A 71,014-nucleotide genomic window follows, 5' to 3' on the forward strand; every position below is an offset into this window, starting at 1 on the left:
GAAGGTCGGCGCATTGGGCCTCGACTCCCCTGCTCACCTCAAGCTCCTTTTTTTTTGTCCTTCAACGCCCCCTCGAGCTCACTACATTTTCTGATGACCTTCACCAATTCGTCGTCCAAGATCACGGTCTGAAAAGAAAGCCAGAGCGAGTAAGAAATTCGACACAAAAAATGAACATAAAAATAAAATACCAAACTTACCATAAAAGCAAGGTCGGCTATGCTCTTCGACAAAGTGGAGTCCTTCAGTTTCTCGAGGGTCTTACCCTCCACATCGGAACAGTGGGGACCAAGAAAAGGGACCACATCCTCCATACCAACTATCAGATCCCGGTCCAAAAGGGTCGCAATAGTCAGCGTGGTCCCCTCCAATATCACCTCGAGCCGGGTGAGTCCTTCTCACATCATCCTAATCTCCTCGGCGTCCATATCGGAGCCCGTCTCGTAACCCTCTTCGGATACACGTTTGCCCTTCGTGTCAACCCGATAGAAAGGATCCTCGACTGGTAACGAGGTCGATGGCTCACCCCCCTATAGGGCATCATGGACTCTCACCGACGGCCCTTAAAAATCCGTTTCGGCCTCAGGGAGCAACGTACATCCCTCGGCCCCCGACGACGGCGGAATTATGGGCAGTAGCTTAGCATCATCTTCGAGGTCTATGGTCGCCGTTTCTCTGACGACGAAATCCTCCATCGCCGAACTCCCCACACGGATAGCTCCCTCATCGACATCTACAAATCACCTCTTGTGGGGAAGCAAATTATCATCATTTGGCGACGATCCTTCCTCGTCGTCTTCGTCGATTAGATCACGCAGAGGGGAAGTCGAAAGCCTCGCTGCATAAGTAGTCGACGACCGAGCAGGCCTCACCGCAGCAGAAAGAAAAAAAACAATTTTCCTCTTGCGGAATGTCGGAGCAGGAGCCTTCTGCCTCCTCGAAGACCCTCGGGCTGCAAAAGAGATTAGAACATCAACTCTTACTTAAGGTCGTAATGAGCAAGCGAACACAAGGTCAGAACATCATACGTAAAAGATTACTGTATAGATGAATACGGACAAACAAACTCACCGGTCGCTGAAAGCTTGGGCCCGAACTTCTTGATAAAGGCTGGCCATTCACGAATCCCCACTGTGTGAGGCAAGACCTGGCTAACCCAGTCGTGAATATACGCAACCAAAGGAGGGGGCGAAGTCTCAGCTGAATAAGGAAAAGGCAGAATGTTAGGCTATAGTCAAAGCGGGCAAATTAAGTGCTTAGCAAAAAATACTTACGGGCATAATTCCATGCCTTAGGAAATCCATTCGCGTTGGGCACAACGTCCTCGGTCTTGACGTAGAAGTAGCTGAGCCAGAATCGACGATTTGCTTTATCATCCATCTTCACTATCAAACTTTTAATTCCTCGATGGCGAAGATGCAACATCGTCCCTCTATTAGAAATTAGGTGCGAAGAGGTGCATTAGGTGGCGAAGAGAGATCCCACGGCCATCCAATTCCGCGTATTTTGTCAATATGCGGATAAGTTTATAGATGTAAGGTGAAAGTTGGGCCGGGCAGACGCCGTAGTAGCGGCAAAATTCCTCCACCAATGGGAGAAGAGGAAAAGAGTAGCCTACATAGAACGTATATGCGTAGAATGCGCAGTATCCGGGGCGATGAATCTGCACCACGTCGCGCCCCGCCGGGTCCAGATCGATGTGGGCCGGAATTTTGAACTTCGCCCTGAAATTAGCAAGAGCAACCATATTCATCACCGATTTCGAGGCCTTAGGATCGTCCTCGGGTAACTTCGAGAAATCATCTCTAGCCTTTTCACTACGAGGAATTATTTTCTCCACCGTAGGGAACCCTTCATCCTCGAGGATAGCAGAAGCGATGTAAGGAGGCACACTCACCGCCAGGGGAGCAGGATTAGACGTTGCACCAGAGATGGAAGTTGAGTTAACCATGGTCTTGTAGGAAGATGTCTAAAGCACATAAGTTGGAAGCAACGATCATTAGAACCAGAGGAATGGGCACGCACCGACGAAGCAGAATAGAGACTAGGGTTCAATATGGAAAACGCAAGAGAGAGACGCAGGGGATTCGATATAAGATGAAAGCAAAACAAATACAAATGACCTCATATCCCTATTTATAAGAGTTCGAGCACCAAAACCAAGAAATCAAGCCATCATTATCCAACGCATATATTGAAACGACAGAGACACAAGAAACGACGCATAGCGTCGGGAAAATGCGTCATGATGACGCATGATGTCATGACGTCATTCTGAAAAGACGCAGCCCCAAAGCTTGAAACTTATGAAAAGTCAGGTTGCCACCTCGCCTAATGCACCTCTACCCAACTTGCTCGCCTGATTTCATCAACAACGACAAACAGAGTCCGCTCACCAAGGCTGCCCGACCTCGGCCTTAATAAGCGGAGGGACTAAATGTATAGGCCAAAAATTTGCCCTTGGAATATTTAGCATAAAATGGCATTAATGAATGTCATCGGTCGAGCTCGCCTAAGCCATAGCGAGATTAATGGTCGCGGTATCGATATAAGTCGTGGTCGAGATATCAATAGAGATCGCGGTCAAAATGTCAACAAGGGTCGAGGTCGAGATCGATTATTAGTGATAAGACTTGTAACGGCTAATTTGTGAGAATAAGGTATTAAAAAGGGGAATATTCTAGTGAATATTCCTGGTGTTTGTACTATTAGAGTTTTCTAATAAAATGGCCCATATACAGAGAAATAAGAGAAAATGATAAGGGCATGTAATATTTTTCTGATAAGAAGACTTTGGAAAAGAAGACTCCCTTTCGGATAAAAACACAAAGGCTGCCTTTTTATAAAGATTCTTGTTCATATTATTCCTCACTCTTCCACCAGATCCAAGGATTGTTCATGCAAATCTTGGATCTATCTGTCATTCACCGTTGTCAGACAAAAGATTCACCTTGTCCATTCGTTATCGGGTGAACCATTCTTTTTATTTAGATAAATGCCATTTATTGACATTTATTGCTAGATATATCTCATTTAATATTTTTGTTGCAAGAGTATTTCATATTTATTGTTATCAATCATATGCGAACTCAGTCTCATCTATCATGCATCCTTACGCTTAATATCTAGAGTCATTATCCTTAACTAGATTTGACCCTTCATTATATAAATTAAATAGTTTAACCGGAGATTATATTTCTTGGTCAAATAATTTGGCGAAGATGGTGGAAGAAGCGCAGCACAGACAGACACACACAGTGAGTGGTGTGCTGTGTGCAAAGTGGGATACACGTGAGAGTTGAGACCCACGTCAGCCCGTACTTCAAACTTCCAGTAGGCAGACCGCATACATATATGTGCTACACAAAACACACAAATATACTTATAAATCACATTCGGAGATTGCGATTTATAAGTTACGTACTCCAACTGCGACTTATAAGTGCCGTAGTACGTCAACCTTATAAGTTGCATTTCGGCAATACTATTATAAAAATGCTTTTTTAGCAGGCAACTTAAGCTAACGATATTTAGAACCATGTAAATCGCATTTCACATGTATGTTTTACATATTTTTGAAATTCTTACAAGCACATTTTAAAACAAAAACCCAAAATAAGGGAGGTATACGTAATTAGTGCTATAGACAAAAAATTACGGAGGTATAAAATTATCTTGTTATAGAAGTTGTAAATCAACTACTTTTAGTATTTTAATTGTATTCCGTAGAATTAATTAGTTATATTAAAGAAAATGCACACGCAATCAAAACAAATTACCCAAAATACTTATTTTTGGAATTATTATAATTTACACCCATTTCAAAAAATATTTACAAAATGCTCAACAGATATGTATGTTGTTTGCTGTCAGGATATATTCACATGTTGTATACTTTAAGGGGTCCTTTGGCTTAGATACAAGTTATGCGGGAATTAAACAGAGAGTATCTATGTAGGAATTAGTAAGGTAGAAAATTATGATGCTGGGGTTAGTTATGCCGGAATTATAATGTGAGAATTATTTCTTATTGATGTTTAGTTTGATTATATTACAAATTAGTATATAACGTAAAATTTAAAATAATTTAATGTGAGAATTATTTTTATCATTTGGTAAAATTATTAACTTTGTTTAGTCAAATGAAATTATCTACGGAGAAAAATTAATATCCAAATAATGGAACAACAAAAAGAAGTATTGATAGTCATTTACAAGATTTTCATATTTCCCCACAATATTTCAAAGCAATTTAAAAATAAAAAATTTAAAAGTTTTAATCCATCCACACTATTTGAAGGTGATTTCAGACTGAAATTTTTCATATTTAAAAGTACTTTTAAAATTATGGTTTGTTAAACCTCATAAGTTAATTTAGTGATGAGATTTTTTCATATTGTACTAGGAGGCTCTCTTTTATATGCTTAGCCGATACAAATACTAAATTTATATGGTTTGAACTTCATTCTTCTATGATAAATCTTCAATTGACAATAAATTGTCTTAACATTATCTGTTGTAACTTTTATACTGTTTCATTATGAAAATTAACATATGATAAATTTATAGAAAAATGAAAACAATCCTCTTATCTCCTTAATTGACAAAAAAATTAAATCCGTGTAATTTATATAGACTTCTACTCAAATGTTTATTATCTTATCACCAATTAACACCAATATATTAATTACTATAATTTATATCATGTTAATATTTATTTAGTGTCTTTTGATTCTCTTTGTTTGAAGTAGTAAATTGTCTCATTGGGGATGCAAATCCCCGTGGAAGTTTTCTTTGCTTGCGTTTACTAAAATTTTCTCTTGATGTATACAAGATATGAATTAAGGGTTTTTTCATCTTTTATTGTTGTAAAGAATAATGTTGTTCGTTTAAGTTTCATCAAGTAACTGATTATTTCTACTGTTGACACACTTGTAAAATCAATTTGGATGTATTCAAGATTAGGTTACCCATAGATTAGTATGCTTTTTACTCGAGAAATTTGTTAATATAGATGACACTTGTAGTTTTAATGTTTTCTCTTGTAAAATATTCAAATACAGTGTGGAAATAGCCATTGAAATCAGTTTTTCAATTTGATGTCTATGTTTGGCATTGACTGGATGTTAAAATGTGTATTATAGCACGTAACCTTTTAATTTTAATTGGAGCACCTTAAGCAAGTTATAATTTATAGTTTAATTTAATATAAATTATTAAAAAAATTAATTGTAAACTGTGATCCCCAATATCATTCTCTATCCGTGATTAAATAGATATAATGATGATTGTTTTATTTATCAAAAAGTTAAGGAATCTTTACGCAATAACCGTCTGAATTTATTATTTATTTTTCGTAGCCAATATATTTAAATTATAGATCGATTATATCAGGTTATATAGATATTACATATGAGATATATATTTATTATACATTTACTAGTTATTTTTACTTTAAACGGTTGATTGAGGCTATTTAGGTTAATTTTTCAAAAAGTAACTTAACACCTACAAACAACAATTTTAAGATAGAGATTTTTTCCTTCCTATACAACATTAGAAACTTATTCACTAAAATTATCCTAATTTTATATATTATTCGCCCTAAACAAGAGTTACTTACAAATTATATACAATGCATTATTAGTGTCTTAAATTAGGGAATTTAGTTACACCATTTTTTCCTTTTTTTGTTCTCCTCTCCTCTTTATAAAGAGAGAAGGGATGGGAATATAACTATTCCTTATTCAATTCCTAATATAAAGAGATACTCATTTAAGACTACTTTGTATATAATTGGTAAATTGTATATGACCATATAATTAAGTTAATACTTGATTAGGAATGGTAAATAAGTTTCCTATGTAGTATAGATAGGTAAAAATCCCTTTTAATTGCAATGTTGGGGCAGTATACGAGCCTTTCCTCATCTAGTTGTAAAACAAGTCTGAAATATTTATTGAGGTCTACTTGCTTTTAATTTTCCCAAACAAGTATGGCAGTAGCAGATTAGCAGCACCGCAAACAAAATGAACACAAAATGACAAGAATGGGTTTTTTCTGGGATTTACAGAGAGGAGGTGGGTAGTAGAGAGGAGAAAAATACTGAACAATTAAAGTTATATAGGTAATTACGTACTCTGTAGAATGACGTATAAATATACTGCTTAAAAGGAGAGAGACTACTACAAGAAGCAATGGTGACTCCTACTTTTGCGGCGAAAGCAAAGGCACAAGCAAAACACCTAAGACAACTCTGAGATATCCCTGAAGAAGGATTCTTCCTCCTCCAATACACCCTGCATAAACAACAAAGCTCGGTATTAGCAGGTGTAAAGAATGTTTCTATGCTTCTTTAACTCCAAACAATTTTTCTATTGTCAAACCTTAATTATAATTATGGCGGCATCCTTGTGCAAAACCTCATTGTACTCATGACAAGAAATATTCTGCAATACTTAAAAAGTATGACTTTCGATCTTTCATAAACAGGGAGGACGAAAGCATAAAATAATTGGCAATTAAGTACTAACTTGTACACAGTTAGGGCAGCCAGTATCGCCAGAGCAACGACATGATGCAAGGAGTTCTAAAGCAGCAGTCAGCAGCTCACTGAATAAAGGTTGCACCTGTCCAGATCAAATAATTTTGGAAAGAAGTTGTGACAATATTGTATTTCCCAATTTCATGGGATAGACCATTAGATCACTTTTCTCCATGGTTTAAGCTAAATCACAGACAAGGTGGCTGCTTAGCATTTCCATACTACTAATAGCCTTTGGTTTTTTCCTTTCAATACCACATCTATTATACCAAGTAGTACCCTAAGTTAGAATTACTCTCTTCATGGTGTTGAAGCTGTTCCATGACTTACATTTATTACAGTTTGAATTTGGTCCAAACAGGTAAGATAACCTTCTTTTCATTTGCTAACCCTGGTTCAACCACAATAGTACTCAAGAATTTCAATTGCTTTTACTCAGGCATTCTGCTCATTTTAGCTTTATTCTACTTAAAGTCGCTGCAGAGACACAACAGAGGAGAGGAATTAAACGTTCTTTAACATCGGATTGCAAAATTACTAGGTTTTCATAAGTTGCTAAATGATAAATAAATGACCAACTTTTCTTCTATTCTAGACAAATATGCCTTTGAAGCAAATAAAGTATATGTAGGTCAAGTGTGGGTTCTTTATAAATATTTGTAAATATTCTCTATGATGAAAATTCACCTCCTAAACTTTAACAAAAGCAGTTTTCCAAATGCTTTACATTTTTTGGGCAGTCAAAGTTGTTCCATGACTACAAGTTCCAACCACGTCATCAAGTAGACACGTCATCTACTTGATGATTAAATATAGCAAAAGCCGTTCCAGCTTATAATTAGAAATTTCTTTAATTCATCACTTCAGTGTCTTGATCCGAGGGCCTATCGGAAACGACATCTCTACCTCACACAAGGTAGGGGTAAGGTATGCGTACACCCCACCCTCCCCAGACCCCACTTGTGGGGGGTCATACCGGATATGTTGTTGTTGTAATTCATCACTTCAGTAAATAACGTCCTACTGATATTCTGAATCTATTTCAAAACCTAACCAATTAAATTAAGGTCCCTTTTCGTAAGTTTCCTGGTGTTCCTCGGAATCTTGACAAAATGGTACAACCATCCATAAAGCTAGTAAAACAACATAATTTGAATAAAATCATGATAGGAAAAGGAATAAAAAGCAGAGATCGTTAACCTGTGCTGAAATGCCAGTTCCTCCAGGATGTGGATCATAAAGCAGAATTCTTTCTGGAACATTACGGGTATCATAAGGGTTTACACACTCTGAAGCTAAATCAGATGAATTGCAAATTATGTACCTTCAGCACAAGTTTCAGGAGACAATGAGAGAACAATTCTAATGTATGTTAACACAGACAGAGAACATGTTGAGCCAGATCTAAAAACTCATGTGCTTGAAACTTACATAGGAACGACATTAAGAAGAGCATGACCAGCAGCATGCAAACCTCCTCGGAATGAATAATTTAAGGTCTCTACAGCTGTCTTTATGGTCTGAGGGACTTGAATCCAGACAGCCTGCATGTTCATTACAGCTACAAATTACAAAGAAGAAAGAGTACTAAAACAGTGATGAACGAATATCACACAGAGGAACTCCAGAAAACACATTTCAAACTGGTATTCACCTGAGTTTCATATGTGTAATTAGGAAGTGATAGTTCAACAGTGTCAAAGACCTGGTTGCTCTTTTTCCATATTTTGCGGAAACCAAACCACGTAGTCGTTACTCTGCAACTGTGTGCTTGGGCAGTTGTTCTTGGAAGAGACAGACTAGTCGTTATTGCTGGGTAAGCCTACATAGTGGTAAAATATTATCATGTCCATCCAATATTAACTGGGATGTAACAGCTGAATTTTACAAATGACATGGTATACACAGAGTTATTTCACAAGTAGCACGCAATAAGCAATAGGATAACTTTTTTCCCCTTAAATAAGACCAATAAAGCATTTGCATTTCAAGGCTAGCCAGTTAATCGATGATCTCTTGTGATGCAGTGCATTCTACGAGTTCCTCAAATGAAAGCAGGAACATTTACCTATCAGCAATAAACATGATATGAAAAGACTATGCTTCTTTAAATATCTACCGAACCTTTGATGACTCGAAGTTCAGGGTTTTCCTTGACTAATGGAGCCATTAGCTCAGCATAATATGAGAAGGGTGCATCACATGCTCTAACCACACCTTATTTGTCGAGGATGACATAACAGTAGCATAGAGATTCCTCTTTGGAGGACAGAAACTAAGGTTTTTTTCTTTCGTCACTTATTTGGGATAATGTATGTCATACCCTAACTATCTCCATACCAGATTCCCGGAGAGACACTTGACAGAAGAGTTCTGGCAGGTAGTAGAGATTACACAAACTTTAAATAGACAGAGACCAAAAAACACCCATCACGAATAATAGAGGCTAAGAGCTTTAAATAAGCAAGCAATTTTGTTAGCTTTTTGCTCGAGCAAATATCTCTACGATGAGATTAAGCAAAAAGGTCACCACTTAAAGAAGACTGAGGCAGTCCTTGAAAAACATATAGGAAAGTGAACAGGACTACTTGAGATCTTCACATACAAAGTTGGCACCAGTGACATGGACATCAGTAAAGTCACGAGTTTTGGTGTAATATTTCAAGTCCGCTCGTTGGCACCAAGCAATTCTGTTTGCCACATCAAGCTCCTTCACAAGATACGTCTTCCCTTGGTTCATATAATTGGCCCCTTCATAAACCTGTAAATTATTCGGGCTTAAACTCATTAACTTTACAAGGTAACTTCAAAAGAAGCCAAAAGAAAACCTCAAGAATTTAAGAGTTCTCTTGCACTAAAATAATACACACACATGAATATAGGCATCGTAATAATGATCTCCCTCTCCCTCTCCTTTTCCTATTAGTGTTTTCGTTCTTCCCCTTTCTCACAATAGGAAAACATTATAATCACAAGAACTTCCAAATGTAGTTGCTACTATTTTACCTGAAAGAAAGCCTTGCTTTCTTCAATTTCTTCCAGGACTTCATTCTTTTGCATGTCAATCACTTTGTACCGCTCAGTTTCTATGGCCCGAATACTAATTGCACTTGAGGGGATCTTCTGGTAACAGCATAGAATGGATTAGAAAAGCTAACCACACCCAGCTTACAAACACATTATCGTCAATTAACACTACACTCAAAGGATCATACCTCCAGCCCGATGTAGCTCCATATTCTGGCAGCAGCACTACGTGATATATCTGTACTCAGAATTCCCTTGTTTTTAAGTGCCATTATGAGACTCTCCAAACCAGGGCCAAAGTATTTCTCGTCATCAGACAAGCTCAGTGGATATTCAAAAGCAGCAGCAGCCAGATGCTGTTCAAGAACCTGTCAAATGCTTTTCGAATGTTAAGTGAATTCCCTACTAAAAACATGGTTCAATCACTAAATTTGAAAATGATGGAAAAGTCAAGAAAAGAAGAAATCAAAACAACCTGCCGGTTTCTTGCATCTATATGACAACATTCAATTGGGCCCCTGAAAAGTTTCTGGGGAAACTTCATGAAATACTGATCCAAAGGCCCTTCAAAGGCAACATAAATTGCAAGTGATGCATTTCCTCGTCTGCCTGACCTTCCTGCTTGTTGCCACAGACTTGATGAAAAAATTTGGAACAATATCAGTTTGAGAATAAAAAGTGTGAAATCGTCGGAGGGATACAAACAAACAGTTACTACCTAGCTATGCTGCCTGGAAATCCTAGATGTAGGGTTGCATCAATATGTCCTACATCAATACCCAATTCAAGAGCACTTGTAGCAGCAATACCGCATATACTGCCATTGAAAAAGTCATGCTCAATTCTTCTGCGATCCTGTTCCATGAAGAACTAAGGTCAAACTATCTTTTTGCCAATATGCAAATTATACCCTACTTATCTATGCTAAAACAATAAGCATAAGTGCCAAATATAAACTATGGAAGCGAGAATTAGCTATAATAAGTACTGAATTTCCATATACGATAAAGAAAAAAAAGTGACAGAAGATTAGATTTGAGCCAACAAAACTGATGGGTAGTAACACAACGTAATATTGAATCAGCAAATCCAAAGCTCTGAAATGCTTAGTAAAGATAACTTTTCCTTTTTTGATAGGCAACAGTACTTTAAACCTTTGCTTATAAGAAAGTTATCCTAACAAGTACAGTTTGTCTGCATGGGCAAGACAGTGTTGTGTTTTTTCTTTTGGTTGTATCCTGAGAACATCAGCTCTTCATTGGTCGCTTATATCTAACGAGAACTAACTCTTGTGAGGGTACAGTACCATGGAATAATCTGGAGTAAACACATCCAAAGCTCTGAATGATTTAGTAGTAATACATCATTTATTTTGAGAGGTGAAAGTACTTTAAACCCTTGCTTACAAGAAAGTATTCCTTACAAATACAGTTTGTCTGCATACAGAACTAGTGTAGTGCTTTCTTTTGGTTGTATCCTGAGAAGGTTATCTCTAAATGAAGTCTTATGTCTAACAAGAAAAAAGTAATCTCGTTATAAATCTCTTTCCACTCATTCATTTCCAAAGAATCCAAGGCAGAAATCATTTGGCAAATTTGCAGACTAGCTTGAAGTATACTATTGGCAGCCCGGTGCACTAAGCTCCCGCTATGCACGGGGTCCGGGGAAAGGCCGGACCACAAGGGTCTAACGTCGCAGCCTTAACCTGCATTTCTACAAGAGGTTGTTTCCACGGCTCGAACCTGTGACCTCCTGGTCACATTAGCGACAAATTATTTTATTATGAAGAGCATCAGTCATAAGTATAAGGTATGAATCATGCTATTTTGCAAGCGCATAAAAATTGAACAAGTGGGAATATGGATGCTTTACAACGGATCAAAATAAATAAAATTGAATAAATTATACAAGCCAATTGCAGGCAAGTTTAGAGCAACATGAAAAACAATTGTCTAAGTAAATTTCCTAGGGAAAGATTAACTATAAAGAGGATGAGCAAACTCTCCTGAACCAAGTTATAGATGCTAACCTCAGCAACATAACCAGCTCGGTAAGCGCATATAGTATCAACTAAATGAGGTGATGTTTCCTGAAGAATCTCACGCCTTAGGACAAAAAGTTATTCCGGCACAACTATTAATAGAAGATAAGATGAGAACGAACCATTTGATTCTATAATGCAATTTCACTTACGTGTAACATAAAACAAGCTCACAAAGTTTGCGTGTTTTGCAAAATGCAATACAACGAAGACCATGCTGCATCATTTCTGCAAAAAGGCAAGAAACCTCCAAAATGGGACTGTGACAGAAACAGAGACAAAATGCTGTTAGAAATTAAGATACTTCTCTGTGATCATGAAATAACGAAGAAAAGGGGAAAAAGGAAAAGAGGAAAGAAAATGCATGGGGCAATAAGGTAAGAGCATTCCTGTTAGGGCTAACTTCTAAGAATCTAACATTTTCTCAAGCATCCAACTTATGGAGTGTTAAGGTGGATCACGTGCATAATAAGAAACAAAAAATGGGAGATATAAGGAACAAAGGAAAAAACCAAGGTGCAAGGTGATAGTAAGGCACCTGGCACTAACTAATAATCTAACACAAGCCTCTTAGTAAGGCAGGATAAAAGTTTGTTTATGCTACTTCGGATACTACATATCTTTAGCAATGAAGCCAATAGCATTCCTACATGTTTAGCAGTAAAAATGATCATATCAACATACGTCAGATTATTTGTCAGTAAATCAAGTGCCATCACAAATTAAATGCAGTAGCCTTATCCAGTTTACACTTTTTTGTTTCGTAAGTAAAATCTTTACCATAAGTTATGGATAGCATTCGTACTATTATCCTGCTTAAAATGCATGACGACTACACAATGCCACCAGTCTCTACCAACAAGTTATCAAGGTCTCCTATGTGTGCTATATCCCAAAAAAAAAAAAAAAAACAGATATGGGGATATCGTGCAAGTCTTGCCTTTAGTTATCCTCGTTGTAAGACTTGTCGTGCATTCATTACAGTGAGCTTCTGTAAATTACAAAGGAGAACTGATGACCTAAGCTCTACCCTAATTTCTTCAGAATTCTTACATGATCATTGCTTAAGCTTATAGATGTATTCTCTCCACATAACCTATTTGACTCGTAATCTACTCAGCCGATATCTTCTCATTCAACTTTCTTTATAGATAAAACAAAGAAACAAAACTGAAATCAACCCTCAGGGGTTGGCCTAGTGGCAATTGACTTGAGCCTTGGGGTTTGCTCCCTTTCAAGGTCTCAAGTTCGAAACCCACTGGGTGCAAACAATTTCTGAGGGCCATCGGACTGGGTAAAACCTGAATTAACCGTGGTGCACTTGCGGGAAACTCCTTGCCGAGGGCCTGTGCACCCCCGGGATTAGTCGGGGCTCAAAGAGACTCGGACACCCGGTGCAAAATAAAAAAAAAATAGGCATGTTGGTAGTGTCATGTTATATATTGTCTCCTACGCCTACATCTTTTTCTTCCGATACCTTAACAAATTTGTCACGCTTTGAAGAATATATCCTGGTATATATTCCTGTATATCTGAGAAATGAAACAGCACTTCCTTCCTTCCTGATGTAGCGAGGATGGCCCAGTTTGTGTGTGGGGTGAGGGTGGGTGGGGGGGGGGGGGAATACAGGCTCTATATAATATGTATTCAGATAACACGAGGTGCGATCTATATCCAATTCTCAATAGACAGAAAGCAGGACAAGCTTTAAACCTTGATCTTCTAGCAATCAGATGTTTGTCAACAGAGTCATCATCAATGCCACTCTTAATTCTCTTTGAGATCTGCAAGATAGAAGTACCTCAGATGAACGAAAAGTCGAAAACAGCTTCCCATTGAATACACGGGAGCTATAGGACTTTACGACGGAACATACCATTTTCAGGCGTAAAGGAGGATTCCATAACACAAAAAGCTTTGAGCCAGATGGGCTGCCATCATTCTGAATCAACTCCATTGTTGGTAGATTTGAGAGCTCCTACATTACCTCAAGGCGAGAAGATGAGATATTTATAAAATCACCAAGTAGTAACTAGTCTAAAATGATAGAGTGTATACACAACCCTCTATTTGAAGTCTTATAACATGCAAGCATTTGCGAAGTTCATCCTAGACTTCAGCTTTAGATGAATTCCACACATAGAGGTGGGAACATCTGCTAACGAAGAATAAGAATGTTGTAAAGTTTTGAGCATTCAAGGTTTCTATGTGAATGACTAGCTTATAAAGAAACTATAGAAATGTGATCCTCCATGGTACCAGGGAAAAGTAATAGGCGACAATTAACATGATATTATCAGATTATTTTAAAAAATAAGAGAAATATGAATGCAAAAACACAACAAAGCTATCAAGAGCACAGAAAGGAGGCTGAATAAGAGTCAACATCAACATAATATCTGTGTATAAGAAGAATTCCAATGAAAAAATATCTCTTGATAAGAAGAAAGAATTAAATCATGAATTTTAGAGGATGTCTATTCTCCAAAAGATTAAACGAATCATCATTCGGAGTCTCCTACTGTAAGATGTGGTCAATCTATTTGAGGTATGTTAAGGTGGCTGGGAAATGAGTTGCCAATTTCACCATTAACACTTCATATTTTGGTGAAGAAATTCCCGTTTTAAAGTATTTTTAAATAGAACTTAGGTTGGATTTCAAAGATTATAACCCGATTCCATGTCTACTTTATTCCAGTAGAGTAGATTTAGATTTTATAGTGCAAAGTAATATGTCGGTAGACGTAGTGGGTGAGCTTTGTTTAAAATTCTCAGCCTAGAGATGAAGGGTTGATCCATCACAAAAACTATCTCCAAGCATGTAGGAGATAGTTTTTGTGATTGAATTTTATGAGTGTCTTAGCTATTCAGAAGAAGGGTTTCTTCTACTTTTAACTCTCAGCTCTTTTGGCATATTCCTCAAGGTGGCGAGTTCATTCCTCTTTTGGGTGTATTCTGGTAGAAAGTCATCTCTCTTTCACTTATCTTCTTCATTTCTCGTGTCATAATGTAAACCATACAGATAAAACTTTAAGCACTACCTAAGTTAGTTAAAGATTCAATACAGTGAAACTATCCATGTTATTGATACCTTTGAGTGCTCCACGGGATTTCCAGAAGTCGCCGTAGAAAATATAAATGAAGGATTACTGCCATACACTGCATGAGAAATCAATTAAAAGCTAATTTTCAACACAAGGAACAAACAAGACATAGAAAAAGATAGAAAAAGTCTTGTAGTAGCAGTAGACAACAAGGAAAAGAGTACCATGAGAACAAAGTCGGCAAAGCCTCCTCAAAATAAGAGCAGTATGACATCCAAATGCCCCCTTATAAGAATGAGCTTCATCAACAATGACAAACCTGAGACATGCAAATAAGATTAAGGCGTCAAAAAATCAATCTTTTTTTTTTATTTAAAAAAGAGTACTTCCAGGACACTAAGAGAAAGAACGAACCAGGAAAGGTTCAAGCACATTAGTAATGTAAAACAAAAAGGACTAAAGGATCAGGAAAATTTACCTAAGATTTGATAAAATTCGACTGAATTGTCTATGACATGGCAAGATTGAAACATGCAACATATCAGGATTTGTGATCAACTGTATAAGCAGATGAAATTTCAGTACTTGCATAAGAGAAGCGAAACGAGAGGTAGAGAAATAGACTAACAGAGAAAAGGGCAAGAACAGAAATGCTCAGCCTATCTAAACATTAAAACTTACTGAATACCAGTCTAGCATTATCACGCAGCCACCTCCTATCCGTCTGAGAAGTGTCCCCATCATATACGCCAATCCTAAAGCCAGCACTAAACTCGTTTGTCATGGTTAATAAAGACCTTAGTTGATCTTGCGCTAAAGCCTGCATTGACAACTCAAATGATGTAGAAGCTGCTGCAAAGTTGCTAATAAAGATTTGTTAAGACTACAACAGAATTGAAGCAAATCTTAACAGACGCAAAGCCCATCCAACAAACTAAGCAAAAAATGTAAAGGCAAAAGATTTCTGTGAGACTACCTTTCCAAAAGACTGAATTTTCAACAATTAAGCTTGGAAAAATAAAGTTACGAACCTTCGTAGGAAAGAGGTATAACGCGCATGCTGACAAATTCTGGGATAATACTTCCAAAACTGGCACATTGTAGCAAAGAGATTTCCCACTGGATGTCAAGGTAGCTACAACAACATTTTTTCCCCCAAGAGAAGCCTGAATAGACTCAGCCTGTAGAAAAATGCTTAGAAAGTTTTAGAGAAAAGTTTTGTTTTAAGGGGAAACCACAATTAGATAGACCAGTACCTTACCTGATGGCTATATAATCTGGTAACTCCAACATTTTTCAATGCCAACATTGTGCTTTCTGAAAGTGAACTTGGGATCTCAACGTAGGTGGCATTGCGGGCACTGATCTTTTCGACATGAACAACCTGCAGCAGGAACAGAAATAATGGTGGACAACCTTTGCTTGCCTCTAACAGTAATACTTGGGTCATATAGTAGCCATTTTGAAGTCATTCACAATTGAAGCACATGCCCACTGAAGTAAATGAGGACTTCAATTTTCTCTGACAGCATAGCAATAAAACGCACTCCCGGAGTAACTCACCCATAAGAAAAGAAAATGGAATATATGCAGTTGTCAAGAGGGGAGAAGCACAATGTAAAAGTGAATAAAAGCAACAAGGTAAAAACCTGTCCATCAGATCCAAACCCCCTTCTCAGATGTTCCACCATTTCCAAAGGTGTCAAAGGATTTGTATCCTGCATGTCAAAAGCTTATCAAAATTGCAGCACTCTTTTTCGGGTATTCAACTTAAATCATTTATAATTCTTTGTCATTTATCAAAAGAAAAAAAGGACCACAAAAACCAAGGGAATCTGGCATTGATAAAAGGTCATTCAAGACACAGCAATTAGCTGTACCACTGAAAAAGGCCACTGCTAGTCTTTCTTTTGTACCCTTCATCTACCCACTTCATTGAAAATTGAAATTGCCCCTTTCTAGAATTAACAATTACTAAAATATCTGATTGGCATTTGTCCTAGCAAAAGAGGATATTTATCACTAGCATCTTAAAAGGTGAAAGAATTTTAGAGCAAAATGAGCAGATGTGTTCTGCTAAGTTCCCATTATTTCTGTGCCTATTAACAATGAATAATTACTTTATAAGTTTGGGTGACCTCTGAAAAAACAAAGATAAAGATAATTCTAGAGCTCATGCAAGCACTAGTAATGAAGAAGAAGAATTACAACGTAAAACTCAGATGCAGAGGAAGGTGTGAATTGGAGTCTCACAACTGCAATTGTGCAATCAAGATGCAAAGATTGTGGAAAGATGTGCATCAGTGTTATCAAAGGCGAAAAGCGCAAAAAAGCTCTAAGGTCCGTTGGGGCTTTAAGCGCAAATAAAGCGTGGGCTTAATGAAAAAAAAGAAAAAGTAAAACTATGCATGTAGTCCAAGACTAATCATTATAAGCATGAATAACAAATATATGGACAAAGAAATTGAAAAAAAATTCAGGATAAAGTGAAATATCAATTGTTTAAGGTCGCCTTCTCAAGATTACTCTCATTGGCAAGGAAAAGTATGCCTTAGAGCTTTGATGCAACACTAAAGCGCCCACAAAGCGAGGCGAAGCGCTCAACGTGTTTTGAGCCTCGCTTCAAGGCTCAAGCGCGCTTTAAGTGCGCCTTTGACAACACTGATGTGCATAAATGTAGCATGTTATGATGGATTAAAAGAGCATCAATTACAAGAGACTTGTGCAGGGTTTTAAGACTTACACAACAGTTTGCTTCAAAAGAATGAGAACCTGCTCGCTTTGTGTCAATGCCTGTTGCACCAACACCACCTTGCTTCACAAAGGTAATGAAATCTTCCAGGGAAATTTTAGTGAACTCGTTTCCATTTTCACGCTGCATTACAATATTCATAATTTAATAATTTAAATTTTACTGAATTGTGGTTTATGAAACAAATAACTGGCACAATGAGTCAGTCAATATCAATCAACTCCCACTTATGTGAAAGAATAGCTGGTTCCAAGCCCGGATTAAAGAGAAGGGATAATGATAAACTGGTGGCCGGCATAAAAACTATGAAGGAAACCTCAGAACATTGAACGATCACAACGAGCAACGGATATAGAAGGATCAACAACTTAATAGAAAATAAAAACAATAAAACACTTGCTTGAGCCCATCCGCTCTAACGGTGAACACTTGCTTGAACCCATGCGCTCTAGCGTTGCTGAGCAGGAACACCTAACCTGTGCTTGTGGGTCAGACATGCTACCCGGTGGATTAGTCGAGATGCTAGACACCACTGACTTTTTTTTAAAGCAGCATTAAAAAGAGACGCTTATGTTTGTCACAGTCCATCTATAACATTAAGTTAAACCAGAACTTCAGAATACCACCCAAGTACCTGTGTAATTTCCAATAGAAAGAACTTGAGATCACAAAATGCCAAACAATTTTACTTGCTAGATATTATATTTCTTTCAAAAGTTTCTTTCCTTTAAGATAGCTGCAACTTACTACATTAGTGAAGGACTTTAGCATAAACACAAATAAATGAAACTAAACCAAAAATCGACTGGGCTAGACATTTAAATGCAGTATAAAAAAAAGGGATGAGAAAACCAACTTTTTAAATTGGTCATGATGCACATCATCAGAGAAGAGTCCTGTAGTCTGACTACCAAGTAGATAAGCCAACACAACAGTAATGTGACGTTGAACTTACAAGATAAAAAGTCAACACATCATAAAAATACATGCCATAAGTCATAATAACACAGGCATAAATAAAAAGTTTCATGACTGAGATTCTGCATCTTAACTGCCTGATATTTCTAAACTTTGGAAACTCACAACACCAAAATGAACTTTAAAATTAAAAAATAAGAGTCAAGACAGGTTTATAGGATTGATAAGTAAATCATACCTTTAACAACTTGACAAACTTCAAAAGACTTGTTCGGAATGCATATTCCCTTTTCTTCATTGTGTGTAAAACACTTGATATGGGCACACCTTTTTGGGCTACTCAGCAGAAAAGGAGAAAAACAGACTTATTCAGTGATCAAGCAGCCATTTTCCTTGATCAAAGAGTTAAATATGACTAAACATACTCGCATGCTGGTCTCCCTTTGTTGTTGAGTTTCTGAAAATGACAATACCATCCTTGAAGTTTTTAACCTCTGTATCAGCATCAACAATGTGTACAACCTAAAAGAAAATAACACGTAAGTGCTTGATAATAAAAGTTCAATGATCAATGGTTTAGCTAGATCTCAAGGTTGGATTGGGGTGGTTCAGTAGCCGCGAGAAGGAGGGGGGCAAAGCCATTTCTAACTGATATGACAAAATATTTAGCAATTTAAAAGGGAAAAAATATAACTTCAAGAGACTGTGGGGGCTGCAACCACCTGACTCCCGTAAAATCCATTTGGTTATGATGATAGATAAAAATAACTATATGAGGTAAAGGGATTATAAGTGTAGACGAGGAGGAGAAGAGGGCGAATAGGGAGCATTATAAGTTGGCTAAGAAAGAGGCTAAGCTAGCAGTTACGGCGGCCAAGACTGCAGCTTTTAGTCGTTTGTATAAGGAACTCGAGGGCCGAGGAGGAGATAAAGGTTGTTCAGGTTAGCCAAGGCGCGAGAAAGGAAGGCGCGTGACTTGGACCAAGTGAAGTGCATCAAGAACGAAGAAGGTAGAGTTTTGTTAGATGAGGGGCTTATCCGTCGGAGATGGCAGACCTACTTCCATAGTCTCTTGAACGAGGAGGGGGACAGGAGCATTGTACTAGGTGATTTGGAGCTCTCCGAGAGTAGTTGTGACTTTGGGTATTGTAGGCAGATTAGAGTTGATGAAGTTGAGGGGGCTATGCGTAAGATGAGCAGGGGCAAAGCGACCGGGCCGGATGAAATCCCGGTGGAGTTTTGGAAGAGGGTGGGCAAGGCAGGCTTGGAGTGGCTCACTAGGTTATTTAATGTCATTTTTAGAACGAACAAGATGCCCGAAGAGTGGAGGTGGAGCACGATGGTTCCTGTGTACAAGAACAAGGGTGATATCCAAAATTGCAATAATTATCGGAGTATCAAGCTGCTTAGCCATACTATGAAAGTCTGGGAGAGAGTGGTAGAGCTAAGGGTGAGAAGGAGTGTGACTATTTCCGAGAACCAATTTGGGTTTGTGCCGGGTCGTTCGACTACAGAAGCCATCCACCTGTTAGGAGATTAATGGAGCAGCATAGCGAGAGAAAGAAGGACTTGCATATGGTGTTCATCAACTTAGAAAAGGCGTACAATAAAGTTCTGAGGGAGGTTTTGTGGAGATATTTGGAGGCTAGAGGTGTACATGTTGCCTACGTTAGGTTAATTAAGGACATGTATGATGGAGTAAAAGACCTGAGTGAGGACGGTGGGTGGAGACTCGGACCATTTTCCGATTATGATGGGGTTGCATCAGGGGTCGGCACTCAGCCCGTTTTTGTGTGCTCTGGTGATGGACGTACTGACACGCCACATCCAAGGGAGGTGTTGTGGTGCATGGTATGGAGGCAGACCCTGGAATCTAAAGGTTTCAAGTTGAGCAGGATCAAGACAAAATACTTGGAGTGTAAGTTCAGTGGCGAGACTCTAGAAGGGGATCAAGACAGAATGCTTGGAGTATAAGTTCAGTGGCGAGACTCTAGAAGGGGAAGGGGAGGTGAGGCTGGACTCGCAGGTCATCCCTAGGAGAGGGAGTTTTAAGTACCTCGAGTCTATTATTCAGGGGATGGGGAGATTGATGAAGATGTCGCACATCGTATTGGGGCGGGATGGATGAAATTGAGACTCGCTTCCGGTGTTTTGTGTGACAAGAAGGTCTCACCGAAACTTAAGGGTAAGTTCTACAGAGTGGTGGTCAGACCGACGATGTTGTATGGGGCTGAGTGTTGGCCAGTCAAGATTGCTCATGTCCAGAAGATGAAAGTAGCAGAGATGAGGATGTTGAGATGGATGTGCGGGCACACTAGGTTAGATAAAATCAGAAATGAGGTTATTCGCGATAAGGTGAGTAAAAATGAGGTTATTCGCGATAAGGTGGGTGTGACCTCTATTGAGGACAAGATGCGGGAAGCGCGGCTTAGGTGGTTTGGTCATGTGAGGAGGAGGAGCACAGACGCCCCAGTGAGGAGGTGTGAAAGGGTGACATTGAAGGGACTACGGAGAGGTAGAGGTAAGCCAAAGAAGAGGTGCGGAGAGGTGATTAGGCAAGACATGGCGCAGCTTCAGCTGACCGAGGACATGACCCTTGATAGGAAGGTATTGAGGTCGAGGATTAGGGTAGTAGAGTAGGTAGTGTAGAGTGTTCATGACAGCAGTATTGGCACGCAGTCTCGCTTTCTGTTGGTAGTAGGTTTTTATGACTAACCGTTGTTTTCTTTCATTGTTGATCACCTTACTGTCTTATTGTTTTATTCTGCTTTTGTATGGCTTTTTGGTACTGTCCCTTTTTGCCTATATTTTCATTAATGTGCTACTTATACTATCCTGAGCCGAGGGTCTATTGGAAACAACCTCTCTATCCTCACAAGGTAGGGAGGGGTAAGGTCTGCGTACACACTACTCTCCCCAGACCTCACGGTGTGGGATAATACTGGGTAAGTGGGTATGTTGTTGTTGAGGTAAAGGGATTACAAGTATAAGCGAAATTAAGAACATAAAAGCTTACTTCCTATAAATTCCTAGAAGTGATACTGAGATCAAATCATACATTCACTGAAAAGAAGTACACGAGTAGGGTAAGTGATTTATCTTTTGGCACCACTAGTATTCTCAAGAAAGAGAAATCCCCACTCCAGAAAGAGTAAACAAAATCTGTAGGTCAGCAGATTCTGTGGTCTTCCTAAGTTAGAAATTGTTCTTCCTTTCCAGTTGTAAGCTCACGTTTGGCATACTTGTGTTTACCCGCATAGGCGAACCCAGGATTTGAGCGCAGCGGGGGCACCGCTATTTTTGACATAGATATGTCAGCTAATAACGACAAAATTTGGCGCACTAGCTCCTTGAAAACCTAATGAATATGAGTCAGTGACTGAAAGGATATTCAAAAATATAAAAAACTTAGTCAAATAAGATCAAGATTAAAGGTCTATTAAGCAATCCAAGCAGAGCCTCAGTCACTGTTGTTGAATCGATAGATGTTTGCTATTTTGCCGAAGTGATCCTTGAAAGCAGAAGGGTTTTTGGAATTTTTAATTACTATTTTGGGGAAATATTTGGTGAATTACTTAATTTTATACATGTCAAGAAAGTGATAATGCTTATAAACTTAGATATAAGGATAAAGAAGGTGATTGGCTTTTTGTACTTAATTTTATACATGTCAAGAAAGTGATAATGCTTATAAACTTATAGCTTGTTTGTCCAAGCTTCTCAAGAGGCCAAAAATGCTTTTATTCTCAAAAGCACTTTTTTTCCTAACTTGAGGTGTTTGGCCAAGCTTTTAGGGTGCTTTTAGGAAGAAGCAGAAGCAGTTTCGGAGAAGTAGAAAAAAGTTGCTTCTTCCAAAAAGCAGAAGCAGAAGCAGTTTTGACTTTTCTTCTTACCAAAAATATCCTTAACAAAAAATAGTATATACCAAAATAACTGTTAAACCTAATACTTAGAATATTAATGTATAAATATTTCTTATTATTTTTAGGATAGCTTTCTAATATATAGTGACTTTCGGGGTGAATACTTTTATATTTGTTGAATATTTTTAATATATTTAACTTATATTAAAAGAATTACGTACAATGTAATTCAAGCCCTCAGAGCCCTCAGATATGTTCCTCTCCCTTCTCTCTAACTCTCCGCCTACCTTCTTTCACCCTGCCTTGTTTTCAGACCAACAACCAATGCACCCTCACCTATGATGGATACTCATATGCCTTCACCAATGGACCCACCAAATCCTCATAACATGCAAATCGACAGACCAAACAACCAATCACCACCCAAATCTTTCCTACAAACACTTACCTCCAATTCACAATTCCCTGCCTACATATCCACCACCCAATCAATCCTTGACACCATAGATTTAACCGATGAACTATCTAATTCCAAAGACTTAGACACTTTTATTCCGTTAACAACTAACGATAAATCAAGACTATACTCTCCTTGGAAAAACTCCGCCATAGTCAAAGTTAAAATGGTGGGACACCAGTTATTAAAAACTAAACTCACCAACCTTTGGAAACCTACTGAAGAACTCCCACTCATAGACCTGGGGTCAAATGTTTTCCTTATAAAGTTTCGTTATGAGGAAAATATGTTCAAAGCCCTACACGAAGAACCCTGGTTCATCTTAAACCACTTCCTTTATGTCCGTTGTTGGGAGCCTAAATTCATTGCATCAACCGCACAACTAACTTATGCTGCCCTATGGGTACGCCTTCCAGAACTTCCAACGGAATTTTATGACCTTGAAATACTGCAAAAGGTTGGCAATAAGATAGGGCAACTCTTGAAAATAGATACTTGTAAGTCCACCACTACAAAAGGCAGGTATGCTCGCATCTGTATTGAGGTACCTCTTGAAAAGCCTCTCAAAACACACGTTCATATAGGAACCCATAAACAAGTCCTACTTTATGAAAGTTTAAACCTATTATGCACCAAATGTGACAGATTTGGTCAAGCAAGCTGGAACTGCCAATTTACTCCAACACCACCACTAAATTCTCTCCCATCCTCATCCATACATCCACACAACAATACCTCTCCACTCTCCATGCCAGAGTCGGAATGGAAACTGTCACCTTTCCAAAAAAATCAATTACAAAATACGGGAGAAACATCACAGGACGACCATCCACTGAAGCTCACTGTTCGACTACAATTGCTTACCACCCAACACCAGCACAGGGGAAGGCGGTCGCCACGTCAGCACTCCAAGTAAGGGTAGGTAATGTAACTAACCCTAACATTAACCACTCATGGGCCCACAACAATACTCAATCACGTTCACCATCTAGCCCACAAACATTAGTAACTAAAAACATTTTCTCCTATCTACACGGATTGGACACCCCAAAAGAACCACCCACTATTGGGCCTACTGAACCATCGCTTAGTGGACCTATAAGCCCAGATACACAAAATGCTATAATAACTGATCCAACAGCAACCCGCTGGGTACAAGACCTATCCAATAGTCCAAATTGTACATACACATATGCCGACCCCACAACCTTAACAAACACTACATCCAAAAATGACCTAAACGGTATGATCCACACATCCACATGCCTTTAATTTGCCCTCTACACGACACCTCAGCAACCACCTCTGACACCATATCTACACAATCCATCTCCTCTCATTTCTCAGTCGTCTCCTTGCATGCCACCCCCTTTGTCCAATAACAGATCTTCATACCAATACCACACGCAATACCTCTACAACCCCAATGGAACATAATGATTCCTTGTCATGTGAAATATCATAATCACTCTCTAACCCTACGCCTACCTTAACACAACACAACTCAAACTCTCCTTATTCATAACCTAGACATATACAGTACCTCTACAAAAGACACCCCTCTGAACCACACTACTATATCAACCTCAAACCAGTCCAACAACAATGCAGAGACCCTGGTACACACCCCTCAGAGAGAGAAATCAAATAAACAACCAATACTTCCAATTCCCACGCCTCATAATGAACGGACCACCACATCCCAATCCCACAACCCCGCTAATTTACACCTCCCAAACTCCACCGCTAGACTATCCCCTTCAATCATGGCTCGAGATGGGCCTACAGGGTCTTCACAATGGAACTCAACAATCAGGAAGTGATACTACTAGTTCAAAATCCAATTCATCTAGCGGAGATAGTGACAGAGGGTATGCGCCTGGGGATGGAGGCGTATACTCAGAGCCAGTGGTACTCCACTCAAACACACTGCTAATCGACCACCACAGGCCCTCCTCGTCAATAACATCACCATGGGCACACCCACGACTCCCCCGGTCCACAATCTCAACCAGATAATGGGGCTACTCCCTTTCTATCCACCACATCACACGGGGATGATCTATGCTCCATGGTTCCAACACATGAACTCGTTCACACCACCACCACACCCCATGTCACCAACAAGCATCCAGGATCCAATATAACCAATACACAGTCCACCCACCACTCCCCCTCCATCACCCAACGCACTAGGCGACCAAACACGACTAGAACTAGCACAAATAATGGAGGAGATGAGGGAAACACTGACAGAATTGATATGGCTAAAGGGCATCTATCTCTACAACCTCAAAGAGCAATACGCAAAAAAATTCATTCTCAAATGCCCCCCAGAACTAACCACATGCAGTCTCAACTTCAGGGCAACTACAAACTAAGACGTGGGGAAATATGCCATGGTCATAATCCCCACACTGAGACAGACCACTTCCATGAACCCCCCAGTTCATGTGACATCTGCCCAACCACTGGGAGGGACGACTGACCTCACTGAAAATACCAACTCACAATCCATAATGAATCTCATAGTATGGAATTGTAGAGGTTCCCAAAATGCGGAGTTTAGAAGACAATTTCGCTCAATACTAGATAACTATAGGTCAGTCTTAGTTGTCTTACGGGAAACTCGCATGCATGATCACACCATTCTCAAGAATGACTTCAACTTCTCCAACATGTCTCAAGTTTCGGCACAAGGTCTGTCCGGTGGTATAGTAATCATGTGGCATGCTGACCTAGTTACTGTGGAGGATCTCAACATGACCACCCAGGAAATACACTACATGGTCCAAGTATGGCCTAACCCTACTAAGTGGTTGTTTTCATCAATATATGCAAATAACTCTGCCTACTTACGAAAATTACTTTGGGACAACTTAAAATGTATACATGATTCCTATAGGGGTCCTTGGTTAGTAGGGGGGATTTTAATGAAGTAATTAGAGCCAATGAAAAATTTGGTGGCAACCCTATTAGCAATACAAGGGCAGATGCCTTTGCACAATGCATTAATTATTGTAAGTTAGTCGACCTAGGTTTTAGGGGAAGTCGCTATACTTGGACTAATAAACAACGTCATGGTCACACTATCCTAGAAAGGCTAGATCGGCTTCTAGCAAACTATGATTGGCTAACTTTATTTCCTGAAACAGTCGTGCAACACCTCCCTCGTACATATTCGGACCATTGTCCATTACTTGTAACACTACAACCAAACAGAACCCCTAGGCAACCAATTTTCCGTTTTGAAAAATTTTGGACAACACATCCGACTTTTAAAACTGTTATCCAACAATCCTGGCAAAATGCCTCCACATTAATTGAAGCTACCAATAACTTCCAAAATAATGTTACATATTGGAATAAACATACTTTTGGCGACCTATTTACAAAAAAACGTAAACTACTTGCAAGAATTAATGGAATTCAAGCTTCCATACACTACCCCACTAGTAGTTTCCTTCAAAACTTAGAAATTCAACTAGCACATGAATTTAGTGGCCTACTAAAACAGGAGGAAGACTTTTGGAAATTAAAATCACGAATCCTTTGGTTAAACGAGGGCGATGCCAACACTAAATTTTTCCACATGACTACTCTACAGAGGCGTAGACGTAATCGCATTAACGCTCTCAAGGATAGTGTAGGAAACTGGACATTTGATCCTACACAAATTAAACAACAAATCTATTTATATTACAATCAATTATTTCAAACGACTCAATCCTCGAGCACCAATGTTCACCTTGGTTCAGCCACAAAAGCATCATTAACCATTGCTGACCAACAACAATTAGCAACTTCATTAACCATGTCAGAAATACGACAAGCCCTCTTTTCTTTTCAACCATTCAAGGCGCCTGGCACAAATGGGTTACACCCATATTTCTTCCAAAAATATTGGAAAGAAGTGGGCCACTCAGTTGTACATCTCTGTCACAAAGCTTTCAATCAAAATCAAATTCCACCAGAGATCAACAAAACCTACATGTGCCTAATACCAAACATAAAAAATGCGACTTCTATTACCCAATATCGCCCTATCAGTCTTTGCAACACAATATACAAATTGATCACCAAAATAATAGTGATTCGTCTCAAGCCATTCCTACATAAAATCATAGGACCCACACAATTTAGTTTCCAACAAGGGAAGCGAGCAACTGACAATGCAATCCTTGTACAGGAAATTCTCAATCACTTCAAAAAAAAAAAAAAAGGCAACACTGGCCAAATGCTACTCAAATTAGACTTGGAAAAAGCTTTTGATAAATTAGAATGGTCTTTTATCAAAAATACGCTTCATTACTTCAACCTCCCAAACACACTCATCTCCTTGATAATGTCATGTATTACAACGTCTTCAATCTCTATCTTGATCAACAACACGCGTACAAACTATTTTCAACCATCAAGGAGTATACGACAAGGGGATCCACTATCACCTTATATCTTTATTATGTGCCTGGAACGTCTCTCCCGCAATATCTTCCAGTCAGTTGACTACCTACTATGGAAACCCATTCAATTATCTCACAATGGCCCGCAATTATCACACCTCTTCTTTGCAGACGATATCATCCTAATTTCTAAAGTAACTAATACCAGTTGTCACAATATCATTGACACTCTTAATACCTTTACGACTCTATCAGGCCAAACTATAAATTTCCAAAAATCAAAGATCTTTTTCTCAAGGAATGGCACTATTGAAGCCAAAAACTACATCCTCTCTTGCTTTAGCATGAATGAAGGCACCACTTTTGGCAAATACTTGGGTTTCCCAATGTTTCAAAAACGACCTACTAAATCCGATTTCCAATTCCTCCTAGACAACTTCAAAGCCAGACTTGCGGGATGGAAAACAAATTTCCTCTCATTGGCAGGAAGAACAACCCTTATTAAATCAACCCTTACTAGTCTGCCCAACTATATCATGTAATATATTGCAATTCCTAAATCTATTATAAAGAAAATGGAGCAATACATGCGCAATTTTCTTTGGGGCACTACTCCTCTCAAGAGGAAAATACATTTAGTCAACTGGAAACAAATAACAACACCAAGATTATTGGGAGGATTAGGCATACAGAGACTGGAACTAAAAAATAATGCTCTATTAGCAGGCCTATCCTGGCGACTCTTTCACTCACCCAATCAACTTTGGGCACACACTCTTTTACAAAAGTATAAGAATAATCCTAAAAAAAGGGGATTTTCTAATACATGGAAAAATATCATGTTGAGTTGGATGCACTGCCAACATGGAATCCAGTGGCAAATTGGTAGCAATTCTAACATAAGATTCTGGACGGACACATGGCTTGCTCCAAACACCACAATCAGATCACTCATAGCTGGTCCTATGCCTTCGAACCACCTTAGCAGGACTATAGCTACCTAACATATCTCACAATGGTTGGGATTGGGAAGAACTTCCCTTTCATTTTACGGATCACCTAAAAACATTATCAATAGGATACATGTGCCTACCTACGCCACTAATTTTGATACTCTATACTGGGGTTTAACACATCAAGGGAAATTTACTGTGCAATCAATTTATAATAAACTACTCCACCACTGCCTACCAACAGTATCCCAAACATCAACACCCCAATATGCTTGGATTTGGAAAATTCCGGTTACCTCTAAAATTAAAACGTTCTTATGGCTTATAATACACAACCGTCTACCTACGAGACAATATTTGCATCATATAGGTATACTTTTAGACGATCGTTGCAAAATTTGTAATAGCGCACAAGAATCAATTAATCATATATTTCTAAACTGTCCAAACGTACATTCCATGTGGGCACAACTAGGGTTGACTGATGTTGTCAACCACATTAACAGATTATCACAACCTTCGGAATGGTTAATGCCTTTGATGAAGGCTAAAACCAATGCCATGCCTTACCGCATTAACAATCAAATTGTTCTTTCGTATACGCTATGGCACATTTGGCTTACTCGTAATGACAATAATTTTAATCATACCCAACACGAGCTATCTATCAAATTTGTCACTAACCAAGCCCTGGAATTTACTTACTTGGCCACCAAACTGAAATCAAAACCAAACACCATTACTACAGCCTATAAAATGGATCCCTCCGAAACCAAATTACTTCAAGCTAAATACTGATGGAGCAGCTTCCTTAGCAACTAACAAAGCAGGTATAGGGGGGCTCATTCGTGATTCAGAAGGAAATTGGATTATTGGATTTACAGGTAACATCAACATCACAACCAGCATTCATGCAGAATTACAAGCCCTCTTTCATGGGTTGGAATTGGCAACCACTCACCGTTTGGTTCCACTGGAAGTAAACGTTGATGCGTCAGAGGTACTAACACTGCTAAAAAACAATAACATGCATTACACTAATCTTATCTCTGACTGCAGGCACCTCCTGGACCAGCTGCATAGTGTCACAATTGCACATATCTACAGAGAGGAAAATGAGGTGGCCGATCGATTAGCTAAAGAAGGTTGCAGCATGGCACCAACTACAAAACCTAGTGTTTTTGACGTGCCACCAGATTTTGTCAGCATCACATTACAACTGGATCGAGCAGGAGCCATACGCTATAGGAAGAAAACATGCATAACCACTGAACAGGCCCCGGATATGGAAACAGACATTTTTGTTGACCACGATGACGGACATGCAATCACAACTACCAATGGCGTTACTATAGTAGAGAACTTCATTGGGTCAACTGATCAGACCTTTTTTGGAAAAAACTTATGTCATCATCCTCAGTGTAATAGCCAACTATGTAGCGCTACTAATACGATGCACACCATGCATCACCCTCTCTGTAGTAACTCTTTTTAGTTTAATGCAATATTATCTTTCGTACCCAAAAAAAAAAAGAATTACGTACGTTTAAATTTTATTTTCATATTTTACTTAAATAAAATGAAAAGATATAATTTTTCCTGTAATGACAAATTTTTAAGATTATTTATTTACTTATATTATTAACTGTTAAGTAAATTTATTCATGTCCTTATTCGTAATTTGATACTTAAAAGCACTTTTTGAAAAACTTGGCCAAACACAAATTATTGCTCAAAAGTGTTTTTCAAAGTGATTAGCCAAACACAAACTGTTTCTCTCCAAAAGTACTTTTTTCAAAAGCACTTCTCAAAATAAGTTTTAGATATAAGGATAAAGAAGGTGATTGGCTATTTGTTAATATTTTATCCCCTTCTATGTACTAGTACTAAATTATTGTTCATTAACTTAGAAAAGATAAAGAAAAAAAAACAAGTTGACCACTAAATACAGGATATTACACTATGTTGAATTCAAAGAGAAAAAAAAAATAAAATGAAAAAAGAGAACTGGTGTTCGGTCTCGAACCCAGGTCTTCTAGTGAGGGAGGACATTATGCAACTTATTAAACCAACGGAGCAGTTCAGCTTTTCTGCTTGAGGGCGCCACATCAAAATTATTTGAGGGGTATACGGTTTTTGCCGAGACTAGCGGGATCGGGTGACCCCTCTCATCTCCATGTAGGTCCGCCTCTGTTTACCCGGAGGCACTTATGCTAGGCCCTCCAACAATTATCCATTGCCAAAAATGAATGAGTGAGACCAAAGCTCAAAGTCAGCATGTGATGATAGTATGGGATACTACTGGACAAAAATGTTGAAAAATATCAAAGAAAGTAGGAGATAAAACTGTCAAAATAGTCAGAGCTCCAAACAAAGTACCTTAGGACAAAGTAGAGAAAGTTGCTCGATATCTGCCACACTGGCTTGAAATCCAAACGGACATAGATGATCAAGTGCTCCCTTCAGACTAGAGTAGGTAACTTGTACCTGCTGAAGTTGCAAGGAAGCAGAATAAACGTTTAAAAAAGAAAACACTTTACTTATACTCTTCAACCACGTTGGGCACCCACACGAATCACTAAAACTTGAACATGGATCAACCGCATTGTCCTTTCTGTTGGCTTCCTTACAAGCGCAGTCACCTGAACCAGGGTTGGTAAAACAATTTATAGACGCTAAAACCTGAACAAATATCTTAGCTTTCTCGTCATCCATGTCATTGGTAGATGATTTTAGTATGCTCAAGACTAGCTCATCTGCATATCCTTCCATCTTGTCATTCTTGACGCTTCTCTTGCGCTTTACCTGTGAAGAACAATTTGCCGGAACACTGCTATTGTGTGTTGCATCCAACCGAAGTTCGGTCTGATTGTCGTCCGCAGAGATGCCGCTCAAGTAAGACAAGTCTTGCATCATGTCAGACCATGCTGCCTCCGCCTGTTTCAGAGTTGAGCCACCAACTAGGATAGTTGAACTTGTAGGTGTCTCGGTTTTCTTGTTCTGTTGTCTGTCTTTCTTTGTATAGGGAACAAGTACCAGAAATTCCCCACTTACAACTGAATGGTCACTTACCTTACTCTCTAAACCCAATTTCACACCCTGATTATAAAGTATACCGCACAAGATCAACATCAAAAAATAATACTAAAATTTTGCTTTCTGCTAGAAACTAAATTTTTGTATTTCAATAATTCTCAGGCAAATAGGAGAGGAATGGAAGAAATTACCTTGAGAAAAAGATGGAAATTTGGGGAATTTGAAGCGGGAGGGAAAGTTTGCTTGAGGAGCTGCTTGAGTTCTTGAATGGTTTTGTCCGGTGAAACGGAGACGATTACGGATTCGCCCATTAGGCTACGCACTTCCAAACTTGTCTCTGATTCTTCCATTTGCTCCGCTCTTGAAATAGACTGATATTGGGCGATGGCCGTTGAGAGGGAGTAGCAAAGACCTAATATTTGGCGGGGGAGTTGATGCTCACGTGCGATCTCCGGCTCATGCACGTGATCTCTTCCTGTCTCGCCGACTTCTGCCACTCGTAATTTTCCTCAATTCTCTTTTTTATCCCTTTCTTTTCACCAAACGAATTAGAAACAAGGGCGATTTGACTTAAAATCAAAAAATATAAAAGGTATTATTACTTTTAGCACGCGCTAAAAATTATTTATATTCGATAGCCGAAAATTATATAAAATTTATATAATTTTTATATATAATGTATATATATATATATATATACAAATATATATATTTTTTCGATAATTATTTTGAGAATGGCTATATAATATTATTTTTCCATTATAAGGTATTTAAAAAAACGAAAGAAATATATAAGACGGTAACCTAAAAAAATAAAATTACTAGTCGTTCCAAGATCATCAAATTTCCCCAAAGAGACAAATTTGATTGTGAAAAAAATTCCAACTACAACTGTGTAAAATTACTTTGTAGAAATGTCTACCTATTCATTGGAAAATTATTTTTCCCCTTTAACTTTGTTTAAAAAATAGAACTTCCCAATTTTCATCTCAATTCAGTTTGTAAATGTCTATTTTACCCTACAAATTATACTAGCACTCTTTCGATTCAGAAATTGTTATGTAATGGTATTCTTACTTTTGAATTTATCTTATTTAGCTCACCTATATGAAAAATTATTTCTGTACTGAAAAGAGTAAATAAGTATTAATCAAAAACTATTAAATTTGAATAATGAAAGAGTTCAGAGAAACAGAATAAAGGTTAGAAATATAAAATTGCATGTATTGATAACTTTACAATGATAATCAAAACTCAAAAATCTATTGACGAAACTTAAATATAAAAGAGATGGAACAACTAAAATACTTGGTACACATAACATTAAAATTACTATATTGAAGAAAACAGTGGATCAGAATTTACGACAAATTTACAAGAAGACTTAAGACTTCTTGGTAACGTAAAGAGCAGAATAGAAACGATAGAAGGGAAAATTTTCTATAGCTTAAAGTTGGTTGAGCATTTAATTTTTCGTGTGAAGCTGGAGGGAAAAACAACCCATTCGAAACCACGTAGTATTAAGTAGGTGTTTGGACATAAAAATTATAATTTTTGAACAAAAGTAGCACTTAAAGTTAAGTTGAAAAATGGTATTTGAATTTGAAATTATGTTTGGACATGCATTTTACTTGAAAAAATATTGCAGTTTTGTGAGTAGGGAATTTTTATTTTTATTTTTTTGAAAATTTTGATTTGAAAAACTCATTTTCGAAAAAAATTCAAAAACTTGTAAATTTTTATGGACAAACACATTTCTAGAAAAAAAAATCAAAAAAAGAGAAAATTTGTTTTATGGACAAATGGGTCCTAAAAAGTGTGATACACTTGCATGGATAAGTCTTAAATGAGAGTGAAAAAATTATTTTAGAAATGTCCGTCGAAACAAGAAATATAAATAAATAAAAAGAAGAGACAATTAATAACCAATTAAAGGTAGGGATTAAATTGTAGAGACTTCCCTATTGTAGGAAGAACTTAACATATACATACAATTTACTAATTACGGACAGGGGCGTATCTGAGTCTTAGGGTATGGGTTTACGCGAAGTCATACTTCTCTCCCTGAACTATGTATAATAATGTTATATTTTTTGAAAATTGTTTAATTATATGTGTGTGAACCCATGCTCAAAGACTCTTATGGTGCAATAATCATTGGGTGCACCTCTACGAGTGAAATTGGTGGTTCAAATCTCACTCCGGATGGTCTTGTTTTCAGTATAGAGTATAGATATATACGTGAAAATCACTAAAAATTTTAAAAGATTATAATTTTGAACCTATAATTTCAAAAATGTAGTAGGTACATGGTAGATACTAAAGTTAAACTCGTCAAATATAAATTCTAAATCTGCATCTTCACAATAGTGCACACATGCTCTTGAAATCCTGGATCCGCCTCTGATTACGGACCAAATTAAAAGAAGATTTTACAAATCTAGCAATGGACATTTTTAAAACAGTAGGAATATAAAGCGCACACACTTTTTTTGAACTTTTGAAATAGCTCGACTCAATACCATCGAGAAGTATAGAGTTCACGAGAATATGGTGATCCAAACACTGTAGCATTAAAAGCAGTATTTTTTTTTTTTCTTTTCTTCTATATTTGGATTTGGATTCTATTATCTCTTTTGGGCTGACAAACAAAGTGTAGGAAAAAAATTAAAAGTGAGTGTGAGACGTTGTGTTCTTGAAAGTTACCATATATATCTCCACGTTTTTACTCCCATTATAGCATGTTAGAGGAAATCATAACCGACTCTATTAATTAATCATTATGGGATGGGATATATACAACTGTAATTCCCACTCTTCATGCTCCCATGTCTTCATTCTCCTTTAATTCTTTTTTCAAATTCAAAAATCCCATAATTCCCTCTCCTTAACATTCTCTCTTTAAGGAAAAAACTTCGAATAACAGCTCCAAGAAAGAATGAGCAGTCCATTCACAATAACCAGGCTTGTAAGGTGGCGAATTAAAGATTGGGTGTCTTGTTTCTATGCTTGCAGGTTCCCCTTAGGTAATTACCTAACTCTAAAGCTTCAATATTTTTTTCTGCTCTTGTTATTTTTTCTTTTACTTTAATATTTAATTGATATAGTACATTTTTGGTAGAGGAAGAAAAAGATATTTATTGTGCTATGTCGCCTCAAAAACCGAGTAGAAACATGGTTTTCGACCCTATTGGTGATCATAGCAGAAAGAAGAACAGGAAAAAGTTGAAAAAGAAAACGGAGAAGAGGAAAGAATTTGTTGAAATTTCAGCAGAAGGGAAGGCTGAAGAGGGAGGCAATGACTCAAGCTGGCCTCGTTTCTCAGAAGAGGATTACATAGTATTTTGCTTTGAAGATGATGGAGGAATACATATAGTGGAAGATAAAAAGTCGGAGAAATTTCAACAGAAAGTTGATCATGTTAACTTAAGCCCAAGGCCTGTTTGTAGGAAGGTTGGTGATTAACTCTTCTAATTTACTTTCATTTTATAATAATTTTCTGTGGGTTGAATTTGGAAAAAAGTAGTATCATTATTAACGGTATAGATAATAATACATAATTCGATTGAGACTAGTAATGTCTAAGCATGGTCTAACTTTTTAATATGACTTAAAATTGCGAGAATAAGTATTAATAAGACACTTTTTTTTGAACTCTTGTAAAAGCAGCTTAATTATGTAGAGAATGGACAAGAGTTCCATGATCACCGTCAAAAGAACAAGGTCAGTCCAGATGGAGAAGATAGTTATGGTACAACTGAAGAAGATAATGATGAAAAGGTAAAGTCCTTAAGACAAGTTCCGTTATTTTTTGTATCTTTTTTTACTCCGCTTAATCAACAATATAATGTTCTCACTTATTCTTTACCAAAACCTTCAACCTGTCAGTTGGTAATGAAAATTACTGTAGCACTTAAAAAAATCTCACTTTCTTTCTATTTAGAATAGAAAACTACTGATAAAATCTGTCAATAGTAGCATAATCACACTACTCCGCTGTCACAACTTTAGAAATAACATTATGTTGTTATTGGCAGGGTGAGGGAAAAGGGAGCAACGATATGGAAGAGGAATGGCCACCGGCTGTGGTCGATAAAGAGATCAGTCACATAGGTGATGTTAGTGAAAGCAAGACGACTCCATCTGCGGAATCAAGTGAGTCTAATGATCACTCTAATGGCAGCACTGGTTCCTTTGCCTTCCCTGTGTAAGCATCCCTTTTTTTTTCTTCTTATTTTACTCTTATGTATGTTGTAAAAAAATTTGCATTATAGTTGTTACTTATTAATTTGTTTTAGCAAAATATGGCTAAAATTGCAGTTTGGGCTGGGAATGGATGGGCAGTCCAGCTCAAATGCCGAAACCAGAGGAAGACCCACGTTACGGGAAGCATAAGGCTTGGACATGTGTGCGTCATCCCTGTTGCAGATTTTGATACCTTTTCCTCCCCCTTTTCCCCCCTACGAGATTTTCCTGTTGGATTCTCAAACTGTTAAGAATATACATTGATCAACCTTTTGTCCTTGTTATTACATTTTTCTTATTTCCAGCAACAAAACCGAGTAATGGGAAGGTCGAGAGATTTTTTTTTTTTTTTTTAATAAGTAACGTCCGACAACACTATTCTGAATTCGAGCACATTACTCAAAAAAAGAACATTCCATAGCAACAGAGAGCTTCTGTATATTGGTAATCAATCGTGGACATATTTCTTGTACAATTAATGGAGAAGTTTACTGTGACCATAAATTATTTAAACAGCATCAATTTGCACAGTAATAGAACAAACTAAAGCAGTCAATTTCCCAAGCAGAATCCATGTTTATGTTCTCAGAACAAGTGACTGCAGATATAATCTTGCTTTGGCAGCTGCAGAAAAAGATGCTTCATCTTGATTTTCTTTAGCAGCAGCAATTGCTGCAACATATGCTTCTCTTGCCACCTCCAGTTCCTGCATTCCTGTTTCGTGCGGGTGATCCTGTACAAAACGAATTTCAGATTTACAAATCCGAAATAAACTAGTAGAAGCTGAGAAGATAAATATATCAAGTAAATTCCTTTATAGCTTGACCTAGCAAGAGATTGCGCAAGGGGCGGGGGGGCAAGAGACCCTTGACAAAATAAAACGAAGTTTTAATAGCATTCAAGAAAACAGGTGTGGAAGGTTAGCTTACTGTTTCAATGTTCTTGTCGCATAAGTAAGGGATGACATCATAATCTTCAGCTAAAGACCTGGAACCATTCTTTGTCAATTTTTTAACAAACTGCATGAACCATGCTACTTCTTGCCGAACCACCTCTAGATCGTTCTGGAGTTTCTCCACTTTCTTGCTGGAAGTCATCGCTTCCCATTCCAACTTCTCCACAGCTGCTTGCTTGTCAGCTAACTTAACCTAAGGAGAGCAAAAAGGAAGACATCATGTTGGGGGTTTACCCCTGAAAATCTGCATACAAACTAAGCAGTGATCTAGTAATAGAGGAGCCAGTCTCAAAGTGCAGTAATGTGAAATTTTACAGCCTCAGGAAAATTAACCAGAACGTATTGATTGAAACTTCTGGTTGGCATTTACTTCCTGATACCCAACAGAAAGCAAAGGATATGAAAATATAACTAGTCCTAAGTGATCTCTGTTTCTTAGTCTGTCTAAAACAGCCAAAGTAGAGCCAAATGTTTAAGAGGGTAATTTAGTGACCTTTAAGTTAAGCCATGCAACACACTTCTAGAAAAAATTGCATTTCAATTTGGGGGTTGGGGTTGGAAAGGGCGTAAGCTGACATTATATATTCACCTTTGCAGCAGAGAGTTGCACTTGAGTCGATTTGAGTAAAGAGTCCTTTTCAGCATATTCCTTCTTCATTTCATCTAGTTTAGCACAAATAGAAGCCATTTCATTCTTTGAGATCTCAACTTCCTTCAAAAGTTCATCTTTCTCCAATAATTTCTTTTGCAGATCTTCCACTTGGTCCCTCAAAGCCATCAATTCTTCTCTATCTTTTTCTAAAAAAGATGACCTTGAGGAAATCATTGAGAAGTTCTCAGTGCATCCATCTTGGTTACCGCCAACATTTTTATTTTGGTCCCTATGCTTTTTTGTCGCAGTTGATTGAGCTGCATTCCTTCCTTTTGCTTCAGACGTCTGCAGCAGTCATCAGTGTTAGCATCTCTAATGGACCAAAAGAAAGCAATGCTCGTTCTCATACAATTAGGGTATAAACAAACAAACAAACTTGTTTAGCACGGACAACCTTACAGAGAAGAATATGCAAGCAATCAGAAGTTAATTTCACATACACAACTAATACAAGTATCATATTTGGTCAGCTCTCAGCTAGGACGAAGTTGACTGCTTATTTATAGTAGCAAATTGATGGAAATGGCTTCACCTACTACCTGAGACAAGATATCGAGCGGAAGGAGAGAAATAGTACATTAAAGAAATTGTTATAGAGTAAGATAAACTTCCTTTTAACTCTTTTTTATTTTATTTTTTATGAGTAAAATTGTAGATATTGATGTAGTATGAGTTATAACCTCAAATAAAACATTACTATTAGAGGCTAATACATCATGCCACTTTTCTCTTGCATCAGCATATCCAAGTTTCATGGCAACTGTAGCCACCAAAGTTGGATGCATATAGGATGCTTTCCTTTTAATGCAAACTCTAATTTAGTCTGTGTAGAGGAATCCCCAATTTTGATTCGTGCTGGCCTGTCATGAACCTGAACAATGCCTGCCGTTATTGTTCCATACAAATAGTTATTACTCCTCAAATCAATGTGAAGAATTTTTATATTATATTAATTTTCTAGGCTCTCTCAACCTTCGGATTGCCATTGAAATGGTAACTAACATGTTGAGCCTTGTACTCCAGCCTCTAATTTGCCCATCTTTTAACTATAGCCTAATTGCAGATCCCAAAAGAAGGATGTCCCCTACAATATTATCAGTCAATTGAGCATTCAGTACAAGCTGAAAAACGCGATAAATATAACAAGGAAGACTGAAACATCTATAAAAACAACCCAATTGAAAGACGCAATCACAATAAAAAGTACTCAAGCGAATACCGGAATCGACAAACTGACTTATATCGCATTATTTGTAATCGAGAACCACCCTAATATACTTTATCTAAAAACAAGCACCCTGCATAGTATATAATAATTTACGTTCTTAGTCTTTTGAAGAAACTACTTCCCAGATGGAAGCAGCTTTTCACTACAGTTGCAAGAATATAGAGAAGACGGATTGTAAGGAATCGCATAAGTAATTTGCAATACTGCAATTTGTGGTCACTTGTTTGAACTTTTTCATGTTTTGCTTGATTTGTGACAACTTCTATCTCCCAACGGATTTCTCTATCTCGATATGACGAAGAAGCCTGCAGATTAACTCAAATTGTTTTGATGGAATGCAAATCTTATGACTTCTATGAACTATATTAGTTACTCCTATACGATTACCTGAATAGAGTGTTTGCAATGGCCTGTGAGGCACTCGTGAGAAATTCTATTGCACCTCTTCTATCTAAATTGATTCCCCCATGGCACCGGGAAAAAAAATGTGAATTTATCTCTTAGTATCATTCCTCTATATCAGGGTTATCCTTATTCGTGGTAATTAGACTGAGGTGGCACGAAAGCAGGATGGTGAATTTAGTAGAAAAGGAATATACTTGCAATCATCATGTGCCATTGCACCCCTATCTTGTCTAACCCAATTTATATTCTTGAAAAGTCTCATGCTAAAACTTGACTGACTTTGCCCAACATCAAATTCAACCTGATGTCAACCAAGCCTCTCGTTTATAAATGAGCCCTATCCTACCCAAGAGATCAACTTATGTTAGTTATTGTTTGTCTCCGCCTAGCTGAAACATAAAACTTACTTTCCTTAACTCATTAGAAACCAACAGAAGATTCTCTCCAGTATGGTTTCTGGAGCATGTCCAAACCAGCCGGAAGCACTGATTTCAAAGTAGCAACACTGTAACATTTCTAACATTTCTAGTATCTCACTTTCTCTCATGGAGACACACGAAGAGACAAAGAATGGACCCAAATAAATGATATTTGGTGAAATCCAGAGAGTTTGACTTTCAAAGAGTCTATCACAATTAGAAAGCAGGGCAGAACCATAAAACCAAAGGTGCCATGTGTTCAAAAATATATCTGGATCCATATTGCCATCGAACCAGGAAATAGCTTGGTGAAAGTACTCTTAACAATACTTGAATAGACATTCAATCACTAGTTCAAGGAGACCTAAGTGAAAACTGGGTCTGAGAACCAAGAAAAACTTAAATTTCAGTTGGGTTTAGACAGCTTATTGGACTTAAAGCAAATCGCATCCTACCTTATACTTTGAAGCTACTGAAGAGATGGCAGTAAAGTAAGGCACTTCACAGAACATGTTCAGTATAGAATTTGAAGCATTCGTTGGAAAAATGGACAATGTACTTAATATTCTTTACTTTTCTGATACGACACTATTATCAACTTGAAATCCTGAAAAAAGATATATGCATACAAGAATTGAATTACTACTCCTATTAGCCATAAAAAAAAATTACAGCTCAAGGTAAGTCAAAATTCAGTCCACCAGCACTTTACTTTGCTGTATCTTTAAACCTAATTGCCAAAGTCCTAATCTACCAAAAGCTGCAATTTCTTACCTAAAATGTTGCCAGGAAGGTAAAGCATTAATTAAGTTTCATCAACTCAAGCCTCATAATGTTCTAGGAAATGAAGAAGGAAAATTCGTTCCAATAAAGGAAGAGTTTCCAGGGAACTGGGGTTTATTAAACATTGCTTCTATTTCTATATACAAACACTAAAAAAGAAATTTACACACGGAAGACTATAATTACCAAGCAATTTGAAACTCAGACAGCAGATAATTTTAATACAAATACACGAAAGATCACAGTAGAATCATACCATTTCTAGATTTAAGACTAAAAAAGATGCCCGGTTTTGGGGAGCGAGGGGGGAAGGGGGGTGTAGGGGGGAGGAACTACCTTCTTGTAAAGCGACTCTTTTGAAGGCGTTTTAGTGTAGGTCATTGATCCCCTTCTAGTAAATGAACTCTTCGCCTTTCGATCCTGTAAGAAATCACATGAAAATTTCAAAATTTACATCCCGATAAGAATAACTTGGCGCAAGTAAAAAAAACAATAGGTTCAAGAGAGGGAAAAAGTTACAATGAGGGACTGAACAAGAGGAACGATCTCGACGAGGTCATTGAAGAGCATGCGGTCAACATTTCCAGCAGCCGAATTAGAGAGAGAAGAATCAGTTCGCCGGAGAGTGGGGGAGCGGTCTTCGCCGGAAAGCCAAGACCTGGAGTCAGCTCCGCCACCGAAACCGCCATTGTTGTTGTCCTGCAAATCCAACAACTGCTGGGCCTCATACATTATCGGAGATGAATATCAGTAGACAGATTTGTGATTTTTGAGAATTTTGAAAATTGAAATGCCTTTGATTTTGCTGTGACTTTAAAAAGAAAGTTTTGCTCACTTTTTGCCCTTTTTTAAAATTCCTTGCTCTTTCCAGGCTACATTTTCAATCTGCGTTAAGGGACGTTACAACTAAAAAAGAAAGGTAAAATTACTAAAGTACCCATTGATTTCTAAGTAATTACGGTTCAAACTCTCGATCAGGGCCAAACGCTGACCATACTATATGCCGGCCGGCCTCTTTTCTCCAAATATAATTTTAGCTCTTCGTTTAAATAAATATGGCCTTTAAATGGAACAAAAAATGAAACAAATCAATTATAAGATCTTCAAAGGAAAGAAAATTGATGAATCACCATGTTATAAATAGGTAAATGCAAAACATGCTGGCATGTTATTAGAATCACCAAACCTATACTTAATTAGGCTACCTTTTCAATTTTTATTCTTGTCGGCTCCTAATGTAGGTTTTACTTCTAACTTCTACCTAGCTTAGGTGCTACTCCCTCCGTGTCATAATATATGTCGTGGTTACTAAAAATATTTATCTCAAATTATTTGTCATTTTAGAAGTTCAAGACAAAATATATTATATTTTTTCTTTTTTATCCTTAATAATTAATTATCTTAGAAGACTACAAACACATTACTTATGGATAATTTTATTCAAATACCAAGAATATACCTTGTAATCTTAAATACTTTAATCATGTTTACACTAATGCAATCAATATTTTAAATACCAAAGTTCTTTATAAAGTATATTCAAACTTTTGAAGTTCTGCTAGAGTACACGTAATGAAAGAATATAAAGAAAATGGAGATGAAGTGAAAACTCAATTGATCATTGAAGATTCAATACATTGTGAAGTTGAAGCCAATGTTAAGAATACTTGGCTCTGTATTTAAATTCAAAAATAATTGATTCACAGAAGACGTTCTAACTCTTTGATGGGTAAATTTAATATTTTGGTCAGGAATAATTTCTATAGTAATATTTAGATCAGGAATTTGTGGTCTAACACCATTAGCAACATGAAGTTCACCTGGCATATTTAGATATATTTGGATCAATGGAAATTGATGACTTTGTGTTGGATCCATGTTCATTTCAACAATTTAGTGAAGCATTCTTTTTTATAGGAATTTTTAGGTGGGGATTGTTAAATTTTCGAATGGGACTAAAGTAACTTTCAAGTTGAATTTTTTGGCTCCACAATAGTTTTAGTTGGAAATTTTTGTTCGAAGGAAAGATGAATGCCATTTAGCTGTTGGAAGAGTTTGCACTACTAATTTGTTAATTATCCTAGATGTCTCTTCATATATTTATAAAGCAAATCAATTGCATTCACATTTAGTAAAAATATGGACAATGTCATTGATGGAGATGACACATAAATTGAGAAAATATTTAATAAGGGTAAAATAGTCAAAAACTATTCTTTCTTAAGGGGCGTGCACAAGGGATTCACGACACATATTATGAGACGGAGGGAGTACATCATTAGACGCTTCCAACTTCAGTTTAGTAAAATTTACTAGGAAGTCGCATTTATGTAATCATTTATATGTCATCTTTGAGTAAGTACGGTTCATAAGATACATTTCGTAAATGCGACTAAATCGAATTCTTAAATACGACTTATAAATTGTAATTCCTACAATGCGACTTATAAATCATATTATTCAAATGAGATTAAAGCCTTGTAATACGTGAGTTTAACTTCTGTGTTGATAGTAAATTGTGTGTTGATAGTAAATGAATTTTATACAATATCAATTTAAAACTGCAACGACCCGGCCGGTCGTTTCGAGAGTTGTAACCCTGTTTTCCCCATTCCTACTTCTTTTTGTGTTATTCAACTATATTATATTATATCGGGTTAGTTGGTTCGAGTCCGGAAGGAACTCGGAGTGAAATGAGACACTTAGTCTCATAATTAAAAATTTTAAGTTAGAAAAGTGGACCGAATATGGACCTATATGTAAACGACCTCGAATTTGAATTTTGATGATTCCAATAACTCCGTATGGTGATTTTGGGCTTAGGAGCGTGTCCGAAATATTATTTGAGAGTCCGTAGAGGAATTAGGCTTGAAATGCCGAAAGTTTTATTTTTGAGAAGTTTGACCGGGGGTTGACTTTGTGATATCGGGGTCGGAATCCGATTCTAAAAATTGAAATACCTCTGTTATGTTATTTAGGACTTGTGTGCAAAATTTGAGGTCAATCGGACGTGATTTGATAGGTTCCGGAATTGTTTGTAGAAATTAGAAATTTCAAAGTTCATTAGGCTTGAATTGGGGTGTAATTCATGGTTTTTAGCGTTGTTTGAGGTGATTTGAGGATGCGACTAAGTTCGTATGATATTTTAGGACTTGTTGATATATTTGGTTGAAGTCCCAAGGGCCTCGGGTGAGTTTCGGATGGTTAACGGATCAAAAATTGAACTAGAACAGATGCTGCAATTTCCTTCTGTTGGAAATTGCTTCTGCCTAGAAATCGAGCCCAGATGTAAGCCCAGATCGAGCCCAGGGTCGAGGGTCACAGTCGAAGGCATGATCGAGCCCAGGGTCGAGGGTCACGGTCGAAAGCATGATCGAGCCCAGGGTCGAGGGTCACGGTCGAAGGCATGATCGAGCCCAGGGTCGAGGGTCACGGTCGAAGGCATGATCGAGCCCGGGTCGAGGGTCACGGTCGAAGACATGATCGAGCCCAGGGTCGAGGGTCACGGTCGAAGGCATGATCCAGCCCAGGGTCGAGGGTCACGGTCGAAGGCTGGGAAGAAGACATAATCGAGGGCCAGGACCGAGAACCAGGATCGAGGACCTCGATCGAAGGCCAAGATCGTGGCAGAACCGAGGATGTCTGGGCAGAATTATAAAAAAGGGGGTTTCGTCCCATTTGCCATTTTTGACAAATTGGAGCTTGAGGAGAGGCGATTTTTGGATATATTTTCAAAAAAAACTTGAGGTAAGTCCCTTGTAATCATTTCTACTCCATAATATTGAATTATCCTCGAATAATCCGACTAGATTACATGATTTTGAGGTGTAAATCGGAGATTGGAACTTAGAAATTTGGAAATAAGATTTGTAGATTTGAGGGTCGAGTTGAGGTCGAATTTTGATAAAATTTATATGGGTAGACCCATGGTTGAATGGGCTTTAGGATTTTGTAACTTTTGTCGGGTTCCGAGACGTAGGCCCCACAAGCAATTTTTGAGCCAATTTTGGGTTTTGGTCTAATTTTGAAGCTTTTCTTGTGAAATTCATTCCATTAGCGTATATTGATGGTATTATATTGATTGTGAATAGATTTGGAGCATTTGGAGGCAGAGTTCAGAGGCAAGAGCATTGCGGGGTAGAGATTTGACCGGTTTGAGGTAAGTAACGATTGTAAATCTAGTCCTGAGGGTATGAAACCCCGGATTTTGTATCATTCTACTATTTTTAATGACGCACATTCTAGGTGACGGGCGTGTGGGCGTGCATTGTTGGGGATTTGTGACTTGGTCCGTCCCGTAGTAACTGTAAAATTGCATACTTTGTTGAAACCATTGATACTTATATGATTTAGAAAGCTTTTATGTAAATTTGGCTGAATGTCATGTTTGGGCCTTGCGCCAAGACTGTTTGGACCCTCAGGGGCTGTTTCGTATCATCCTCTCACTATTTTCGATTGAAAATTTATACTCAGTCATGTTTACATTTGTTTACCGCATAACTCAGTTTTATGACTCTATTTTGATGCATATAAATGTTTTGGGCCGAATGCCCTATTTTACTGGAATGCCCGAGGGCTTGATTTGTGAGGATGAGTGTGGATCGGGGCTGCCCGCCTGCAGCATACTTGTGACTGAGTGAGGCCGAGGGCTTGATTGGTGAGGATGAGTGTGGATCGGGGCTGCCCGCCTGCAGCATACTTTATTATTATCGCACGTGAGTTGTCCGTGCAGATTATAGCGCTTGGGCTGAAGGAGCCCCTCCGGAGTCTGTACACACCCCTAGTGAGCGCAGGTACCTACTGAGTGCGAGTGCCGAGTGCTGAGTGACTGGGAGGCAAGAGTGATTGTGAGGTATGCCCGAGTGGCACTAGTGATTGTGATGTTTGCCCGATGGGCTGTTTATGATTTCATCATTTTGCTCACCTTTGCATTGAGCCTTTGTTTGAAAAACTGTTGGAAAAATATCTTTAAATGATTTTTACTGGAACTCGGTTTAAACGAGATGTTTGATTCAAATCCTGATTTTTAAAATCATGTGGTATTTTACTAAGATTTCCTGATATGAACGTTATATACTTTACTTCTCGTCACTACTGCTTAGTCTTTATTTATTATTGTTACTTACTGAGTTGGCATACTCACGTTACTCCCTGCACCTTGTGTGCAGATTCAGGTATAGCTAGACACGGTAGTGGTTATTTAGTGTTATGGTTGCAGATTTTCTTGGAGATAGTAAGGTAGCTGTTTGGCGATCGCAGTCCCTGCTCTTCTCCATCTTATCTTTCTCTATTAGTATTTAGCTATTTTCCAGGCTGAGTTAGCCTTGATATTGTTAGACAGATTATAGTAGAAGCTCATAACTAGTGACACCCCGATGTCGGGCTTTTCTTTTCCGCACTTCTGTTTTTCTTTGATTTGAACTCTTTAAATGGAGGTTTTTACCTTGAAATTATCTTTGAAATGAAAATATCATTTTGTTTTGGAAATAAGTCGGCTTGCCTAGTTCCACGATAGGCGCCATCACGACAGGGGATTAGTTTTGGGTCTTGACAGATTGGTATCAGAGCCTAGGTTACATAGGTCTCACGAGTCATGATCGGGTTTAGTAGAGTCTTGCGGATCGGTACAGAGATGTATGTACTTATCTTTAGGAGGCTGCAGAACCTTTAGGAAACTCCATATTCTTGAATTCTTGTCGTGCAAATCTGTTGATTCTAGTAACTAAACATATGTTGTTTCATTCTCTCACAGATGGTGAGGACTCGTGCTACCGGTCAGGAGGGCCAGCTACCAGTACCACCAGCCAAGGCCGCGAGAGGCCGAGGCCGCGGTAGAGGCCGTGGTAGGGGCAGAGGTGCAGCCCGTATAGCAATTGGGGCAGTACCTACAGATCCACCGGTTGTCCCAGATCAGGACCAAGTTCCAGTTGTTGATGCACCAGCTCAGGCACCACATGTGCCTATTGTGATTCCAGGCCTTCAGGAGGCCTTAGCTCAGATTCTGACAGCGTGTACTGGCCTTGCTCAGGCGGTCTCTATTTCGACGGCCGCAACCACTTCTCAGGCCAGGGGAGGCACTCAGACTCCCATCGCTCGCACACCCGAGCAGGTTATTCAGGGACTTCAGACACCAGAGGCACCACCAGCCCATCCGGTTGCTGTTGCTCAGGATTATGTGTTTCCTGCTATGCCTGAGGATGATCAGCACAGGTTGGAGAGGTTTGGGAGACTTCAGCCACCACCTTTCAGTGGCAGAGAGAGAGAGAGAGGACGCTCAGGACTTTTTGGATAGGTGTTAGAGGATACTCTGTACTGCTGGTATTATGGAGACTTGTGGGGCCTCATTCACTACCTTTCAGTTTTCTGGGGCTGCACTCATATGGTGGGAGACTTACGAGAGGCGTAAGCCTATTGGCGCAACACCCCTTACTTGGCAGCAGTTCTCCATGGTCTTTTTGGAGAAGTTCGTGCCTCGATCCCGCAGGGAGGAGCTGCGTAGACAGTTTGAGCGGCTATGCCAGGGTGATATGTCTGTGACGCAGTATGAGATGCGGTTCTCCGAGTTGGCCCGTCATGCTATCTGGTTGGTTCCCACGGACAGAGAGAGGATCATGAGGTTTATTGATGGCCTCACTTATCAGCTACAGTTGCTCATGACCAGAGAGCGAGTTTCGGGTGCTACCTTTGATGAGGTTGTCGACATTGCTCGGCAGATTGAGATGGTTCGCGGTCAGGAGAGGGTTGAGCGGGAGGCCAAGAGGCCTCGTGGTCAGGGTGGATTCAGCGATGCTCTTTTTGGGGGTTAGTTCCAGCACGGTAGAGGTCGTTATTTCAGACAGGCTCAGTCAGCTCGGTCATTTCATCGGGGTGCATCATCCGGCCAGGGTTCTCATAGTTCTCATCAGGGCCACTCATCACTTAGTGCCCTTCCAGTTCAGAGTTCGTCCCGTGCTCCACCTGTTCAGGGCTCTTCCATGCCAGGTTCTTCTACCAGTTATCCCGGTGCTATGGGTTCCCTTCAGTTTTCGCCGCCAGCACCAGGGAGTTATTTTGAGTGTGGGAAGCTTGGGCATATGTGGAGGCAGTGTCCTCGTCGTCATGGAGGTCTATCTCAGTAGAGGAGTCAGCCTCCAACTACAGCACCAGCTACCTCACCACCCGCCCAGTCAGCTCGGGGTGGAGGTCAGTCAGTTAGGGGTCGCCCTAGAGGGGGAGGCAGATTAGGGGGTGGTCAGGCCCATTTCTATGTTGTCCCTGCCAGACCAGATGCTATTGCTTCAGATGCTGTGATTACAGGTATTGTCTCAGTTTTCCACAGAGATGCCTCAGTATTATTTGACCCTGGTTCTACGTATTCATATGTTTCCTAGTATTTCACCCATTTTCTGGATATGCCCCGTGAGTCCTTAGTTTCATATGTATATGTATCTACTCCTGTGGGCGATACTATTATTGTGGACCGCGTATATCGGTCATGTGGGGTGACTATTGGGGGTCTGGAGACCTGAGTGGATCTATTGTTGCTCAGTATAGTTGACTTTGATGTGATATTGGGTAAGGATTGGTTATCTCCATGTCATGCTATTCTAGATTGTCGCGCTAAGACAGTGACGTTGGCTATGCCGGGAATTTCGAGGGTTGAGTGGAGTGGTTCTATAGATTATGTACCAAGTAGGGTGATTTCATATTTGAAGGCTCAGCGCATGGTTGAGAAGGGTTGCCTATCTTATTTGGCTTTTGTGAGGGATGTTAGTGCAGAGACTCCTGTCATTTATTTTGTTCCGGTGGTATGTGATTTTCCGGATATGTTTCCTGCAGACCTACCGGGCACTCAGCCCATTTCTATTCCACCGTATCGTATGGCACCGGTGGAGTTGAAGGAATTGAAAGAACAGCTTCAGGAACTCCTTGATAAGGGGTTTATTCGGCCTAGTGTGTCACCTTGGGGTGCACCGGTTCTATTTGTGAAAAAGAAGGATGGTTCCATGAGAATGTGTATTGATTACAGGCAGTTGAACAAGGTCACAGTCAAGAACAAGTATCCTTTGCCTCGTATTGATGATTTATTCGACCAGCTTCAGGGAGCGAGGGTGTTCTCCAAGATTGATTTGAGGTCCGGTTATCACCAACTGAAGATTCGGGATTCAGATATTCTCAAGACAGCTTTCAAAACCCGATATGGCCATTATGAGTTTATGGTGATGTCTTTTGGGCTGACCAATGCCCCAGCAGCGTTCATGCATCTGATGAACAGTGTATTCCAACCCTATTTGGACCCATTCATCGTTGTATTCATTGACGACATCTTGGTGTACTCTCGTAGCCAGGAAGAGCACTCTCAGCATTTGAGGGTTGTATTGCAGAGATTGAAGGAGGAGAAGCTTTATGCAAAGTTCTCTAAATGGGAGTTTTGGCTCAGTTCAGTAGCATTCTTGGGGCACGCGGTGTCCAGTAAGGGTATTCAGGTGGATCATAAGAAGATAGAGGCGGTGTAAAGTTGGCCCAGACCATCCTCAGCCATGGAGATTAGGAGCTTTCTTGGTTTGGCGGGTTACTACCGTCGCTTTGTGGAGGGATTTTCATCTATTGCATCGCCCTTGACCAAATTGACCCAAAAGGGTGCTCCATTCAGGTGGTCGGATGAATGTGAGGAGATCTTTCAGAAGCTCAAGACTGCTTTGACCACAACTCCAGTGTTAGTTTTGCCATCAGCTTCAGGTTCTTACACCGTGTATTGTGATGCCTCGAGGATAGGCATTGGTTGTGTTTTGATGCAGGAGGGTAGGGTGATTGCCTATGCCTCGCGCCAGTTAAAGACCCATGAAAAGAACTATCATATCCATGATCTTGAGTTAGCAGCCATTATTCATGCCTTGAAAATTTGGCGTCATTATTTGTATGGGGTTCATTGTGAGATCTATACTGATCACCGGAGTCTGCAGTATCTGTTAAAGCAGAAGGATCTTAATTTGCGTCAGCGGAGATGGTTGGAACTTCTTAAGGACTATGATATCACTATCTTGTACCATCCGGGGAAGGACAATGTGGTGGCCGATGCTTTGAGTCGCCGGGCAGAGAGTTTGGGGAGTTTAGCATCTTCCAGCAGCAGAGAGACCTTTGGCATTAGATGTTCAGACCTTGGCAGGCCAGCTTGTCAGATTGGATATTTCGGAGCCTAGTCGGGTATTGGCTTGTGTGGTCTCCAGGTCTTCTCTTTATAACCGTATCAGGGAGCGTCAGTATGATGACCCTCACTTGCTCGTTCTTCAGGATGGGGTTCGGAGAGGTGATGCTAGGGATGTGACTATTGGTGATGACGGGGTGCTGAGAATACAAGGCCGGATATGTGTGCCTAATGTAGATGGGCTTCGAGAGCTGATTCTTGAGGAGGCCCACAGCTCGCGGTATTCCATCAATCCAGGTGCCGCGAAGATGTACCAGGATTTGAGGCAGCACTATTGGTGGAGGCAGATGAAGAAGGATATAGTTGGGTTTGTCGCTCAGTGTCTAAACTGTCAGCAGGTTAAGTATGAGCATCAGAGACCGGGTGGCTTTCTTCAGAGGTTAGAGATCCCAGAGTGGAAGTGGGAGCAGATCACTATGGACTTTGTAGTTGGGCTCCCACGGACTTCGAGGAAGTTCGACACTATTTGGGTTATTGTGGATCGGCTGACCAAGTCCGCGCACTTCATTCCAATTGGTACTACTTACTCTTCAGAGCGGTTGGCTGAAATTTACATCCAAGAGATCGTTCGCCTGCATGGTGTCCCAGTTTCCATCATTTCAGATAGGGGTATTCAGTTCACATCGCAGTTTTGGAGGGCCGTGCAACGAGAGTTAGGTACTCAGGTTGAGTTAAGCACAGCTTTTCACCCTCAGACGGACGAGCAGTCCGAGCGCACTATTCAGATATTGGAGGATATGTTGCTTGCTTGTGTCGTTGATTTTGGGGGTTCATGAGACCAGTTTCTGCCACTCACGGAGTTTGCATATAACAACAGTTATCAGTCGAGTATTCAGATGGCTCCATACGAGGCTTTGTATGGGAGGAGGTGTAGATCTCCGGTTGGATAGTTTGAGCTGGGTGAGGCTAGGCTCTTAGGTACAGACTTGGTCCAGGATGCATTAGATAAGGTTAAATTGATTCAGGAGCGGCTTCGCACGACACAGTCTAGGCAGAAGAGCTACGCGGATAGGAAGGTCCGTGATGTGTCTTTTATGGTTGGGGAGAAGGTTTTGCTGAAGGTATCACCCATGGAGGGTGTTATGAGGTTTGGGAAGAGGGGCAAGTTGAGCCCCAGGTTCATTGGGCCTTTTGAGGTGCTTCAGAGGATAGGAAAGGTGGCTTATAAGCTTGCCTTGCCACCCAGCTTGTCGAGTGTGCATCCAGTGTTTCATGTTTCCATGCTCCGGAAGTATATTGGAGATCCGTCCCATATTTTGGATTTCAGCACGGTTCAGTTAGAGGGTGATATGACTTATGATGTGGATCCGGTGGCTATTTTGGATCGGCAGGTTCGAAGGTTGAGGTCAAAGGATATAGCTTCAGTGAAAGTTCAATGGAGAGGTCAGCCTGTGGAGGAGGCCACTTGGGAGACCGGGCGGGAGATGCAGAGCAGATATCCACGCCTATTCGAGACTCCAGGTATGTTTCTAGACCCGTTCGAGGACGAACGAATGTTTAAGAGGGGGAGGATTTAACGACCCGGCCGGTCGTTTTGAGAGTTGTAACCCTGTTTTCCCCATTCCTACTTCTTTTTGGGTTATTCAACTATATTATATTATATCGGGTTGGTTGGTTCGAGTCCGGAAGGAACTCGGAGTAAAATGAGACACTTAGTCTCATAATTGAAAATTTTAAGTTAGAAAAGTGGACCGGATATGGACCTATATGTAAACGACCTCGGATTTGAATTTTGATGATTCCAATAGCTCCGTATGGTGATTTTGGGCTTAGAAGCGTGTCCGGAATATTATTTGGGAGTCCGTAGAGGAATTAGGCTTGAAATGCCGAAAGTTTTATTTTTGAGAAGTTTGACCGGGGGGTTGACTTTGTGATATCGGGGTCAGAATCCGATTCTAAAAATTGGAATACCTCTGTTATATCATTTAGGACTTGTGTGCAAAATTTGAGGTCAATCGGACGTGATATGATAGGTTCCGGAGTTGTTTGTAGAAATTAGAAATTTCAAAGTTCATTAGGCTTGAATTGGGGTGTAATTCATGATTTTTAGCGTTATTTGAGGTGATTTGAGGATACGACTAAGTTCGTATGATATTTTAGGACTTGTTGGTATATTTGGTTGAGGTCCCGAGGGCCTCGGGTGAGTTTCGGATGGTTAACGGATCAAAAATTGAACTAGAACAGCTGCTGCAATTTCCTTCTGTTGGAAATTGCTTCTGCCCAGAAATCGAGCCCAAATGTAAGCCCAGATCGAGCCCAGGGTCGAGGGTCACAGTCGAAGGCATGATCGAGCCCAGGGTCGAGGGTCACGGTCGAAGGTATGATCGAGCCTAGGGTTGAGGGTCACGGTCGAAGGCATGATCGAGCCCAGGGTTGAGGGTCACGGTCGAAGGCATGATCGAGGGTCACGGTCGAAGGCATGATCCAGCCCAGGGTCGAGGGTCACGATCGAAGGCATGATCCAGCCCAGGGTCGAGAGTCACGGTTGAAGGCTGGGAAGAAGACATAATCGAGGGCCAGGACTGAGAACCAGGATCGAGGACCTCGATCGAAGGCCAAGATCGTGGCAGAACCGAGGATGTCTGGGCAGAATTATAAAAACTAGGGCTTCATCCCAATTGCCATTTTGACAGATTGGAGCTTGAGGAGAGGCGAAATTTGGATATATTTTCAAAGAAAACTTGAGGTAAGTCCCTTGTAATTATTTTTACTCCATAATATTGAATTATCCTCGAATAATCCGACTAGATTACATGATTTTGAGGTGTAAATCGGAGATTGGAACTTAGAAATTTGGAAATAAGATTTGTAGATTTGAGGGTCGAGTTGAGGTCGGATTTTGGTAAAATTTATATGAGTAGACTCGTGGTTGAATGAGCTTTCGGATTTTGTAACTTTTGTCGGGTTCCAAGACGTGGGCCCCACAGGCAATTTTTGAGCCAATCTCGGGTTTTGGTCTAATTTTGAAGCTTTTCTTGTGAAATTTATTCCATTGGCGTATATTGATGGTATTATACTGATTGTGAATAGATTTGGAGCATTTGGAGGCAGAGTCCAGAGGCAAGAGCATTGTGGGGTAGATATTTGACCGGTTTTAGGTAAGTAACAATTGTAAATCTAGTCCTGAGGGTATGAAACCCCGGATTTTGTATCATTCTACTATTTTTAGTGACGCACATGCTAGGTGACGGGCATGTGGGAGTGCATTGTTGGGGATTTGTGACTTGGTCCATCCCGTAGTAACTGTAAAGTTGCATACTTTGTTGAAACCATTGATACTTATATGATTTAGAAAGATTTTATGTAAATTGGGCTGAATGCCATGTTTGGGCCTTGTGCCAATGCTGTTTGGACCCTCAGGGGCTGTTTCGTATCATCCTCTTACTATTTTCGATTGAAAATCTATACTCAGTCATGTTTATATTTGTTTACCGCATAACTCAGTTTTATGACTCTATTTTGATGTATATAAATATTTTGGGCCGAATGCCCTGTTTTACTGGAATGCCCGAGGGCTTGATTTGTGAGGATGAGTGTAGATCGGGGCTGCCCGCCTGCAGCATACTTGTGACTGAGTGAGGCCGAGGGCCTGATTGGTGAGGATGAGTGTGGATCGGGGCTGCCCGCCTGCAACATACTTTATTATTATCGCACGTGAGTTGTCCGTGCAGATTATAGCGCTTGGGCTGAAGGAGCCCCTCCGGAGTCTGTACATACCCCCAATGAGCGCAGGTACCTACTGAGTGCGAGTACCGAGTGCTAAGTGCTGAGTGACTGGGAGGCAAGAGTGATTGTGAGGTATGCCCGAGTGGCAAGAGTAATTGTGAGGTATGCCCGAGTGGCACGAGTGATTGTGAGGTTTGCCCGAGGGGCTGTTTATGATTTCATCATTTTGCTCACCTTTGCATTGAGCCTTTGTTTGAAAAACTGTTGGAAAAATGTCTTTAAATGATTTTTACTGGAATTGGGTTTAAACGAGATGTTTGATTCAAATCTTGATTTTTAAAAGCATGTGGTATTTTACTGAGATTTTCTGATATGAACGTTATATGCTTTACTTCTCGTCACTACTGCTTAGTCTTTATTTATTGTTGTTACTTACTGAGTTGGCGTACTCACGTTACTCCCTGCACTTTGTGTGCAGATTCAGGTGTAGCTGGACACGATAGTGGTTATTGAGTGTTATGGTTGCAGATTTTCTTGGAGATAGTAAGGTAGCTGTTTGGCGATCGCAGCCCCTGCTCTTCTCCCTCTTATCTTTCTCTATTAGTATTTAGCTATTTTCCAGGCTGAGTTAGCCTTGATATTGTTAGACAGATTATAGTAAAAGCTCATAACTAGTGACACCCCGATGTCGGGCTTTTCTTTTCCGCACTTCTGTTTTTCTTTTGATTTGAACTCTTTAAATGGAGGTTTTTATCTTGAAATTATCTTTGAAATGAAAATATCGTTTTGTTTTGGAAATGAGTCGGCTTGCCTAGTTCCACGATAGGCGCCATCACGAAAGGGGGTTAGTTTTGGGTCGTGACAAAAACGTACAATGGAACATAAATATTTTTGACAAGTCTAACATGGTTACCTAGAAATTGAATAAATGGTGTACTTTATTAGTTAAACTATACTAATAGTGTAAAAGAATTATTATCAATGAATATAATTTAAATCTAAAATAATCTCTCACTTCTTCCAAATTTATATCACATTTTCCCATTTTGAGGCATCTCATATATTCAACATCCAGCAAGTTTATACATGATAGAATATAAGAATTAGGTGTAACGATAGAATATAAGAATTAGGTGTAACTGTCGAGGAGAAGATCTATATATCTCAACGTCATATCTTTTAGATATCGCCCATCTAAGGTATATTTCCCAACTTAGAAAGCTAAAAGTTGAGATTATTGGATTGTGTATCAACAATTAATTTATTTTTTTTCTCGTTCACTGCCACTAGCATGAAATATAAGTTAAATTAATATCTTTAGCAATATGTCCAGTCAAACTCTATCATAAAAAATGGTGAAATTTATATTTAAAAAAAATATATGTCTATAAGCATCCTCGTGACACTATCATTCGATAAAATGTTAGATTTTGTGATTGCTTATTTATTACGTACATAATTTATAAATGATAGGCAAGATTCAACTAGACAGTATAATTTGATCAATAAAATTTGTTCTCCCGATATTACCATTTGAATTGCATCTCGCCACTTAGTTTGTCCCTTTGGACATATTAGAGTTGCTAATTGAGGTAAAATGACCAAATATATGGTCCCTAGTTCACCAAACCAAAGGACCTATACAATAATTTATATTTTAGAGTACTCAAATATTAATTATACGATAAAAGAGTTGCAGTTCTAATTAATGAAAACTGCTTTAGTCGGCTAATTAATTTAAGCATTCCCCACGCAAAGTATTGTCCAAAACAGAAAATGAGAGACTTCCTACTGTAACAATACGAAGGAAAATTAAACCAACCTTTTATTTGATTATAGTAACAAATCACCATCACTATCACTAAATAAGGAAGTGAGTAATCCAGTTCATGGATTAACTTGAGAATTCCCTATAAATGCACTTTTTTCTTTTCCTAATATATGTGAAACTGATATTAAGAATTAGAAGATCTTCTCTATGCAGTGACCAATATTCTTGGGCAGATTAAAACAATTAGTTTTCGTTTTGCTTCTTTCTCAGAATTCAATTTCATCTTCAGTCTTCTTGTACATATATCTTCTCCGCCAACTCATGACTTTCTGTGTATGTATATGGCTGTTTGCAGGTTACGATCAGCTGTTGATTGAAAAAGGTACTTTACTTCATTAATCAAATGTCCATTTCCATAGTCTTAGTCTAAATAAATTATCTAAGTAGTAGTTGTTGTTTTGTTCCACACCCCCTTTTTATTTATCGTTGGATTAGTGGGACTTTTAGTTTTTGTATAGTTTTTGGCTACCTGAGTGATTTTGCCGTCGGGAAAAATTATGTATTTAGGAGATGTAGTTAGTCGCGAAAGCATAGAAGAATATAAAGAATTTGTTGAACTATCATTTTTAGAAATGGCACAATTATATATCCGTAACTATTGCCTTTGATCATATCGTGTGCTATTACTCAAATGGCACAAAATTAGGAACAGTTGAGACCTTGCAATCTGAGGTCATCTACTATCCCTCATTAGTTGGCTTTCCACTTTCACTGGTTTGGTTAGATGTTTTGGCTTGTTTATTGGTATCATATTTTTCTTCTCTTTGCAATTCAATACTTCTCCATGCTTTAATTTTTTGCAATCTTCAATCTTTATTACTTCCATTCTTGGCTTCTTGTTTATAGGAAGTGTTTACAAACAACAACAACCTACTAAAATACCATAAGTGAGACATGTGGTGGGTAATGTTTACGCAGACCTTATTCTTACCCGGAGGAGTAGAGAGGTTGTTTCCCATTCTTGGCTTCTTGTTTATAGGAAATGTTTGAATTTAGTAAATTCATATAAAAATAGTGCCACAGTGAAAATTGGTGAAGCTGTACTACTAGGATATTATTTCTTTCCATTGAGCAAGTATCCCTTGTTCACTTTCTCGTTATGCAGATATCACACAATTCCTCATAGCATGTTACATTGTTACCTATGATCTATGTATTAAAATAGATTTCGTTTGTGATTGAATGCTGAGAATATGAAATTTCCTTTATCCGCTGCAGAGAAAGATGCAATCTTCCTTAGCAGAAGGAAGAGAAAAGATTAGTAGAAAAATAGAGCATACGAAAGGGTACTGAATTTGTAAGATCTGAATTATATGGAGTGCAGATTACCCGAATCAGTCGTTTTTCTTCAAGACAGCAATCATAAAGATTTCAGGGACATCTGTATGGATGGGGAAGAATGTTCTATGGAAAATTGTGAGCTGAACCACGATAATATTTATTGCATGCTTAAGTATGAGCTGGATCATAATGCAGAATTAGAGAACAGAGTGTTGCATGTTTCTGAATCCAAGCCTGAATCGTACGAGGGAACTGTTAAGCACTTTGACGACTCTAAGAAGCTGTTGATGAAAGGTAAAGCTGATACTGGTGCTGAAGTTGAGATTGCTGGTGCCATTTCTATTAGCCATACTTTGCCAAAAGACCAGAGTTTGGATGGAGAGCTGTTTGATAATAAATATAATCAGGTATATTCTCTATACTTAGCAATTCTTGTCTTGTTCTGATTCAGTTTCTGTTTTACTTCTTTTTCTTTTTCTTTTTCTTTCTCTTATCGCGTAAATGTTATGTATTCTGTGTTCGAAACCAGAAAATCGGAGGAAAAAAAAACGTTAGTTCCGTAAAATAATTCCGAGCCCACAAGTGTCCTTAAGGAATTTAATCTCCTCACTGTTGCCCAAGGTTATGGATTACTTCCTCCCAGAATAGAACGGAAAAACTATTCTGTAATACTGGCAATCGAAATTACACAACTTCATCGAATTCAACAAACTGAGCAAATCACACTTGATACTTTATTTATTTGAAAAACAATGCAACAATGTAGAAAAGAGGGGAGAAGTTTTCAGAGATTTTCCATGGCTGAAAAATGAGGCCAAACCTCTAAATTTATAGACAATGAAAGGGTGAGATGAAGAGATGCAATTCATAAGGTGCCTCTTTCATTTCTCATTCAGGCTCATTCACGAAACCTAACAGTAAATTGTCAAGAAGATATGATGCAGCAGAAGTTTCTTATTATTGCTCAATTACTATTGACATGATCTTCTCACCTTTTAACTTCTTTTTTATAGGATCAAGAGATGAACAAGGAAGCATGTAGTGACAAAAGCAATATACCAGATTCAACTTTTAGAGAAGGATCAAAACCAAATTCAAAGGAGAAAAAAGGCTCCAGCATTGAAGATGGAACGCCAATGAGAAGTTTAGCGTCATTGTTTGCAAGTCAGAATACTGAAAAGCTTCCAGATTTTGAAGACTCGACTGTTTTAGTGGTCTCAGCATCGAAGCAATGCAATGATAACATCTCTGTTCGTTCGAGTAGCACCAACAGCACAAAATCTTTTGCATTTCCTGTGTAAGTTTCTGCAAAACTATTTCTCACGCGTGACCTCAATCGCAACTCTTTACTAAGGTAATTCTTTATCAAGCAGATTAACCTCAGAGTGGACCGGCAGCCCTGCAAAGATGGTGGAAGCAGGTAAAAGAGATTTTAAAAAGCGAAGCTGTTGCTGGAGAATGTGCTTTTGACTTCTGCAGATTTGATTTTTACTGAGTTATAGCTGCTTCTGCAACTTGTCTTCATATCACTCTTTCTGGTGTATCGACCATAGATAGACATTATTGAGCTCCTTTTTTGGCAATGAAAACTTTGCCCTTTTTAGTCAAATCATAGTTTTTACACATCGCACATAGCAAGCATAGATTAAGCAAATCTAATGTAGCAATAAATTGCACTTCGTCAATTAATTGAGGATTGGATTATTGCAAATTCTGGGGGTATCTTGGCAATTGAGCAAATGCATTTTGAATAATATTCAACAATTAATCGTCCTGATAAACCTGCTGGCCTCCATTAGTGAACGGTCTCCGATCTTTCTTTCGTCAAATTTGGCTGTAGCTTATAGTCCTTTTTTTTCTTTCATGTCTTACTTTTTAAAAAACTCAAAAATCAAAACACACATGCTCTATGTGCAGAAAAGATCTTTAAAATTCAAACTCACGGGTTTAGCCGTTTATTGCTTAATCACAGTGAATATGAAGGTTGACCTCCATGGTAGACAAATGACTTAACGTCAGTATTTTTACCTTATCAGGTCACCCTAAGGATTTCTATAGGTAAGCCTCCTTAAAATATGAGATTCGTAACCTTGAAAATACGCCAACAACACCAAATGTGACATGATTCAGTAAAAATTTAGATAGGAGATTTTAAGTTTCAACTCATGCGTCAATGTTGCAAAATGTACTGGTGGGAAACATTGTAGTGTTGCAGCTATGCAGATATCTACAGAAATAACTTGGATATCGTATTTGCATTCATCAAGTGCAAAATTCCAACCCTTTCAAGGAAACTACCCAACTCTTCATAAAATCCATCCAAAGGAACAAAACAGATGGACTGTACCAGATCTAACTTTCTTAGAAAAACAAAATAGGAAACCCACAGAGAGGAGAAAAAGAACTTGAAACTTCAAGATGATTCATCGCTCATCTCAATCGCCTCCATGCAGTAATAATTTCCTGTCACAAGCAGCAGATGATCAAAAAAGGGCAAAACAAACATGCAAAATAATCTAGCAGAAACAAAAATACAAACGGATAGAAACTAAGAGTCCAGCAAATGAAGTTCCCACAGTAAGCAACATACTGTAAAACCAAACAGTATAGGGAACCGGGTTCTCTATCTGTTCCCACAATAAATCGGCAGTAAATAAAGAACACGCGATATTTACGTGAAAAACTCCTTGCTCAAAGGATTAAAAATCACGACCTATCCTAGTAGGATTTCAACTCTACTAAACCGAGCAAACTTCAGTTTACAATCTATTGCAATCTAGGAATTAAACTCTCCCTCACCCCTTACAATAACTCTATTGCAAGCCCTTTGCAATAACTCTATCACAAAGTAACAAACTTGACTAACTCTAGTCAAGAAACTAAACCAAACAGTGGTTTAAATCTGTCCTACAAAGACACTTCTTGAAAGTAGTGTAGGATTACAAATGAAGAACAAAATAACAAAGACTCAACAAACCTAAGTACTTAAGATATCTTCAATCTTTGGATCTGGTCCTTGATGTTGCAACAACTTTGTTCTTGAGAGAGGTGTTGGCTAGCACTTGAGAGAATATTATCTCTTGATTTGCAAGTGTTAGGGCCATGGAATCCCTTGCCTCATGTTGATAATATGTGTGTGAGGTCATTGGGATGATGTTAGCAAATTTATGATACAAGGCATGCTCCATAAAGTGACTGATGCACTATTGCGTGTGCAGTGCAACGACTTTAACAGCGGTAAGGAGTTGACCTGTACTGTGACCGGAGGAACTGATCTCTATTTGTTTCCTCTGATGTTCCCTTATCTGATTTCATTGAGAATTGAACCAGATATCTGACTAGTTACTCTGAATGCAAGGGAACTAATTGTATTAAGTTCCTTATCTGGTTCTCTCATGAAGTTTGTCAAATCATCAAAATAAAAGATGCATAACTTATCAATTTCCCCCTTTTTGATGATGACAAACTTAGAATTGATATTCTCCCTGAGAACCAGATCTCCACATTGTTCCCCTTACAAATCAGCCATATTCCCCCCGAGAACCAGAACAAAGAAACTGATCACAACCGGTTCCTCGAGACTGTTTGGCAAATCATCAAAACACAAAATAGTATAACTTATTAATTTCCCCATTTTTGATGATGACAAACCCAAAATTGATGTTCCCCTTGAGAACCAGATTCCTCACATGTTCCCCTGCGGATCAGACCTATAATCAACATGTTATCAGCAACATTCCTCCTGCGAAGCAAAGCTATCTTTCATGCACAACACATTATATCAATTCAATTTTGTTTCTCCCCCTGTTGACATCTATGTAACTTCCCCTTTTGGCATCATTGAAAAGAATAACAGAAGAAGCACAACCAAAATGAAGTTCAACAACATTAACTCATGTCACTTGGGCAACACAACATAAATAATAACACGGACAACAAGTGAATGTCATTGCACAAAATAGAGTAATTGCCCATAGTAGAGTAATTATAACAAAAGCATAGTAGTTTCAATAATATATAATATGACAATTTAAACAACTAAAGTACCAATGTCATCAAAATAAGATACAGATTCGAGGGAATTTGGAAGGAGTGAAAGACATTGATCACTAGGCAGGAAGAAAAGTAAGGGGCTAAGGCCTTGATGAGCACGTCCATTCGTTTATTCACAATCCTTTGATCAATGATCATCTGCTCTCTCAGGTACTCCACCTGTTTCCTCAATCTTTCGTTCTCACCCTTCAACTTAGAATTCTATTCAGCGAAGGGTCCACGGGGACCTGGTTCTCTACCTATCTGAGCAGGCTGAACCATCAATCAGATCACCAAGAATCTCCCCAAACTTCTCCTCATCAAGAACAAACTCAGTCCCATGCACATATAACATCAGAGTATCACATACAACATAGAAGTTTTTACTTCTTCTTCATAAACGTTAGGACATGGAGGCACAAAAAGGTGATTCTATTTTTGGAACTCAACAATGTCAAGAAGCTCCTCCATTTTTCAACAATATCATAATCAACACTCTGCCTAACAACACTTTTTGAGACTTCAGACTCTTCTACCTCTCCAAACCCGATAACTCAATCTTTTGCTACTGTAAGGAACCAAGTTCCTCACTCACACTACCCTTTCTTTCCCTGAGCGGCCATGTCTCCCTATTCTTCTTCTTCTTCTTAATCTGTTCACCCTTATCATCTGTTGCATCTTTCTCAGCCAACTTTCTTTTCTCTATTTGTTTTTGGAATTCTTTCTCACAAGTAAAGATTTTTCCACTTCATTCTCTCTTCCACAATCACCACATCAGCCGGTCACACCACTTCATCATCAATCAACCTACTTTTCATCAATCCTTTTTACTGGATCGGAGGATCTTTTAAGCACAGAACTCAAGAGAAAAAGATCATCACCAGAATTAGTATCTTAAGAAGATTTAGGGACCAGGTCCCTCACTTAGTTCCCCCTTTTCCAGCACATTGACCAATTTCCCCATCCTTCAAGGCTTCTACAAACCCAACAACAATTTCAGCCTCACTCTCTAGAATATTAGATCTACCCCGTTCCTTTTAAGTTACAGTCGCATCAAAATCTACCAAAGACTTCTTGAGTTTCGATTAAGATGGAGTTAGGATTTTGGAAAGTGACAGAGTTGGGTTCACTTCTGGCATATTTGGAGAGAGGGATTCTTTTTGAGATAAGGTTGATTTGGTTTTGAAGAAAAGAATTGGTTTTGGTTGGGTGTGAGAGAAGGATTTTTTTTTGGGGCAACAGGTCAGTTCAGAAAGGTTTAACATTTTGGACTTCAAAAATTAAAAGGGAGGCGGGAATAAATTAATGACATGATACTTCAACAGTTTAAAAAGGCATATACGTATTGAAGAGACTACTAACATGAGTCACAAGAACCAGGTTCCTTGATGGTTTTTGAAAATTTGAGCAAAAACTCCTAGAATTGCAATGTCACTCATACTTGTTTTCTCCTAAAACTGCTATGTGTGTATACCCGTAACGGTATAGAATTGAGTTAGATGCCACCAGAAAAACACTTTTTGCATTGTACCTTTCCTTCTTTACATAGCCAATCATCGAGGAACCGGGTCCTTAGTTGAGCTTGATCAACCCTAACTCTAGACGACCTCTTTCAAAGTGTTCTCTGCTCAGTTCTTTGGTGAAGATATATGCTACCTGATCCTCTATCTTGCAGACCTTCATACAAATAAGCCCTTTTTCAACATTGTCCCTCAAAAAGTAATATCTCATATCAATATGCTTTGTTCCTTTGTGTTGTTCCGGGTTTTTTGCAATGTTTAGAGCACTTGTATTATCACACAACAATAGCATATAATATGTAAACACACCCAAATCTTCTAGTTGTTGCTTGATCTACATCAGTTGAGCACAACAAGAGGCAACATCCACATATTCAACTTCAATAGTAGAAAGAGCCACATGGTTTTGTTTCTTTGTACCCTTTGAGATCAAGCATGACCCCAGAAAATGTGCCATTCCAGATGTTCTCTTTTTGATCCACTAGATATCCAACATGATAAGCGATATTCGCTGGGCCAAGAGCACCCCCTCGAGTAAAAGCTTCCACGATCGATTGACCAAAATGATGATCCCAAATTACATGAGCAATAGGTCTTACATGTAAAGGGTCTTGTACCCACGACTCAAAATTTCCTTGCCAAGCTACATGAAACAGATTTCCGGAAGTCCACTGAAATATTATTGCTAGTTGACCGAAGTGAGAAGCAAAAATATTCTGATAAAGACGTTCCTCTTCCCCCTCATGTAGTCATCGGCCTTCCCCATCTCCCCCTCCCCCTCATCGCTTCTGGAGAAGCTGCGAGTTCATGAGCAAGTGAATGAAGGAGCCATGTTCCTAAAAAAAAGACCCTCTTTGTTTTCTTTTCTTCCCCTATCCCCAGCATCAACATATCCAATCAAGTCAAAATTATCTCCTGAAGGATAGAAGAGGACCAGAACCTACGTTCTCAAAAAAATTTGGCAGCTTCAAGTGAGATTCTTTTGGGCTTAATTGGAACCCAGAACACAACCCAACACTAAAAACAATATCGGGTTTGCTAACAGTCAAGTGCAGAAGAGATCCAATGATACGCCTATACATAGTTTCATTGACAGGAGAACCAGGTTCGTCTATGTCTAAACGAGTAGTAGTGGCAATAGCTGTATCTATGGTCTTAGCATTCTCCATCTCAAATCTTTTCAACAGCTCCATGAAGTACTTAAACTTCTGAATTTGAAGCACCATGTTCCTCCATATTTGAAACATCATTGACATCAACAGAATTATGACTTCAACTTATTTGGTTTGCATCAATGGTACCTAATGCAACATCAGAAACACTATGTTCAGCTTCAGTCAAGGTGATAGATAGACCAGGTTTCTTTGTGCCTTTTGGAGATTCTGCTGCATCTTCTTCATCGCGCTGCTTGACTTGACACATCGAATCAGTTTTTCCATTTGCAATATCTATAGCTTCACCAGAAGCATTTGTAAATTCTCCATCTTCATCTTCTTTGTTATGTGACCCTTTGCCACCACTGTTGAGAACAAAATATTTTGCATCCAAATGCTCTTAGGTAAGTCAGCTTGGGTTTTCTCCCATTGAGCAGTTCACAGAGAGACTTCTCAAGAAGGGACCTGATCATGCACTTGTTAATCAAGTAGCATGCGGTGTTGACTGCTTCAGCCTACGAACCAGGTCCTCCATAACCAACTTGTTCAGCAAATAAAAACTCGCATGCCCCAGTCGTCTATGTAATAACTCAGCATCATCATCAATAACACTTAGGCATGTTAGATCACATGGGAGAGTTTTGCCAATTTTGCCAAAACAAAAAATATAGCCCTTCTTGTCGTTTCCAAAGGACACACTCCCACTTTGGAAAACCCAGAGTGAGAGGAAATCACTCATTCTTCCAGTCATGTGCTTAGAGCAGCCGTTGTCCATATACCCTTTTTTGACTGCTACCTCTCACTTCAGCCTGCACACGAAATCACTGATTAGACTTAGGAACCCAATCCAATTTGGGTCTCTTACAATGATAGAACAGGCGAATCAAACTTCTTTTGCCCATGCAGGCAACACATATTTTCTTTTCAGGGAACCAGGTTCCTCAACAGTATGTCTCTTTTCAACAAAAACTTTATTTTTCTGCAAAGACTGAATTTTAGTTTTACAAGAGTCCTTGTAATAACCCGTTTGACCACAGTGAGTGCACAACCAATTATCAGCCACAGTTACATACTTTCTATGGGGATTATAGGAGGTTTTAGCCTTTTGGAACTCGATTCCTTGCTTGTTTCCACCATTACTCTTGTACATAGACGCTATTACATCAGAGAACCAGGTACATTTAAGTGACTTATCAAGATCATTTTTAACCCTTTTCAAATCCTCCTGAAATTGTCTATTCTTTTCAAGCTGAGCAACAAGACTTGTTTTAACTTTCTTAAGCTCAAGTTGAGCCTCACTAGTCACTTCTTTACCCTTAGTGTTGTCCATCCATTTTTTCGTTTGTTTTTTCAACAAGTTATTTTCTCTAGTTACTTCTTCCACTTGTTCCTTCAAGTCTACAATGGAAACTACCATATCATCCCTCTCTTGTTTTGTGCCACCAATTTCTTCTATTAAAGCATTTTTATCATTAATGAGGCTATGATATGCATCAATCAACATATTTGCTAAGGACATCAAATTTTTCTTAGAGTAAGTTTTCAAATTTCTTTGAACATCAAGAAAACTTACCTCATCATCATCATATTTGGCCATGAGTGCAAAGATTGACTCATATTCTGAAGATCCATTGTCAGCAACCATCGTAGATGTATCTCTTTGGTCATCTTCACCTTCAGATTCACTGAAGGAATCTCCCCAGTCAGCCAAAGCTTGCTTCACCATGTTGTTAGTCGTATCTCTTCTTTTGAACTTCCTGTCAGGGACCTAGTTCCTCTTAGCCGCCTTATCAGTGTTGGTTTTGTAATGATCCTTCTTATGAAGAGGACAGTCTTTAATGAAGTGTCCAGATTTTCCACGCTTATGACAACAATCATTTCCTTTGAAATTCCTGCTGTAACTTCCTTTCTTTGGAATCCCACCATTTTTTCGAATCATCTTTTGGAATCTTCGAGTGAGATACTCCATGTCAGATTCATCACTACTTGAATCCTTGTTGGCAGCCTTGAGAACCTCTTCTTTCAAGATCCTTCTTTCTCTTCATCTCATAAGTTTTGAGATTTCCCATAAGCTCGTCAATATTCAGCTTCTGCAGGTCTTTGGCTTCAGTGATGACATTAACCTTGCTCTCCCAGGAACCTGGTAGAACACTGAGTATCTTTTGGACCAGCTTGTTGGTTGGAATGATTTCACCAAGTAAATGAAGCTCATTGATTATGGAGGTGAAACGGGTATGCATCTCTTGAATGGTCTTATCCTCTTTTATTTTAAAGAGTTCATACTCAGTTGTACGCATATCTATTTTGGGCTGCTTTATCTGAGTAGTCCCTTCGTGAGCAGTTTGAAGAGCTTCCCAGATTTCCTTGACAGATTCACATGCCGAGATACGATTATACTCGTCTGGTTCAATACCACACACAAGAATCTTCTTCGCCTTGAAGTTCTTCCCAACAACTTTTCGGTCAACACCATTGTATTCTTTTCTTGTCTTTGGAACAGTCTTTGTTCCCTCTTCAACAGCCTTCATAGGGACAAAGGGACCATCACAAATCATGTCCCAAAGCTCGGAGTCTTCAGCCATAATGAAGTCATGCATTCTTGTTTTCCACCAACCATAGTATTGGCCGTTGAATCTTGGGGGTCTATAAGTTGATTGTCCTTCCTCGAAGTTTGGTGGAGCATCCATGATGAGGATCCTTTTTAGGTGTTAACCTTTTATAAAGAACCTGCTCTAATACCAATTGATAGAAACTAAGAGTCCACCAAACTGTATAGAGAACCAGGTTCTCTATCAGTTCCCACAGTAAGCAATAGATTGTAAAACCAAATAGTATAGGGAACCGGGTTCTCTATCTGTTCCCACAATTCGGCAATAAATAAATAACACGCGATATTTACATGGAAAACTCCTTGCTCAAGGGATTAAAAACCACGACCTACCCTAGTAGGATTTCAACTCCACTAAACCTAGCAAACTTCATATTACAACCTATTGTAATCTAGGAATTAAACTCTTAATCTCTCTCCCCTTACAATAACTCTATTATAAGCCATTTGCAATAATTCTATCACAAAGCAACAAACCTTAACTAACTCTAGTCAAGAAACTAAACCAAAAAATGGTTTAAATCTGTCATACAAAGACACTTCTTGAAAGTAGTGTAAGATTACAAATGAAGAACAAAATAGCAAAGACTCAACGAACCTAAGGACTTAAGATATCTTCAATCTTTGGATTTGTTCCTTGAGGTTGTAACAACTTTGTTCTTGAGAGAAGTGGTAGCTAGCACTTGAGAGAATATTTTCTTTTGATTTGCAAGTGTTAGGGACATGGAATCCCTTGCCCCATGTTGATAATGTGTGTTAGAGGTCATTAGGATGATGTAAACAAATATATGGTACAAGGGTGCAGTGCAGCGACTTTAACAAGATCATCGACAGATACCAAGTCATCCACAATGGTAAGCATGAATTGCAGCTTCTTTATACCATATGCAATGGGACAAGTTTTGCAGCAATAAAATGTCATAGTGGGTTAGGTGATTGTGCTACATAGTAAAATGCTTCAACAGTTTATAATGCAGTTCTTGAAATTCTGGCTAGACGAATGGTACTAAAAGATAGGATCCACATGCACTGGAGAGTGAAATGCTCAAAGATGCTGGAATTATGAAACACACACATGCCCCTCCCCTCCCCCAGTAAAAAAAAACTTTCTAGTGAGTAGTGAAACAGTAAAAGAAATACTCCTACAACATAACAATATGAATTAATATAAAACATACATGCTCCCCAAAACAATCCTTCCATCTGAACAGTTCTTCAAGCTTCTTCATATCAGTCTCATCATCCCATGGCTTTACATCCAAAAGAACTGAGGACTTGCCAGTTAAGTCAAACAAGTTTAAGAGAAAATGTCAGTTTTTACAAATTGGGTCGCTTCTTATATTATTTAAAACTCTGTTCTTACTGGCTTTAAAATCCTATTAAATCGTACCAGTGTGTTTCTTTAAACAAACACCAGAAACTCTTCATCCCTATCCAGTAAACAGGGCAGCCCAGTGCACTAAGCTCCCGCTATGCGAGGGGGTCCGGGGAAGGGCCCGGATCACAAGGGTGTATCGTACGCAGTGTTACCCTACATTTCTGCAAGAAGCTATTTTCACGGCTCGAACCCGTGACCTTCTGGTCACATGGCAGCAACTTTAACAGTTACGCCAAGGATCCCCTTCTCATCCCTATCCACTAGATGATACAAATACAAAAAGAAACTATTTGGATATACTGGTAATAACTTACATTCTTTATTCTTTCCAGAAGCCTTCAAAGCTGCAGCACGCTCTTCAGCAACTATTTTTTCCTCTTCAGTTTCCTCACTAAATAGGTCTACATCATCGTCATCCTCTACAACTGTGGCCTGGAATAACATTCACAATTACATCCAAACTAAAAAATAAGGAACCTTAGGTGGATCAAGTCAATCCAACATTTAACATGTTAGACCTTATTATACTAAAAAACAATTAAGAATATCTAAACCGATCACCAAAGAAAATAGAATAAACAAAGTTGTGGAACTTACGGGATTCTCAGAAGAGCATCGATGTGCGTATACCACCTAGATGCGTTTACGTATTCAGATGGTGGTGGTTTTGCTAGTGATGAATACTTGATATCATCCTTGGAAGCTTGGTACCTGAGCGTGGAACAAACAAAACAAATGCTTAAGGCATATAAAAAGACATAATCGATCATCAAACAGGATTTGGAGAACAATCACGCACCCAGTGATATAACTGCGGGTTAAGAGGTACTCATCAAGCTTCTTCAGACCAGAATCTGAGTTAAGATTGCAGAATGCAACAACCATTGCCGGACGATAATCTAAGTCTTTCTTCAATTATATAAGAAGATAACATTGCTACTTCATGACCGTCGAATGTAAAAATTCTTTCTTTACCCTAATTCTTATCTCTGCCTAAACTAACATTGCTTATTCGAAAATTGAGCTATGTTAACTCATCTATTTTCTTGAATATTTAATTATAGTAATTATTATGAAATGCAATTTATCATCCCAAATCATCCGTCTTATGAAACAGAGAAATAGAAATAATAACAATGTAAGATCTTTGAGAAAGAGATCGAGAGAACACTAACCACGATCCGACGATCAGGGGAGCTGCTATGCTATGGAGTCAAAGCTTAACCACCTAGGGATTCAGAATGTTTAGTGTGATAATGGGCTACAATTTTCATTGAACGATCTTGAGTTTTATGCTCAAATAGTCCCTTAAGTTTGAGAATATTTCTATTTGCGTTCCCATCCTATTATCATTAGTACATATGGTCCATTAACTTTGCAAAAATTCGTTCCTATATAATATTTGAAACTTATTTACCAAAATTATTTTAATTTTGTATATTACCCTCCCCAAATAAGGATTACTTACAAATTATATACATTCCACATTAAAAGGCTCTCAATCCATTATTAGTGCCTTCAATCAAGGGATTTAGTTACATCCTTTTCTTTTTTTCTCTCCTCTCTCCCCTCTTCTCTCCGGAACGAACTTATATTTAATTATGGAAACGGTCTAGTTGGATGAGAAGAGTCGTCATTTGGTCCCAGCTCCCAATGGTCCCCAGTTATTGCCATGAAAGTACTATCCATTAGGCAACAATTCAGTTAAAGTTGGAAGACAATATTTTTCGTACCAGCTGGTTAAGTTTTCATCCAAAATATTTAGCAATCAAATCCAATAGCAGCTTTCATCACAAAAATTCAAGGATTACAACACAACAACTGGGTTAGCAACAATTAACTTAAAAAAGATAGGAATTTTCAGCCCAAAAATTTTAAAGGGGAGAAATAATTCAATCATTAAAGTCGATTACTTCAATTGTCTCAGCATTTAAAGTCATTTTATTGGTGAAGTCGAGAAAGGAAACTAAAATTTGCAAAGTTTCAATTAAAAAATCTCAGAATATTCAACTTCAACTTTGAAATCTGCAATTTGTTAGTTGTTTTTGAGTGGGTGTAGTTGAAATTTATCGAAAATACTTGGACAAAGTCATATACAAAAGTTGAAAAAAAAATTGAAAGTGATTTGGATTGGTTTGAATCAAAATTCGTAACTGAAATTGGTTGAAAAATGTCTTTACGACACATGTATCTCAATTGATATCCATGTATATCTCATTTACGAATATAAATATATTATATATTATACAACTTATCTACAACGTTCATACATTATTTCTACCCAGATAAATACAACTACAACATCATATAACTTAAATACAATTTTTATACAATATGTATTTTGTATATATTTTGTATCTGATTTGTATATATTTTATTTGTGGTGTGTGCTTCTTCCTCTCTAAAATTCCAATCAAAGCTTACTCTCTTAATATAATTTTGATGCATATCAACAACTTTATGTAAAAAGATAGTATTGATAACTTAAATACAAATTTTATATAATGATTCATACATTATACAACTATTTTTCAACTTTCATACAATAACAACTCAGTATAATCCCACTAGTGGGGTCTGGGGAGGGTAGTGTGTACGCAGACCTTACCCCTACCCTGAGGTAGAGAGGCTGTTTCCAATAGACCCTCGGCATCCTTCCCTCCAAGAACTCCCCACCTTGCTCTTGGGGTGACTCGAACTCACAACCTCTTGGTTGGAAGTGGAGGGTGCTTACCATCAGAGCAACCCACCTTGTATTTCATACAACATTCAAATAAAAAACAAAATGTAACTTCAACATAATACAATTTATATACAATTATAATACAACTTTACTACAATTTCGTAAGTATATTGTGTCACGACCCAATTTCATCATAGGCCGTGATGGCATTCAATACCGTTGTTAGGCAAGCCAACACTGATAAATCTAGTGGTTTTCACTTTTAATATGTTTGCAAAGTGAATAACTTTCCTCATTGATAAAATTCTTAGAAATTTACTGATGTGAAGTAATTAAACAAAGGCAACTGAGTGCAAATCGAAGTCATAACAATAAATTCAAAATCATAAGTCTACTAGTGCATGCCAAGACCTGGTATCACAAGTGTGTGAGTTACTAGTAGAATATACAAAAGAATACTAGTTTACTGTCTCAAGGAAATAGACAGAAATATAAATCCAAAAGAGAGACTCCAGCTACTGTTGAACGGCTCAGAAGGGCAGCTCACCGTATAGTCTCGAGCTAGAAGTCAAGTGTGCGCGCCGGACTGGTAACCAGATGCACCTTCCTTAAATCCTGCACATAAAGTGCAGAAGTGTAGTGTGAGTACATAAACAACATGTACCCAGTAAGTATCTAGTCTAACCTCGAAGAAATAGTGACGAGGTGTCAACTTCGACACTTACTAAGGGTCAACAACATAATAATGTGAAGTTCTACTTAAGCATGTAATATACAATGATAATAGCGCTCAAAAATAGGAAGTAAGTAAGCAAATCCTTCTTTCAAGTGAGAATCAAACCATTTCTCTCATCTATTCCTTTAACCTTTCAAGTCCGTGAAGCATTATTAAATATAAAAAATGGATTTCGGTATCACTACGCACGAGTTATGCCGAGGACGTACGGCCCGATCTAAATATACATAATAATATACTGTGCACTGTCGAGGGTCGAGCAGCCCGAACAATCTAATATATCAATAAATCCTGCCGAGGCGAACGACCCGCTCCCATGAGAGTAGTGGAAGTTTACCCCGCTCGTGGAATATATTTGCGAAGCGGTTGAACATATAATTTCTCAATTCATCGTAGTATTTCTCAACTCCTTTCTAAAAATAAGAAATTCAACTTGGAGCTTTAAAAATTGAAACCCTCAACTTCCGCTGTAATCCAACAACTAGTAAGCATAAACAAGCAACAGTAACAATAAAGCATGGCGTAAGCCTAAATCTACCCAGACATAAGCATGAATAGTAGCTAAGCACTGACTCTCTTCACATCGTGCGTACGTAGCTCCCCTCCCCCCCTCCCCCCCCACATACACACACAATTAGAAGTACATATTGATTAAGTTCACTTATGGGGTTAATTCCCTCTCACAAGGTTAGAAAAGAGACTTACCTCGTCTCAAAGCCTACTTCCCAAGAATGCGCTCATACCCTCAAGTCGGTGCCGAATCAATCCAAACTAATCAAATAATATACAAACTAATCAATACGTGCTCAAGAAGTCGTACTCCAATTATTAAAGAGGTTACCCAACCCTAAATGCAAGATTCTAAAATTTTACCCCTAGGCCCACCTGCCCGAATTCCGAAAATTTTTGAAGAAAGTTGTTACCCATAACCTTAGAAACATAAATATATGATTTTTCACTAAGTTCCATAACCATTTTCGTGGTAAAATCTTATTTTTATCAAAACCTAGATTTTTCATCTTAACCCACAACTTCTACAAATTTTCATGTTAAAATCTACCTATAATCTATGTATTAAACTCACATTAGGTAGAAATTACTTACCTTGAAAATCTAGGTCGAAATCCCCTCCTTAAAATCTCTCAAATCGCCCAAGAGTGAAAAATAATGTGCTAGAAATGGCCTAAGTCTCGCATTAAATGAACCCTTCTGCCTA

General features: G+C 38.6%; 4 protein-coding genes and 1 long non-coding RNA gene across 12 annotated transcripts; 2 read left to right on the forward strand and 3 right to left on the reverse strand.

Moving 5' to 3' along the window:
• Nucleotides 1–6,041: 6,041 nt before the first annotated feature.
• LOC107788816 (uncharacterized) lies at nt 6,042–31,523 on the reverse strand. 2 transcript variants are annotated; one of them, XM_016610547.2, is made up of 27 exons: nt 31,230–31,523; nt 30,382–31,101; nt 18,752–18,848; nt 18,565–18,662; nt 17,400–17,531; nt 16,306–16,374; nt 15,918–16,040; nt 15,688–15,837; nt 15,345–15,476; nt 15,135–15,214; nt 14,881–14,975; nt 14,704–14,771; nt 13,489–13,590; nt 13,326–13,396; nt 11,765–11,872; nt 11,601–11,676; nt 10,290–10,426; nt 10,047–10,206; nt 9,760–9,939; nt 9,551–9,667; nt 9,150–9,305; nt 8,199–8,366; nt 7,976–8,088; nt 7,745–7,868; nt 6,534–6,629; nt 6,387–6,449; nt 6,042–6,299 (listed from the first exon to the last, which is right to left on the reverse strand). In XM_016610547.2, the coding sequence occupies exons 1-27, from the start codon at nt 31,386–31,388 to the stop codon at nt 6,246–6,248; spliced, it is 3,648 nt and encodes a 1,215-aa protein (XP_016466033.2). In that variant the 5' UTR covers nt 31,389–31,523; the 3' UTR covers nt 6,042–6,245. The 2 variants fall into 2 exon arrangements, with proteins under 2 accessions (XP_016466033.2, XP_075107713.1); XM_075251612.1 differs by having other exon boundaries at nt 9,551–9,664; nt 31,230–31,521.
• Nucleotides 31,524–32,135: 612 nt separating this feature from the next.
• Nucleotides 32,136–35,551, forward strand: LOC107788800 (protein BREAKING OF ASYMMETRY IN THE STOMATAL LINEAGE-like). Of its 3 annotated transcripts, none has more exons than XM_016610529.2 (5): nt 32,136–34,064; nt 34,160–34,491; nt 34,708–34,818; nt 35,076–35,245; nt 35,337–35,551. In XM_016610529.2, exons 1-5 carry the CDS (start codon nt 33,977–33,979, stop codon nt 35,431–35,433), a joined length of 798 nt encoding a protein of 265 aa, XP_016466015.2. In that variant the 5' UTR covers nt 32,136–33,976; the 3' UTR covers nt 35,434–35,551. The 3 variants fall into 3 exon arrangements, with proteins under 3 accessions (XP_016466015.2, XP_016466004.2, XP_016466022.2); XM_016610518.2 differs by having other exon boundaries at nt 32,144–34,064; nt 35,359–35,551; XM_016610536.2 differs by having other exon boundaries at nt 32,146–34,064; nt 34,146–34,491; nt 35,359–35,551.
• Nucleotides 35,552–35,659: 108 nt separating this feature from the next.
• LOC107788792 (protein MICROTUBULE BINDING PROTEIN 2C-like) lies at nt 35,660–40,609 on the reverse strand. Its single transcript, XM_016610507.2, has 5 exons — nt 40,245–40,609; nt 40,062–40,145; nt 36,828–37,175; nt 36,213–36,431; nt 35,660–36,016 (listed from the first exon to the last, which is right to left on the reverse strand). Exons 1-5 carry the CDS (start codon nt 40,455–40,457, stop codon nt 35,861–35,863), a joined length of 1,020 nt encoding a protein of 339 aa, XP_016465993.1. The 5' UTR covers nt 40,458–40,609; the 3' UTR covers nt 35,660–35,860.
• A 13,778-nt stretch (nt 40,610–54,387) lies between these two features.
• Nucleotides 54,388–57,254, forward strand: LOC107765455 (uncharacterized). 3 transcript variants are annotated; one of them, XM_075251614.1, is made up of 5 exons: nt 54,388–54,728; nt 55,253–55,353; nt 55,625–56,094; nt 56,701–56,984; nt 57,061–57,254. In XM_075251614.1, the coding sequence occupies exons 3-5, from the start codon at nt 55,720–55,722 to the stop codon at nt 57,155–57,157; spliced, it is 756 nt and encodes a 251-aa protein (XP_075107715.1). In that variant the 5' UTR covers nt 54,388–54,728; nt 55,253–55,353; nt 55,625–55,719; the 3' UTR covers nt 57,158–57,254. The 3 variants fall into 3 exon arrangements, with proteins under 3 accessions (XP_075107715.1, XP_075107714.1, XP_075107716.1); XM_075251613.1 differs by lacking the exon at nt 55,253–55,353 and having other exon boundaries at nt 54,390–54,728; XM_075251615.1 differs by lacking the exons at nt 54,388–54,728; nt 55,253–55,353 and adding an exon at nt 54,756–55,150.
• A 661-nt stretch (nt 57,255–57,915) lies between these two features.
• Nucleotides 57,916–67,685, reverse strand: LOC107765454 (uncharacterized). 3 transcript variants are annotated; one of them, XR_001643437.2, is made up of 5 exons: nt 67,555–67,685; nt 66,977–67,090; nt 66,694–66,811; nt 66,180–66,268; nt 57,916–58,150 (listed from the first exon to the last, which is right to left on the reverse strand). It is a non-coding gene; the product is annotated as an uncharacterized LOC107765454 (long non-coding RNA). The 3 variants fall into 3 exon arrangements; XR_001643435.2 differs by having other exon boundaries at nt 66,180–66,275; XR_001643436.2 differs by lacking the exon at nt 66,180–66,268.
• Between the last annotated feature and the right edge of the window lie 3,329 nt (nt 67,686–71,014).

Source organism: Nicotiana tabacum, chromosome 4 (genome assembly GCF_000715075.1).
Source record: "Nicotiana tabacum cultivar K326 chromosome 4, ASM71507v2, whole genome shotgun sequence".
Classification (NCBI taxonomy): Eukaryota; Viridiplantae; Streptophyta; class Magnoliopsida; order Solanales; family Solanaceae; genus Nicotiana; species Nicotiana tabacum.

What these genes read in the sequence shown, in the direction of transcription:
- LOC107788816 (XM_016610547.2), bottom strand. Translation starts at nt 31,388, where the DNA reads ATGGAAGAATCAGAGACAAGTTTGGAAGTGCGTAGCCTAATGGGCGAA. An exon ending in TTTCTCTACTTTGTCCTAAG is followed by an intron (nt 18,849 to 30,381) that starts GTACTTTGTTTG and finishes ATTTTCTTTTAG; the next exon opens with GTTGTACACATTGTTGATGC. An exon ending in ATCCCGTGGAGCACTCAAAG is followed by an intron (nt 13,591 to 14,703) that starts GTATCAATAACA and finishes GAGGTAATGTAG; the next exon opens with GAGCTCTCAAATCTACCAAC.
- LOC107765455 (XM_075251614.1), top strand. Translation starts at nt 55,720, where the DNA reads ATGGAGTGCAGATTACCCGAATCAGTCGTTTTTCTTCAAGACAGCAAT. An exon ending in TTGATAATAAATATAATCAG is followed by an intron (nt 56,095 to 56,700) that starts GTATATTCTCTA and finishes TCTTTTTTATAG; the next exon opens with GATCAAGAGATGAACAAGGA. An exon ending in AAATCTTTTGCATTTCCTGT is followed by an intron (nt 56,985 to 57,060) that starts GTAAGTTTCTGC and finishes TTTATCAAGCAG; the next exon opens with ATTAACCTCAGAGTGGACCG.
- LOC107788792 (XM_016610507.2), bottom strand. Translation starts at nt 40,457, where the DNA reads ATGTATGAGGCCCAGCAGTTGTTGGATTTGCAGGACAACAACAATGGC. An exon ending in CTCTTGTTCAGTCCCTCATT is followed by an intron (nt 40,146 to 40,244) that starts GTAACTTTTTCC and finishes GATTTCTTACAG; the next exon opens with GATCGAAAGGCGAAGAGTTC. An exon ending in GCGACAAGAACATTGAAACA is followed by an intron (nt 36,017 to 36,212) that starts GTAAGCTAACCT and finishes CGTTTTGTACAG; the next exon opens with GATCACCCGCACGAAACAGG.
- LOC107788800 (XM_016610518.2), top strand. Translation starts at nt 33,977, where the DNA reads ATGAGCAGTCCATTCACAATAACCAGGCTTGTAAGGTGGCGAATTAAA. An exon ending in TGCTTGCAGGTTCCCCTTAG is followed by an intron (nt 34,065 to 34,159) that starts GTAATTACCTAA and finishes CATTTTTGGTAG; the next exon opens with AGGAAGAAAAAGATATTTAT. An exon ending in GGTTCCTTTGCCTTCCCTGT is followed by an intron (nt 35,246 to 35,358) that starts GTAAGCATCCCT and finishes CTAAAATTGCAG; the next exon opens with TTTGGGCTGGGAATGGATGG.